The 72,089-nt window shown below is 42.9% G+C and overlaps 2 protein-coding genes across 6 annotated transcripts in view; one reads left to right on the top strand and one right to left on the bottom strand.

The window, feature by feature from the left end:
- The first annotated feature begins 15,020 nt into the window (after positions 1-15,020).
- On the top strand, positions 15,021-48,375 carry TNFAIP8L3 (TNF alpha induced protein 8 like 3). The gene is made up of 2 exons (XM_075575675.1): positions 15,021-15,152; positions 45,745-48,375. Exons 1-2 carry the CDS (start codon positions 15,107-15,109, stop codon positions 46,305-46,307), a joined length of 609 nt encoding a protein of 202 aa, XP_075431790.1. The 5' UTR covers positions 15,021-15,106; the 3' UTR covers positions 46,308-48,375.
- A 13,905-nt stretch (positions 48,376-62,280) lies between these two features.
- Positions 62,281-72,089, bottom strand: part of AP4E1 (adaptor related protein complex 4 subunit epsilon 1) — a 30,047-nt gene continuing 20,238 nt past the window's right edge. For 4 of the 5 annotated variants that reach the window (XM_075575676.1, XM_075575677.1, XM_075575679.1 and 1 more), the window contains 5 exons: positions 67,883-68,135; positions 65,752-66,288; positions 65,404-65,594; positions 64,242-64,399; positions 62,281-63,233 (listed from right to left, as the gene is read on the bottom strand). In XM_075575676.1, the coding sequence (XP_075431791.1) occupies positions 63,064-63,233; positions 64,242-64,399; positions 65,404-65,594; positions 65,752-66,288; positions 67,883-68,135 (1,309 nt within the window). In that variant the 3' untranslated portion in view covers positions 62,281-63,063. Of the gene's footprint in view, positions 63,234-64,241; positions 64,400-65,403; positions 65,595-65,751; positions 66,289-67,882; positions 68,136-72,089 lie in introns of those variants that run through there. The other variant, XM_075575678.1, reaches the window with a different exon arrangement.

The following is a 72,089-nucleotide window of genomic DNA, read 5'->3' on the forward strand; positions in this document are numbered from 1 at the left end:
GCCTGATTTTATATCCTATAATCAGCTGGTGGTAGCAAGGACTAATGTTACCTGCAAAATGGAAAGGAACAGTGCCGTATACTGTACACTGTCAGTAAAACATGAGATAAATCAATGTATATATACACACGAGATAAATCAATGCATGTATACATGAGATACATCAGTTGATATACATGAGATAAATCAATGTGTATATATCACAGCCTCATCCCATCCAACCTCAAGAAACTGTAAACAAGACTATAAATCAATGTCTAAAATATGGTATTTCTTCTCTTCAGTCCTCTCCATTGCTGATGTAACCCTGAAAAATGGGTTCTTCTGCACTAAATCTAGTAGCTGCAGAAGTAATTGTGTATTCATCATAAGTACTGTTGTCATCTGTAGTTTAGCCGTTCAAACAGGAGAACGTTCAATCAAAGTCCCTCCTGAGCCAAGATACCTAAAACATTCATAAAATATACACATTTGCTTCAATTACCTGTTGATTCATTAATGTAATAAAAGATTAGGAAGAATTGTCTTATCGTAGTCATTTTGTGTTGGGTACATATCAGTTTTCAGGCAGAGACCATGATATTTCACATCCACGTTGCTTTCTGTTAGATTGTAAGCTCACTGGGACAGGGATTCTCGCTTCCTAATGTTACTTTTATGTCTGAAGTGTGTTCTGTTATAAAGTCACGTGTATTACTGCTGTGAAGCGCGATGTGCATGGATGGCGCTATGTAAAGATAGATAAATATATAAAAAACAGATAATCAACGCTAAAAAGCTATACATGCAATAATGATCCTCATAAAGGATGTAAATCAATACAATGAAGCCAGGTGAATAGAAAAAGGATATAGGGTCGATGGCTCAAATAATTCCTCGGTTCTGGGCAGCTTCTGCGAAATAAATTAAGTTCCAAAGGATCTAAAAAGCAGAAGCACATGCCCCAAAGTGTATTATCATGTAATGCAAGTGAGTGGTTGAAGAAAACATAAAAATGCACACTCACAAACATATGTAATTAAATCGCATTGTAGATAAAACTATAACCAGTAAGGGTTTCTGCTTAGCTGTTACTGCTGGTCCACAAGATGATCCAGTTCCCTGGTAACCTCCAGTCTTGGTGGCCTCTGCAGGGCTCAAACCACGATGTACCAGTGTCCCAGGGGTGCAAGGGGAGGAACTCCAATGGCGCCTTGGATATCAGCACACTCGGCGTCCTGTGGTTGTTGCATCTCACCGGCAAAGAGCTGAGCAGGGGAAACCCGCAAACGTCCGCGATTGGGGGACGGGGCTAAGCGTAGCGCATCGGATGACGTCACCTCTAAGACCACCAGAGAGGCCCGACACGTTTCGTTGCTAGAGGCAACTTCTTCAGAGGATTTAGAATCAACAGTCCTTTGAATCATTTTTATATGCCCAAGAGCACCTGTAAGCCCTTTCTTTGATAGATTAGACACAATCATCAATCAATTAGATACTAAAACAGTGCATAGACATAAAAAAACATAGCTAAATCTTTATTTATCATTGAACTATAAAAGGCTAAAATATATGTTGACAGTAAAATAAATAATATATTTAGAGTGGGAATATATAAATCAAATGTGATTGGATTATAACAGATAGAGCTTCTATTGCGGTTATAAACTGTACATGGAGAGAGCAATACAATTAACCCTCTCTAATCCATGTGTGTGATGAAAGAAACAAAGGTATACAATAGGAGCACATTATGCAAAAAGTACACAGAAATGAATTGAGGCGTACTGGTAAGTCACACACTCAGAGTGAATAATAATGCCTTATAGTGAAAAGTGAATTTAATTTGGGTGGTCCTAATATCTACCTATAAATAAACATGGTGCTAAATGTGCATTGTGAATTATATATATAAAATCATAATTTAGTGAATGTATACGTGCACCTAAATATGTAGATCTTGGGGATTTTGGAATATTTATAAGTAGATATATAAAGTGCAAATGTATTGCAATGTGATATAATAAGTGCAAAACTAACTAAATATGATTAAATGATAGTGCTGGTATCTAAACACTCATTTAGCCCGTTCGGTGAAAGGGTGTTTAACCTAAAAATCCAGTAGGTCTCCTGACAACAAAGAGTTGCAAATCTATCTCCTTTTTAAGGTTTCTTCAACCTGTCACTTGTATTACATGATAATACAATATGGGGCATGTGCTTCTGCTTTTTGTTTTATAGATAAATATATACATGCATATAATTAGTAATGACTTCTGATAAAGTAAAGAAAGGTCAATATCCCTGCTTCAGCACAGGTGGATAAATCAGTCCCTGATTCAGCACAGGTAGCTAAATCAGTCCCTGCTTCAGCACAGGTGGCTCAGTCGACTGAGCCACTGATTGAGCCACCTGTGCTGAAGCAGGGATATCCCTAATACATGGCCTATTGTGGCCCTTCAGGACTGAAGTTGGCCACCCTTGCTCTATTAAGTAAACTTTCAATTGACTAGATTCAGTTAACCCATGTCAATGAGCAATGAGCAATTTGTTTCTCTGCAATAATATTCAAGCTGAGAAATCAGACACAAGTGTCAAAAAGTAAGAGCAGTGCTGTTATCATCATTTAATTATAAAGTAGCAACATCTTCATCAGAGGGATAGAAACAATACCTTACATAAGGGGAGTACAACTCCAGTCCTCTCCTCAAGCTCCCCTCCCCCCCCCCACCTGTGCTGAAGCAGGGATTGATTGAGCCACCTGTGCTGAAGCGGGGACTGATTGAGCCCCTTGTACTGAAGCAGCAACTGATTGACCTACATGTGCTGCAGCAGGGACTGATGGAACCCCCTGGGCTGAAGCCGAGACTGATTGAGCCACCTATGCTGAAGCTGGGACTAATTGAGTCATGTGCTGAAGCTGAGATATCCTGAAAACCTGACCTGTTGGGTGGGGGGGTTGTGGACTGGAGTTGAGCCCCCCTGACTTGCATTATACTTGGACACCAAATAAGCAGCGAGGACAAAAGTCTTTCAGCGCAACTTAATTATGGTGTGTATATAACATATAATAAAGTGAATAAAACAAGTGATATAGTGAATAAGGGGTGAGTATGAGTATGCAAAGTCAATTATATAATAAATACAATCCGGTTTGGGTATGAGGTGCCGCTCCAAAAAACACCTTTTCCGGGACATCAAATAAGCACACAGCATTTATCTACATAATAATGTGTATTCAGAATTATTAGCTCACTGGCCTTTAAAGAGACGATTTTGGGGGCCGAATTTTTTTATTTTTTTTTATTTTTAACGTGGTATTGAAGCAGCAGCAATTTTGTTAAATTGTGGATCCTAAATAAAATAAGACTTTCAGCATCTTGAATTGGAACTTGTATTGGATGTTGAAGCTTTAATATAAAAGCATTAAAGGAGCAATTCATGAGCTTTAAAAAAAAAGGTTTTTTTTTTAACATAGGGTTGATGCAGGGGGTCACCGGAGATGAACCCCGTTCAGCTCGGGGGACCCCCTGCTTCCGGAGATACCTATGTAGGGGGCACCGGTTGCCGCTCTGCTAACAGGGATCAGGTATTGGCGACTTTTCAAAGCTCCCATGCCTTGCAGCCAATAGGAAGCCATGACATCATCCCGTGCGGCTTCCGATTGGCCCACGTGACACGGGAGCTTCAAACTTGCAGGAGATACCGGCACCCCCTTCTGAGGTAAGTGCCTCCAGAAGCAGGGGGCCCCGCAGCTGAAATGTATGGGGTCCGGGGTTCAACTTCGGAGACCCCCTTCTTCAAATTTTAATATGCATCCATTGCTCCTTTTAATGCTTTATATAAAAGCTTCGACATCCAATACAAGTTCCAACTCAAGATGCTAAAAGTCTTATTTTATTTAGGATCCGCAATTTAACAAGGTTGCTGCTGCTCTGAATCAAATTGCTTATATCTCAATCGGGCAATTAGTGCTAGAGAGTGAACATCCAAATTGGTTCATGTTTTTCCACTGCTGATACAAAACATTACAATTCAATATGTCCCCTGCTTTAGTGTAGGCAAAACAATTAAAGGGATAGCAGGAATAATATTTTAAGGACCATTTAAAAATGCAGTTCTCCCCAAAATTCAAAAATGAACCAGCGTGAAAGTAAGTTCAATGCAGATTACCAAAGTTACTATTTTTTTATTTCATCTTTTTTTTTTAATGCAGTTTTGGATCTTTATTTTTAAAAAAAAACAAAGTCGAGAGTTTTTGACACAGAGGAGAACCTCTGCTGTTAAAGCAGCAGTCCATGCTGCCGTTTTCTTTTATTTATTTATTTTCCCCTTTAACATGGGCATCAATTCAATCCGCACAATGATAAGTAATTAGCTAAATTGCCGATCGAATCCGTTCTCCTGGGACCGATCCCGGAAGATTCGGCCTCGGGGGGTTCATTAAACGGCTGTCAGTGCAGCAGAAGAGGACCAAAGATGCAAAGTTATGTGGGGAAGATCATGTGACCAGGCAGTTACTAAATACAATTGGTGCAAGAGGGCAGGGCTACATATTGGGCAACCCTTAGGGGAAACGCCTCCCTTTTGGGAGCCTGCACTTATCTTCTTCCCTGCTCTAGGGACCCTAACTTCAAAGGAGACTTACCTATCTACAAATCAAAGAAAGGGCTGTCTCCCCTATGCTATTTATGTACATTGCTATATACATAGTTCCATAGTTACATTTATAGTTACATAGTTACATAGTAGATGAGGTTGAAAAAAGACACATGTCTATCAAGTTCAACCTATGCTAAATTTAGACAACAGATATTTTATCATATATCTATACTTCCTTATTTATCCAGAGGAAGGCAAACAAAAAACCCCGGTGTCATATCATCCAATGATATCTCATAAGGGGAAAAATAAATTCCTTCCTGACTCCAAGAACTACATATGCCTATAATATATATTACTTTTAACTGTGCATGCAATGCCTTGTATATAATGTATACCCTGTTCACATATGTAACTATGTATTTGTAACCATGTATTATTTGCCATCATAACTCTGTGCCCAGGATATACTTGAAAATGAGGTAACTCTCAATGTATTACTTCCTGGTAAAACATTTTATAAATAAATAATAAGAATTGGCAATCGGATTACTCCCTGGATCAACATTCTTTCCATGTTTACATGTTTGGTATATCCCTGTATACCTTTCCTTTCTAAAAAGATGTCCAACCTTTTTTTGAACAAATCTATTGTATCTGCCATCAGTCTCCACGGGTAATGAATTCCACATTTTAACTGTAAAGAACCCTTTCCTTTGTTGCTGGTGAAATCTCCTTTCCTCCAACCTTAAGGGATGACCCTGAGTCCTTTGTACTGCGCTTGGTATAAATAGTTCTTTTGAAAGCTCCTTGTATTGTCCCCGAATATATTCGTATATAGTTATCATATCTGCTCTTAGACACCTCTTTTCTAATGTAAATAAATCTAATTTAGCTAGCCTCTCCTCATAAGTTAGATTGTCCACCCCCTTTATTGATGTGGTGGCTCTTCTCTGCACGCTCTCTAGTTGAGATAATGTATTTTCTATGGAGTGGTGCCCCAAATTGTACTCCATATTCATGGTGTGGTCTTACTAATGCATTGTAAAGCGGCATACCTCTGTCTGGGGTGAGACCTCTCCACTGTATCTGCTCCAGAGGTCTGAGGGTGAAGTTCTAGTCCCCTCCTATTTATAACTTATCTTCTGCCTCCTTGTCTCTGCTTAGCCATCCTGAACCATGTGAACAACCCAGCATGTTCTAGAAAAAGGGAGTACTTAGGTCCCTGCCTGGCTACTTCGCAACATACTGTCAGAGTTAACTCCTTAAATCCTCTTTAACCCCTTTAGTTTAATATAATAACTCCAAGAAAGGGGGTTACATATATATACGTACATTATTATTTTCCAATTTTTTTTCTATTTATAAACATTATAAAAACAGAGACAACAAAGGCAGAATACACTCCCTCACCCGTAAATTTTCCTGACATATTGCAATAATGAACCTTTTGCCACTTAATACGGGTTTGTCCATTGAGCCCAGTGGAAACTGACCCTTTCATACCTAGTACACCCCTCTAGGTACAAGCCCACCAAACCCTCTCCCAAGTCAATCATCTAAGTTTTTCTACCTGCCCAACCAACTAAGAAACAGCCTGCCAATTACAGCCACCCATCATGCACCTCTCTGGAGCCGGGAAGGACATTAAATCTCCAGTTCAGTCAATATCCTGCATGTGTGTTTTTTTTTAATAAATCAGTTCTGTAGTAAGAAAAAATACTTTTAGCATTTTCTGTTTAAAAAAAAACAACTTTGAAAGACCAATTTTCTTGTATTCTATTTTAACAAGCATGCTTGTTCCTATAGCAACGATTTACATTCCCCATATTTAAAGATGTCGCCAAACATTGCCGATCAATAGACGGAGAACGAATTGACCGGCAGCTGTGCAGTTCTTTAGGTAATTAGAGATTGCCCACATGAAACTATTGAAGTAAAAAAATAAATTAATTTAAAAAAAAGACTGAACTGCAGCTTTAAAGGAGGGAGGGATCATCCCCAGTGATCAAGACACCCTCCTGCCAAAAAGGCCCGGGGCTCCCATTACAATACAACTACAACTTCCTAGTAACTGTGTTTTTCCTCATTCCCTAAAGCTGCAGACCAAGCAATATCCTACGTGTGGGTTTTTTTTTATTTATTTTTTTAGTAAATCAGTTCTGTACTATGAGAAAATAGTTGTAGCATTTAAAAAAAAAACAACAACAACTCTGAATTACATTTTTCATGTATTATAATGTACCAAGCCTTTTATTGTTTCTACAGCAACCATTTACAAAGTCACAGATACCGAGTCAATATTCCTCTGCAGCCATTTAGTGAACCCCCGAGCCGAATCTTCACCGATCGATCACAGGAGAACGTATCGATCGGCAACTTAGCTAATTACTTATTGTGTGGATTGTATTGATGCACATATTAAAGGGAAACAAATTTAAATTAAAAAATAAAAATGGCAGCTTGGACTGCTGCTTTAAGTGCTATTCAGAAGTACCAATCCTACACAAGTATGAATCATGGAATCAGATGCATAAACATAACCTATAATCATTAGATATTTTATGATGCATAAAAATGCAGTGTAAAAAAAAAACAATGAAATACCTTGTGCAAACAATAGCACACAAGTTGCTCTTAGGGATTTCTTTTCTGTTATTAAACAATAACATGAGTAGAAATCAGTTGCTTGAAACAACTAACTTTTTTTTCTAGTAGGAAAACGTTCCTGTAATTCCTTCAGCAAGGAAGAGGTTAAGGACGTAAGTACAATAAACAAAAGCTAGCAATGTTTCCAGCTGCCATTACGGAGTTGTGGTCCTGTATGACAGAGAGCAGGATGCTAGAAGTAGAAAACCAATCAAACGATGATGCTGACTCAAAGCCAGTTATCTGCCGTGGCATTAAACAGAATTAAAATGCCCTGAGTGCAATCAGCTTTTTAACCAGTTCACTGCTGCAGCGGGGCAGATAAGCGGTAAAGCAAATCAGCCTTCCATTCAAGAAGTTAATACATGCATAGCTGGCAGCTCTTTGGCGGGCATGTCATATATTTCTTTTGTTGAGCCTTAATAGGACTCGCGCCATGATAACGTACAGTATGTGTAACTGGAGCACAAGGGACATTTGGCTGCCAAGGATTTTTTGTAGACTCCTGTATGCCTTCTAACTGTGACTGCATTTGATTTCTTGTGGCATCTATCAACTCTGTAACTATAGAAGGTTTGAGACCATACCCACTGCTGCTCTGCCAGCATGGTCATCTTAATATACTCATCTGAAGTATTAAATACCAGCCAGAGCCGTCCTTTGAGTTGGAAGGTTAATTGTGGAGTACTTTACCGCATTAGAATTCTGTGATCCCAATGAAGCGATGTATCAAGCAGGTTGTGTCATTAGTTTCACATAAACGACTCATTATGAAATTGCATCTCTGTATCCGAGTATTTTATGTCTGTATTGTCCCACTTGTGTCAGCAAACCACATGGGCAATGGGTCTGTGGAGAGATAGGAGAAGCTGAATGGGAATAGGGATTTTTCCAAGCACTTTGGACCAGATCCACAGAGCTTTATTGAGTGACTTAACGGTAACCTAAGGCTGGGGCCATGGTACCGCAGACCGTGCGGATGCGTCCGCACGCCGAACGAACAGACTGCCTTAAGGCAGTGTTCGCGTCCATGTGGCGTGCGGGCGGAAGCGGGAGGGGGCGCACGTTGCGCAATAAATCAGTTCAAACTGATTTCTTGGCGTGACATGCCGGTCACGTGAGCGGTTCGCCCAATGAGGGCGAACCAGCTCCGTGACGCCCCTAGGAACAACGCCCCCCATGGCCCATCCCCCACGGCCAATCCACCATGGCCAGGGAAAGCACCTGCTTACCTCACACCCTCCGCACACCTCCGCGCGGACGAAGGCACCATGGCCCAAGCCTAAGTTATCGTCACGTTTCGCCTTAAAGCGCATCTTCGAAAGCCAACAATGCAGCGTTAAGTCATGTTTACGGCCGACATAGAGAAGCTGTTTTCGGGGGTCCGAATGGAAGTTAGGCCACCTTCAATGTAACATTGAGTCCTTTTGTCAAGCGTATGCTAATAGGATATATAGTAGTTGTTGTCTTTGCATATAATTAGCTTTGTGGATATGCACTAACTTCAGACATAACATCAGTCTGTTACTGATGTGCTGTAGGTCATTTACTGATTTAGGTCATGTAACGTGATGAGCCATGGCTTCACAGAGCTCTGTGGATCAGACCCATAGTGTTTCAGATAAACCCATTCCTAAACTTGCCTATATAAAACAGGAAGAACCATTGAACATATTAGTAAAGAAACAGGCAACCATGGGTGATATGTATCAAGCTCCCTAAAATGCCTAGATACACATGAAACGTTGGCATTCTGCTTGTGCCCACATCAAATGTAAGGAACATGCCACTCTATAGGGCACCCATATGGAGTCCATTGAACATCAATTTATTTGCTTATTTCTAGGGGAGATCGAATCTGAAGTTCAAAGGTACTCCACTCTGCCATTCCTGACAACTCTGGACCTACATAATCAATAAAGCCAAGATTGTGGCTCTGAAAAGGTTATCACATTTTGCACAATCCTGACGACATTATGGATTGTCTACTCCTAGGGTCTGGCAAGCTGTAACATCGCCATTTCCCATAGCACTGCAAGAGTTAAGACTGTTTATGCTAGTGGGCTGAACTGAATTATATATATGCTATAGAAAAAAATAAATTATCTCATTAAGGAGGGAATGTGGAAATTTTGGTTTGGAAGAATAGTTCAGAAGACTTGGTGGGATATGACATCAGTGCCCAATTGTGGTATAAGCATTGTGCATTAAATTCCACTTAGAAGGTCCATAATAGATTTAGGAGATTTAATGGAAAGCAAAGCATGGAATTCTCACAATCATCATACATTTGACAACATATGACTGTATTGTATCTTAATATCCCTTCATAATGGTTCTTTAGTCTTGCGTGTAGCATGTTTTAGATAAACTTCAAAAGGCACCAAACTGGATGGATGGGTGGATAGAACATGGTCTAGTACACCATGGAAGGGAGACTTAGATTTTAGTACAATCTTGGCCCACAGTAACTGTCGCTCCAAGAACATTTTAAAGGAACATATCAAATTAAATTGTGTATTGGTCAACAGCCTAAAGGGGCAATGTTCCTGCTGCTAAAATAGGGAGATGTGCGAAATTTGAGTGGCAAAAAAAGAATCAGCGTTTGCAGACAGTTCGCCAAGCGTTGTCAATGTGCATTTCCATTTATCCCATCCAGACTCTGAAATGTGTCTAATGCTGGAGAGGAGTGAGAAGTACTTAGCTGATCACTTTGCTGATGAACTGTGACTGTAGCTGCAATTTGTTGGCGAAACAGCCAATTGATGGTGAAAATGGACAGGAGAGGGAAATAATGCCATATTAGTTCAATCATACCTAACTGTGGCGTTACACCCATCCAGATCCTGTGAGAAGCCTATTTGGGGTCTAGATGTGACTAATGCCAAGTTTAGGTATGCCCTAAATAGCTTAATGTTAAGTGTCTGTGTCAATGCATTTTAGTGGATTTCCGCAGTTAGAGGGGACGCATGTTTTTCATTTCATTGTCACTAACGGGAGTTACAGTTAACACAACGTTGTTTACAGGAGAAAACATGACACAATGCCACATTATTACTCTTTGATGATATGCAGTAAGGCTTAATGTGATATTAACGTAGGTTAACGACATCACGTTAAGTCACTTAAAGGAGTTTTCTGGATGTGGGCGTTTATTTGTACCTATGCAGTACTGGCTGTGACATGGAAGCATAGGAAAAGTGCAGTTATTTGGGGTAAATCCATGGCGAGTGTGTTAGCACATACTGGTGGAATGATCATAAAACAAAAAGGAGGATCTTAATTTGATCAGTTACAATTGATATTGATTGACTGCAGATGGTACTAACTTTGCCAACGGAGTCAATTTAAACTACTGCCGCCTCCCATTCAGAATAATGTTGCTATCCCAGGGGTGGGCAACTCCAGTCCTCAGGGGCAACCAACAGGTCAGGTTTCCAGGATATCCCTACTTCAGCACTGGTGGCTCAATCAATCCCAGCTTCAGCATGGGTGACTCAAGCAGAGGCTCAGTCTCAGTCTCGGGCTGAGCCACTGAATGAGTCACCTGTGCTGAAGCAGGGATATCCTGAAAACCTGACCAGTTCGTGGCCCTTGAAGACTGGAGCTGCCTACCCCTGGTCTAAGACACCTACACCCATGTTCTATAATAATGCACCCAGGCTCTCATTCATAAGCATAACACCCCCCCCCCCCCCTCATTTATTATATTTGTAGAATATTTATGATACCATTTAAAATTGATTGGTACAATCTGCCAGGACTTTTTACATTTTAACCCTTTCAGTGCGAGAGAAACAGGTTGCAGGTCTTTCTGTGACTAAACTGGTTAATTCGTCCTTTCTCTTCAGGATCATGGGCAACGACAGCTTCTGTTGCAGATGGCGCAGTGACTTTTTCCTACAGCCTCTGTCCCCTGTCATTTCTCTCCACTACAGGTCTATTATTGGCACCTTCACTTGAACTTGATTTGATTTATTTTTTTAACTAGCAGAATACTTATTGGACTTGAAGATTAGCCATGAAACAGATATCTGCTCCCCAACTTCTGCAATGCCCGGTATCACGGGAAACCTACAAAAGAAGTCAATGGTATGCCAGCATTATTTTCAGCGCCTATTTCATAATTAGGCTGTTGAACAATGAGTCACTTCCTATTAGCCTGCAAATTCTATTGTGTGTATTGATCACCGACCAGCAGACAGAATGAACACACCACACTATGTATTGATACAATTCCATCCTCCAAAATCATGCTCATCATTTCAGCGCTACTTGGAAAAAATTTTAAATAACCAGTATTGTAACTTCACGGCTAGCTTCATCATTTAAGATGGGTTTTTATATATTTTATGATTTAGACATAAAAACTTAAAGTGGCATTACCACTTGATTTATTTATTTTGACGACTAGGTTTGAAGCATGTGGTATCTCTGGAGCTAAACCGCGTTGATTTCAGCTCCAATGACCTCCTCCTTTCTGAGATACTTAGGCTGAGTACCAATTTTTAGAAAAGTCACAATGTTAGTCATTGATGTTGTTTCATAGTATATTCAATATTTTTTCCAAACTGAAAAGTACTATAAATTTCACAGAAAAATAGAATACATTTTAAAATACACCTCTTTAACGAAGCATATGAGTCATTCCGTGGCTGATACTATACACCTCATAAAATCGACCTTGGCCCCTTGCAGACGTAATTTACCAGAACACACTCCTACCGTCTCTGTACATTCTTTCTACTTAGATTGCAAACTCTTCAGGGCAGAGTCTAATTTTTCCTAATGTTACTTTTAGGTCTCAAGCGCTTATGTGTTATATTATTGTGACATGTATTACTGCTGTGAAGCTATATGTACATGGATGGCTCTATATAAATAAAGACATACATACATCTCCTGCTGAAATCCCTCTCCTGGCTTCCTATCAAATCTCACATCTCGCACTCAATAATCCTCCACACTTTTAAAGCTTTACACTCTTCTGCCCCTCCTTACATTTCAGCCCTAATTTCTCGCTATGCACCACTCCGACTCTTGCGTTCTGCTCAAGGATGTCTTCTCTCTACCCCTTTGTATCCAAAGCCATCTACCGCCTTAAACCTTTCTCACTGACTGCCCCACACCTCTGGAATGTCCTTCTCCTCAATACCCGACTAGCACCCTCTCTATCCACCTTTAAGTCCCACCTTAAGACACTTGCTTAAAGAAGCATATGAGTAGCACCGTGGCTAATACTATACACGATACATAAAGCTTGGCCCCCTGCAGACGGACTTACCTGAATGCCCTCCTGCTGTCTCTGTACGTTCTCCCCACCAATTAGATTGTAAGCTCTTTGGAGCAGGGACTCCTCTTCTACAATGTTACTTTTATGTCTCAAGTACTTATTCCCATTATGTGTTATTTTTACTATTTGTTATTTATATGATTGTCACGTGTATTACTGCTGTGAAGCGCTATGTACATTAATGGCGCTATATAAATAAAGACATACATACATCCCAAAGTGGTTACAACTTTTCTTTTTTTAATACTTTATTATATAAGTGGTTACAACTATTTCGTCAACGTCAACTTACTTTGTGCAACACAACCGTGTTAAGTGCTTCAGTGTATGAGAATGTGTTTTAAATGTCTCCAGCCACTGACAAGTGGATTAACATATGTTAAGAAGTCTGGAACAGAAGATTAAAAGAAGTCAATAATCAAAGGTCATTCTCACGTCTGAGAAGTGGGAAACAAAAGGGGGGAGGGTAATCAGATTTAAAAATGTGAGAGATCAGCAGTCTTTAGCTAATGTAAATTACAAAAGAAGATTATTAGTAAAGGCTAAAACCACTCAAGACTGCATCAACAAGTCTCACCCAGGTACATCAAATCTGTCCCTGGGTCTCAAACATCATCCAGTTTTCCAGACACTGAATGTAGACAAGGTCACTAACAAGTCTGTATGTATATAGCGCCATTAATGTACATAGCGCTTCGCAGCAGTAATACATGTGACATAATCATATAAATAACAAAGAAAACAAATAACACATAATGGGAAGAAGTGCTCCAGACATAACAGTAACATTTAGGAAAGAGCGTTCCTGCCCCGAAGAGCTTACAATCTAATTGGTAGGTAGAACTTACAGAGACAGTAGGAGGGCGTTCTGGTAAGTGCGTCTACAAGGAGCCAAAGTCACTGTATGAGGTGTAAAGTACCAGCCACGGAGCTACTCATATGGTCAGTGGGAAAGCTACTAAATGATTCTGTCCCCAGGACATGCTATGGAACGAGAACTAACCCTCAATGTATTCTTTTTTTTCCTGATAAAATATTTATAAAATAAATGTTAAAAAATAATTGCACTGTTTTGGACCAGTGCCAGTGTGCGCCGTTCTGTACAAGCCGTTTAATTAATACAGCAGGCGTAACCTATGTCTGGGGAATCCACATCATAAAATGGATAGGAAGCTAAAAGTGACACCCACTGAGAACTCATTTGCATGTCACTATCCAGAATGCTTGTCTGCAGCTTCACCATGCCTGACTTGTAGCAATGGGGTAAATATATACCTGTAGAAAATGTTCTCTTCGCCACCGTTCTGCAGAAAAAATAGTAGCTATACTCAAGAGCAATAAAGCCTTTACTTGTAAAAAGTATATGGTCTCCAATTTGCTTACCTCCAGTTACTATTTTTTTTAAATTATGACTCTTATTCCAGGAGAAGGTATTGGTAAAAAACTGGAGAGATGATTAACTTAGCACATATTGTATACAATGCTTACGTTGCTGTATGTGGAACACAATTCCAAATTCCTATTCAGGCTATAAAGTCTATGCAAACTTGAATATGTAGCATAATAACTGACTTCTAATGATGATTAAAAAGAGAAGGGGGGAAAAAGAATCAGATTACATGTGTTTATCAGAAAGCTTTGATTTCGTGAAAAATCTGTAATAAATGGTACATGTGTCTTTTTTTGTGTAACAAATTGCACTTTTGACATGGGTCTCTTCGAGTCAATACATTAAGGCATTGCATAGTGGGAGTTTGAGAACAGTTTAACAAGGAAATGTATTATAGGGAGAAAGCTGCAGACGACCCCATTGTACCTGGATATTCCCAGTTTGTAGAGTTCTGTAATGATGCCCAAATAGATCATAAATAAATAAAAACATTACAAATCCCTGAGAAAAAAAAGCAGCAGCTTACTCTTTCTCCCATAGTTTTCTGACTCACATAAACCTGTCCTTTCCTACACCTGATAATAATGGGATTTTTCTGAATCATACTCCCTGCTGTTCTCTTTTTATGGATCACTTTTTTTCCCCACTGTTTGTTACGATTTTAGCATTAAAATCTCCTGGAGGTCCGAGAAGGCATAAATCTTCTCAGCCAATGTTCTAAATCATATGCAAGAAAAACATGGATCAATGAAATATGCCAAATGAAAAAAAAAAAAAGAAAAAAAACCCTTTCCCCAGTACACATGAACCCCCAGGTTCTAAAACAAAAAGTGCTGCTAAATTAGATATGGTATGAAACAGTTGTATTATATCTAATCCTAATCATGCACTTTTGTAAACAGGGGAGTTCAGTTATTGTACCATGCATCCTATTAATGTATTTGGTGTGTATATCATAAATATATATTCATAACTATATATACCGTAAGAAGACTGTTCAGTTGGTCCCTCCAGGGGATAAAGACGCGCTCTGATTGGTAGCAAGGCACTGGATGGGAGGGATAGGAGGCGCTGATTGGCGGTGGTCTCCCCCCTCTGTGTATGCTCACGGATGCTGAGCCGCAGAGCTCACCCTGAGCCAGAGGGAGCAGAGTAGCTGGACGAGGGCGGCCAGTCCGGGGAGTGACCCAGCCATGGACACGGACTCCGGGGACCTCAGCGAGGGGGAGCTCTCACCAGGTAAAGGAAACTTTACTGCGGACTGACTGAGGTTTTACCCCCATAGTCCAAGTACCTCATTGCAGATGAGCTCTGCTTTGCAATGCGCTGCTGGTCCCATAGGTGTGTGTGTGTGTGTGTGTGTGTGTGTGTGTGTGTGTGTGTGTGTGTGTGTGTGTGTGTGTGTGTGTGTGTGTGTGTGTGTGTGTGTGTGTGTGTGTGTGTGTGTGTGTGTGTGTGTGTGTGTGTGTGTGTGTGTGTGTGTGTGTGTGTGTGTGTGTGGAGAGAGAGAGAGAGAGAGAGAGAGAGAGAGAGAGAGAGAGAGAGAGAGAAAAAGAAAGAGAGAGATTTATTTTATTCTATTTTTCTATTTGTTATATATATGTGTATATATATATATATATATATATATATATAACAAATAGAAAAATAACGGACCGTGCCTGGGGCAAATAGCACCAAGGCTGTTAATATATTATTCGCCATTAAAAATAAATACATCATACAAAAAAAAGGATGGTGTAGGTTTGTAAATAAACAGAAGAAAAAGTAGTGGTACTCTGTATCCCAGATATGCATCATCATAACTGGATCACTTGCATGATCTGCTATGATCTGTTACTTGTTGCTTTATCCCAGTTTGTGCCAAATTAGCCAACACCACACCAGTTTAGTCCCCTCTGGCACTCGTGATTAATGCTAAATGCTAATATTTGCTTTAAAGTTGATTGTTTGACCTTCTGGCATGGAAGTGGTTAATGGGTAATTCTGGGGTGCACTGCCCCTCTTGCATTGAAGTGGTTAATAATATGGATAATGATGCACACCTCTGATAAATGCACCATACAGGGCTGGTTTCCCAAACACTTTGCTGGTGACCCCTCAGGTGCTGGCATATTAGTGGGACATGACTACCTGCAACTTGTGCAGATATATATATATATATATCAAAGTTTTTCACCAAGGAAGAAAGAGCAGTGGATGTATGCAGCTTTCAAGGTGCAATGAGGCCACTGCTCATTCCCAACTTTAGAGTATTCTTTTCTTTTTCTAGATAATAAAATAACTAATTTAAAAAAAAATCTACCCCCTCCCTTTTGCAAAGCTTCAGCACATTGAAAACTAGATATACATGACATACAAATATTACACAGTGTCACATGCACGCACAGTGTCACTGCTTTTTAACAGACCACCACCAAATGGATTCGTTGTATTTTAAAAAAGAAATCTCATTGCTTTAAATCAGAAATCATTGCTGTACATGATGCTATTTTTGGACTGGTGCAAAAACACATTGATTAATCAAAGCAAAGTCTTCAGATTGCAACACTGGGGCAATACCAACTATACTGAGATAATCCCTTGCATTAGTTTATAATAAAGGACCATACATGCAATGTAATCAAATTATCTCCATAATAAACTGATGAATGACTGATACAGAACAAGGTTATAGTAAAAAAAAATTATATATATATATATATATTTATATATATATATATATATATTGAAATTATATTAAAGAAACTGGAAACATAGCACCATATTTATCTACATTCATTAATATAGTTTATTTGATTGAAACTTTTGTGCCTTGTTATTCTAGGCTGCGGTTATAGTAGGCGCGATGGGTGGTGCATCGCGAATAAAATGCAGAACCGCTATGAGGCCGCCCATAGTGCGCGTGACCGCGCGAGTGATGCAGAGCGACCGCGCGGCAGATTTTTAAAAAGACAAATTATTTCATTTTTTTTCGCACGACGGCCGCGTCACGTGAGCGCTTCAGCCAATGTGGGCGAACCAGCTTGGTCACGCCTCCTCGTCGCCTCGGACCACAGTGCAGGGATGGCTCGAGCAACGGGCGCGCGCGACGCCTTCTATAAACACAGCCTTCGAGCAGTAGATTTCTAAAATCCCTCCACGTTATTCGAGGTTTCTTTATTTGCTAAATCGACCATTGAATTATCTGCATCATTTTGCCGCGGGGAAACTTTGTCAGATGGACCAGTAATCCTCGTGGGTATTTGTAAACAATTATGCGGTTAATTTAATGGATTTTCTACAGAAATGAAAATAGGTGGTGGAAAAATGATGATTGTGGCAGATTGAGCAAAGGGCAACTCAGAGCATCTGAACGATATGCCAACGCCAGAGAATACCTGGGAGGGCTCTTAAGTCTACTCGTTAAGCTACATGAATCCAAAGTGTGAAGCTATCTCCAAGTGAGATTCCAGCAGTGGTAAGGAGTTTGAGCAAGAGTGATCAATGTTGATTATAGACCTTTTACCACATTCATTCAAGCACCAACTTCTGTTTAAGTGATTTACAGATAGAGAACGGTCTGTATGAGTTGTGATGGTCTTGTAGAGACACAATGAAGACTTTCTCTTCCAGAAGGAGGTGCACTGCATATAACATTGCTATTACAAGCGGTAACACGGCACAACACACACAATGAATTGGTCACTTATCAAAAGTGAAAAACAGTGGGGTTGCTTATCTCGATACAATCTGGTGCCGTGTATTTGGATGTGATGGGCATGTGTTGTGCTGTATAATCACATGTAAACCAGTGCACAGTCGTTTAAACACAATGTGTACACAGAACCTGGAAACACGATTTCAATCATCACTAGCACCTTTCCCTGTGAAACCGCTTATATAAAGAATTATTGGGCAGGCCAGGGAATTTGCCTTAAGCAATTTGTTGCTCGTCTTCAGTACAGTTTCACTGCTCCAGCTGATATAAATCTCACTTTGGTTATTTGAAAGTTTGCTCCAGTAATGACAGTACTGTACCTCATCAGAGTTACCATTTTCTCATGCTGTTTTAATTTAAGGAATAGGCGTATGTCTGTTCCAGATGTTGCACAGTGTGTTTTGCTTACTTATGCATGTTATGTTTCTCTGTCTGATTTGTTCCCTGATAACAGCATGCGTTCTGCTGATGCCCGTATCTCCCAAATCCAGCGGCTAGGTTCAGGATGATAACAGACTGGTTTAATATGACTGCTACCGTCAATTTGCGCAGATTAGGAGCCTGACTGAAATATATCATTGAAGGTTTAAGGATTGCCCTAAATACTCTATTTTTTTCCCCCAACAACCTTCTGATTCTCACAAGCTGAATTAATCTGGTCTGTGATCATGCATTGCTCATGTTCATTCTGCATACACAAAACGAGTTCAAATGCAGCAAAAACAATTACACCATTAGCAGAAGCAATGGCTCAATTAGTAAAGTCACCGACAATGACACCGAGTTGGGAGCAGGGAACCTTGGTGTCAGCTCCTAGGGCAAGTCACTTTATCTCCCTGTGCCTCAGGCACCAAAACATAGATTGTAAGCTCCACGGGGCAGGGACTGTGTCTGTAATAATGCTTGAGTGCTATACTGTAATTGTGATGTCCTTTGAGTCCCATTGCGAGAAAAGCACTATGTGAAATAAAGTTATTATTAGCTAATACATTCCCAGTGCTTTCTATGCAATGTTTATTGGTTAGTGACATTACATTCATGAACATAGTTTACTTGTTCTTTACAACTCCAGATCAGAACTAGCAGTTGGGTCCATTAACATGACTCTTAGGCCAAGTCCATAGACGGACAGGCCGTGCTGAGGCGTGCGGACGCTCCGCGCTGAGCCCCTGCATCCTCAATGAGGATGCCTTGAGAGGGGGCTCACGCGAGCGTCCGCAGGCGTGCTGACGAGTTGGAGGTTTCAGCCGAGCGCCAAGCTGTTTTTCAGCGCGCTGTCGGCTGAAAACCTCCAATCGCAGCACAGCAGCATCAACGTCACGGCGCCGTGACGTCGGCGCTGTGACATTGACGTCAGTGCGTCGCGGGCGATTGGCCCAGCGACGTCACTGCCCCGCCTCCAACCACCTCCCCCCGGCTCCCTTCGCGCACGCTGGCTCGCCTGCAAGTCCGTGCAATCGCGCTGACTGAAGCAGGCGAGCCTCAGCGCGCCTCCGCTCTCCCCACCCCTCTATGGCCCGGGCCTTACAGTTCTAGGTAGGGGTAACAATGCATCAAGAGAAAGATATTTTCTGTAAAAAAAAAAACGAAAAACTTAATGTGAATACATTCATTGAATGCAGAACACATTTCTTGGTACAAATGATACCCATCAAGGTGACCACCAGCTTTTCCACCAGTTCTCAGCAATATACCCAGTAAAATAGTGTTTATTCTAGTTACGGGAATAAAGGTAAAATATGCACAAGTATAAAAATTACAACGTCATTAAAATGCTAATAGGAAAAACATACAAGCATACCCCGGTTTAAGTGCACTCGCGAGTAAGGACATATATTCAATAGCCCCTTACCCCTGTGTGCGTACGCTCGCTTCGCGAGTACGGACACTTATTCTGCCCTACAGACAGCCGAGGTATTGGCGCGCTGATTCCCCTCGCCCAATAGGGCAAACGGCAGCTCTCACATGCGCCTGTCAGCACGTCCAGAACAGCAATACCGGCTCCCTACCTGTCCCGAAGCATCAACAAGCGGGGAAAAGGTAGTGCTTCACTTTAAGTACATTTTCGCCTTACATACATGCTCTGGACCCATCGCGTACTTTAATGCGGGTTATGCCTGTATTCCAGTTCAGAAGGTAATCAGAAGGAAATGCTACATTTAATACATCAACATCATATGCCAAAGGAAAGTCATTCTGTAAATGCGCACATCAAAGATATTATATTGTATATAATGTATAGAACACAGGTATGCATTACATGGCTTAAACATGTTGTGGGCAAGACTATGAACTATAATCAAATACAAACGTTTCCTTTGCCATGAGCAATGTATAGGTAAAACACCATGTATTTGTGCATATTACACAATCCAATTGGAGTTAGTGGTTTCTAATTGCAAACACTAATGTTTCAGTCATTGGTTGTCTGGCTTAGGGACAGGAAAGTGTAGTTCATGTGCAATTAGTGATGTGACCAATTTGGCAGTGCGCTAGTCTATTTTCTGTGTGGTGAATCAACTGATTATTTTAGGTTTCTATTCAATATAGACTTTATGGCATCTGCAGTGCAGAAGTCTTCAGACTTACAGCACAGAGAACCAGCTTCCCTAACAAGCATTACAAAAACGTTTTGTTTTGTTTTTTGTCTGGAACTGCCTCTGTTACAATAAAAAAAAAAGGTACAATGTGATACCTGGTAGTGGCTAGCAGATTTTACATGAGAATAGCAAGCTTCTGTAATCGCTAAGGTACCTTCTTCAGGCTTTTGTTACGGTAGAAGCTGAAACTTCTAGCTTCCTGCATTCGCTTCTTCTAACAACCAAAACGCTTTAGCAACCTCAGTTAAGACTGTAAAGAGAAACCACTTTGTGGGACACAGAGTTTAAGACAAGTGTCACAATCCTGTGTCCAATCACAAATCGTTATTGATCCATATACCCACTCCCAAATACGGTAGCTAGCTGAAGCAAGGCAGAATAGATGCTAAGCACCTTGATATGTTGAATGAAGAGCTCAATACATAGGGGATTATTTTATATAGTCCGAAGCGACCATTTCAATGGGGATTTTCGACTGAAAACGACCCATAGCCTCTTGTTTTTTCTTTTGACCTAAAAATGTTTAAGGGGCTTTACTCCATTTCCAATTTTTGTATGAGCATGCCAAAAAGAGCATTGTTAAAGCACTTATTAGGGCCTGTATGAGACATGTGCAGAGGTACAACCAGGGAGTCAGATTTTGGGGAAATTAAACCATGGCTTTCTTCAGCCCATCACTTCAAACAATGCAGAAAAACCACAAAAATAAATAAACAGCCTGTCCCTTTGTAAGGGCTAACTCATTTTCCCAGTCCCTATCTGCAGGGCTGGGAGGATAAGCCTCTTTCCAACCTGTCACCCCAACATCTAAAGAGGTACCTGTAAGCAGGGGCTCTTTGTGTCAGGCTCTGAGTCTGGGTTGGTGTCTGTGGAGGGGCCAGCCTCTGACAGGTTCCCGGGTTTGCTGCACCCTGGAATAGAGGTCTGGTCGCTGGTGTCTTGCTGGCAGCACACAGTCCTTCTGTGTACTCAAGAGTATGTCAGTTCCCAGCAGGAGGCTTTTCTAGCTGTCTGATTAGCCAGGTGGAGACTGGTTAATTCTCTAGCTGCAATTAAACAGCTCCCTGCTGGATTCCTCAGACCAGTTCAGGTCCCTATTACAGGGCTGTATTCTATATACGACAAAGGGGTTATTATTCGTCCAAAATTCCCCATACACTATAATGGGGATATTCAGCCAAAAATTACACAAACAGCTGCTTCGGCTAGTATTTAGAATTACCTTCTTAGTCACGTCTTTTGTGCGCATTAGATTGCTCTCTTTGGTACACGCATCAGGAATCCGCAGCCACACACAAAATCCAACAGAATGACCATTTCACTTTACATTTGTTTTATTTGAGGTCAACATAGATGTGGATAGCACAGCATTCGGTGAAACTAACACCGTCATCATATGCAATATTGTGACTGACAGGGGATTAATCCCTCCCAAATGTTGTGTTATCCACATCTTTGTTGACCTGCAAATAAAACAAATATGAAGTGAACTCACCATTTGAATCAGATTTTGTGTGTGGGTGGGGTTTCCTGAGCTTTGCTCTATATGAAGGTTTGGTCAGTAAAGCAGGGCTCTGCCATTACCTCCAGCAAGAAACCAAGACACGCACACCACAAAGAAGTGAGTGCATTAGTGTTCTGCCATCCATTGTACCAAAGACCACGAAGGCCAAGCAAGCAAGATAGAAACTAGAACCATTGCTGCACCATGTGTTAGAGAGTATAAGGCTAAGTCCCCGCTCCCAGAGTCAGCGCGCCCGCACTGCAGACAGGCGGGGCGCTGACATACACAGACCGCGATATGCGGTCTGTAGGGAGCGGGAGGTGGGCGGGAGTGGGAGGTTTGAGCGGGAGGGGGGCGTGGCTTGAGCGGAGGGACCCGCTACTCTCCCCCCCCTCCCTCCACGGCTCGGGTAAGTAAAGCAACACACACACACACAGACAGAGGCAGGCACTCATGCACTCAGGCACACACATACATACACACACACACACACACACAGACAGAGGCAGGCACTCACGCACTCAGGCACACACATACATACACACACACACACACAGACAGAGGCAGGCACTCACGCACTCAGGCACACACATACACACACACCCTCAGGCACACACACAGACAGGCACTCATGCTGCTGTCACTCCACACTCCTCCCCGCTCCCTGAAGCCTCTCCTCCTCCCGAAGCCTCCCCTCCCCATTGGCTCACAGCCACACCACGTGACGCGTCAACGCTAGGGAACACCATTCTCTTGTATCCCATAGCGGCTGACGCGCCACAGCGTGTAGTAAGCTGTGCAGCCAGGGGGGACCGGGACCGGCTCCGCAGGATTCCCCTGCTGGTGGGGAACTCGCGTGTGGCCGCCCGCGCCACCGAGCGCAGCGGGACCGAGGCCTTAGAGAGTATGATCTTGGTGTTATAATGTAGTGCCAAAGAATGATAAACAGTTTCTGAGTTTAGGGCTATAATTTTTTTACTGAACTAAGTGAAGTAGGATTTGTGAAGTGACAAATGTGTCTATCTATCTTTACCTATCTGCAGGATACTTATCAGAAAGTGACCATTTAGCCAACACAACTAGAGAACCTCAGACCCAAAGCATTGTGATTCTAACTAGCTATCACTGATTGGAGATAGAGTTGAACATCGTTTAAGTGTGAGTTGTTGTGTTGTGATATATATTTGAAGACCCATTGCAAGTCCCTGAACGAATGGTGTCATTAGCATAGAGGAGATGTTACAATTTCCAGCACCATGTTCCATTTTGTAGCCCAACCTGGAATAACATAGGCATTATATGTATTATTAATAATGATAGAACATGCAGCAGTGTTTCGACATTCTTCCCAAGGTACCAGCCAGACCAGATTTTAGAAATCGACAAATTAGCGAGCACACGTTGACACATCTAATTTATGACAATAATTAATTGGCTATCCCCTAAATATGGCCTGGCTGGATTTCCCCAAAGGGGCTGTCATTTTGATAGCATTGGCTCCAAAGAAAGCTTAAATCAGCAATCACCTGAGTGTTTTAGTTTCCTTTCATTAAATGTATTTTCATATATTTGTCCTCAATACTATAGAGTACTAGCTATTTAAAAAGATACAAGCTGCAGACAATTGAAATACTCTATTAAATAATTGATCACTTTGAGTATCACAGCAGAGAACACTATTTTTAGAAGACTGCTTTCACACTTTGATATATACAAATGATATCTGCTGCCATTCTATTAGCTATTCCATTTTTAATTTCAAATAGACTGGAATAATAGAAAAATACAATGACTGATGATTCAATTAAGTGGGTTGAGAATAATAAATATGAAATGTATTTTACTGAATAGCTCTTTGAGACTCCATAATGATTGAACATAAACAATGATTTAAAAATGTTTTAAATGCCAATATAGTTGCAAGCTTACCAAAGAGGATTGTATAAAATTGGATTTATATTGTACTTAAAAAGTTTTGTTTGAAATGTATTACATTTGAGTCATCCATTTTGGACTGGGGGGGGGTCGCTCTCAGTAACATTAAATGGGAATTTAAATAAAGTGACGGCACCATGTGTATAATGTTATGATTGTAATAAAAATGAAGGTAGCTTTACAGAACTTTGTAGCATGTATTAATGTACTTTCCAATCTGTACAAGGACTACTGATTTTGTTAGGACATACTAGACTGACATACATGTAAAATATGAAACAATTGTGTGGTGCTAAGAGCTATAAAGACACAATTTAGTATGAAAAACAGTTCCAGCATAAAGGACCCTTAATATGAATTATATAATAATAATAATAATAATAGCATGTTCTTGTATAGCGCTGCTAGTTTTACATACCGCTTTACAGAGACATTTTGCAGACACAGGTCCCTGCCCCGTGGAGCTTACAATCTATTTTTTAGTGCCTGGGGCAAAGGGAGATAAGGTGACTTGCCCAAGGTCACAAGGAGCCAACACCAGGTTCCTCTGCTTCAAATTCAGTGCCAGTCAGTGTCTTTACTCTCTGAGCCACTCCTACTCCTCCCAATTATAATGTTAATGGTGGAACACACATTTGCGAGGAAAACCTCACCATGCACAGATGTAATGTTAAATATAAAGTTCAATCCAGGATTGGCAGCGTGTAGATAACGTCCCACTATACTTTCAGTATATAAGTGGATAAGGATATTGCGTCAAATAAAGGACTCGCATATTAGTGAAGCATCCTGACGCGGCTCCAAGGGTCCGTGGGTCCTGAGTGCGCTGCTGAAATAAATGTAACAATGAATCCAATGGCACAGTTATGAACAGTTTTTATAAAATCTCAATGGCTGCCATTTCTAACTCCCTGCAACATCGTTACATCTATATTTGACTAAAATATACAAACGACTGAATAATTCCATGATACGATGAAATAGGTTCATTAAAACCAGTTTGCTGAAAATTGGGCTTTGCCTTTATTTAGGAATGTGCTAATAAAGAAGTTAGTTTTTAGTTCAAATTTACACCCAAAATGACACAGAGTGCGTATGAATGTATATTGTATTGTATGTCTTTATTTATATAGCGCCATTAATGTACATAGCGCTTGTATATGTTTATTTATATACAGGCATACCCCACATTAACGTACGCAATGGGACCGGAGCATGTATGTAAAGCGAAAATGTACTTAAAGTGAAGCACTACCTTTTCCCACTTATCGATGCATGTACTGTACTGCAATCATCTACGTGCATAACTGATGTAAATAACGCATGTGTAACAGGCTCTATAGTCTCCCCGCTTGCGCACAGATTCGGTACAGGTAGGGAGCCGGTATTGCTGTTCAGGACGTGCTGACAGGCGCATGCGTGAGCTGCCGTTTGCTTATTGAGCGAGATGTACTTACTCGCGAGTGTACTTAAAGTGAGTGTCCTTAAACCGGGGTATGCCTGTAGTGCCACCCATGTATGCAGCACTTTACAGAGTTAAAATACAGACAGTACAGGGAGGTAATATTCAAAGTTACACAAGTGCCTTAAACAGGAAGTGAAGCAAAAGGAATTTTGTTTGCCCCACAGAGTTTACAATCTAAGTTGAAAAATGAGAGATGTACAGGATACAGTAAGAGCAGGTGCAGTAAAGAACATTGTTTCAGGGAGACAAGTAAGTGCATCGTGAGTGTGAGACGTAGCCTTAGGCCATAGTGTGTTTGGCTGGCAGTGAGATGGGGAGGGGCATTGGTTGCTGGGAGAGGCATCGGGTGAAAGTCCCACCAGTAGGGAGGCGAAAGTGAGCTAAATGGAGCAGAAAGGAGACAAACCTTCAGCAGAGCGACAAGAGACATAGCAGGATATTAGAGTAAGGTGACCATATGTACCGGTTTGACCGGGACAGTCCCGGTTTTTGTAACAATTTTTTTATTGGTCACAGTCATAGGTAATTTTACATACAGGTGTGTCGTGGGCCCACAACATTTCAGCTCATTACTTTCAGAGAAGGACCAATAACAGTTTTCCGTTTTCAGTAGGAAAAAAAAATAAGGGGAAGAGGAGGGGGGGGGGGGAGGAGACAAACATGGGAGGGGGGGTGTATGTGGGCTTGCCCAGACAGTCCCGGTTTTTGAGGCCTTGTCCTGTTGTCCCGAAGGGGTGAGTAAAACATTTGTACCGGTTTTGAAATGGCCGTTCCAAATCTCTTGGAGCGGCCATTTCAAAACCAGAACATATGGGACGTTTCAGTCGCCTGCTGCTGCAGCCCGGCTTCCACTGACACCTCCTCCTCTGCCGTCGGGGGTACTCCTACGTCCTCTGCCGGCAGGGGAGAGCCCAACATTTGCATCCACCCACGGGAGTAGCGCAGGTCCTGAGGCTTTCCAGTCGGGTGTGTGTGGGTTGGGGGGGAGAGTTGTATGTATTTATCTGTCTGTCTGTCTGTGGGGGAGCTGTGTGTGTGTGTGTCTATCTGGGCGAGTTGTGGGTGTGTATATCTGGGGAGGGGAGCTGTGTGTGTCGGGGTGAGCTTTGTGTGTGTGCACCTTATGGGGAGGTGTGTGTGTGTGCATCTTACGGATGTTGTATGTGTGTCTGTGTTTATGTGTGTTCGTGCGGTTCATGGGGAGGGGAGGTGCCTGAGAATGGGGGCATTGAGTGAAATGGAGACTAAAAATACTCTTGCTAAAGAGCATCCAGAGAAACACAAAAGTACAAAAACAACCTACCCCTATGGTGAAAATAGTGAACTAAACTAAGATAATAGAATCTGAGCAGCCTCAACTATATTGAAGTCCTAAGTTTATAGTAGTTACGGTTGTGATGGGCTACTATAACAAGCCATGTGCCTAGTTGTATATATATGCCCCAAATATTTACGAAACCTAAATTGGTGGTTTGTAACTTCCTGTAACACTGTTTTATACACTCTGCTTTAGTAGCACATACTGTAGTGGGGAATATATCAAGGAAGACAGAAAGAGGGGTAAATATTGTTGAACATACGCAACAGGATACAAAGAGGCATTTAGTAGGGGGGAGACAGCCGTGCTAGTGATGCAGTAACTTTGGTGGCCCCCCACGGTCGTGTGAACGGAAAAAACGGAAGGTATACTTAGGGTTGCCAGGTGGCTTCTCCAAAATACTGGACACAATGGTGTGAATGCGCTCGAGACACACACACACCTCTCACCGTTCCATGCTGTTTCCTCCTCTCCTTGGCCCCAACCCCAAGCTCCTGATACCCCCTCCTGATTGGCTGCTGCTGGGTAATGCAGCCAATCAGGATGTTGGAAGCTGCCCAGCCCTGCTCTGCCTTGCCCCCCCGCCCCCCTCACTGAGCCAGTCAGGTCACTAAGTCCAAAGAGGTAATTCCGGACACATATATGTCCAGTATTACCTCTCATTGTTTACTGGACAGAGTGTCCAATTTCAGGACAGTCCCGTTCTATACCGGACACCTGGCAACCCTAGGTATACTGTGTATCCTAGCAGTAGAACCGAGTAAATAACCATATAGTGTTAGCTTTAACGCTGGCTAAAACGGGCTGTATACCGGTTCCTGATCTTTAGACCCCAGGAGCGGGCTTCTATCGATCTTGCCTGCCTACCTCGAGACTGCTCGCAGGGCGTGAGGTCTATGATTTAATTTATGAAGAATGCTCAAATTGGCTTGAAAGGCATCATCTAAAAATGTACAGGTTGTGCCACTGAATGGTAAAATGTATATGTAATTTCCTTTTATGCGTCTCTAGTCGTGTGCTACAATTTCCCTTTACAAAATAAAATAAAAAATGCATGCTGCTGAAGGGTGCCATCTTTGATGTATTTTGTTTAATGAATGTCAAGGCGGAAGTAGAATTATTGCATCCATGATAAAGCACAGATGCAGCGCTTCAACTTGTTAATATAAAAGTGTTTTGACGGAAAGGAGACGTAATTTACTTATAAATGGGAGGCCAGGGGTTAACATCGTAACTGGCACATGCTGAATTAATCAGCAGTTGTGTAACCGACTGTTACAAGAAAGATTATGTTATCTTAAATGGTTTACAGCTGTGAGTTGCAGCAGTTACAGGAGCATTTGTTTATTTTTAAACTGAATCTTTCATACTTTATGGTTCAAGTGGGTGCAGTTAATGTCGGATAGGGGTGCGATCCGGTTTAGCGAATCCCAGCTTAAAACTTTCATTAGAACTGGGCAGTAGGGTTGCCAGGTGGCTTCTCCAAAAATACTGGACACAATGGTGAAAGGTGTCCACAGACACACAGTTTCCTCCTCTCCTGAGCCCCACCCCCAGGCTCCTGACGCCTCCTGCTGATTGGCTGCATTACTCAGCAGCAGCAAATCAGGATGGAGGAAGCTGCCCAGCCCCCTAGCAACAGCCATGCTCAGGGAAATCCCGCGGCCTCCCCAAGCCGGTCAGGTCACTATGTCCACACTATGTCCAGAGAGGTAATACCAGTATACACATACATGTCCAGTATTACCTCTCATTTTTTACTGGGCAGTGTCCAAATGCAGGAAAGTCTGGTTCAATACTGAATACCTGGCAGGACACCTGGCAACCCTAATTATTGGGAATAAGCGCTTGAGACATAAAAGTAACATCAGAAAAAAGGAGTCGCTGCCCCGAAGAGCTTACAATCTAATTGGTAAGTGGGGAGAACGTACAGAGACAGTAGTAGGGTGTTCTGGTAAAGCGTGTCTGTAAAGGGTCGATATTGAACCAGAGTGTCCTGTATTTGGACACTGCCCAGTATAAAATTAGAGGTAATACTCGACATGTGTGTGTCCGGTATTACTTCTCTGGACATAGTGACCTGACCGGCTTGGGGGGCCGCAGGATTTCCCCAAGCAGGGCTGTTGCTTGGGGCTGGGCAGCTTCCTTCATGGTAATGAAGCCAATCAGGAGCCTGGGGGTGGGGCCAAGGAGAGGAGGAAACAGCATTGAGCGGAGAGAGGTGTGTCTCTCTAGTGTTCACCATTGTGTCCAGTGTTTTTGGAGAAGCTTAGTAATGACGAGCAAATGGGTACACAGTGTCACACTTTATGCATCCATTTGAACATGGACCCCTATAAGCTTATGCATGCCGTATAGCACAGTTTGGGTTAAAGAAGTCCTGATGGAAGAAGCTCAAATCAATGAAGTAGATCACAGACCCCTGGGTTTGGGAAGGGAGTGTGTGGACGATATTACTCTGTCAAAAAGGACAACAGCACAATGTCTGATTTGTATAGCAAGCCCAGATATTAAAAGATATTAGATAAGCATTCATTTTCTAGCGTTACATTGTGGGCCTTTTGGGAGCACAGCTAGGAAAACACAGAAGAAGAAAGTTTATAATGTGTAATTAAACTTTGTTTAAAAAAAAAAAAGCTGAAGTGTGCGTTAATTTTCTTCTACAGCTGCAGTAATGTGCATTTGGCATGAAATAGCACATTCTATTTTAATCAAATGGGGAAAAAAAAGTCCAGTTTTTTGTTTACAATATAAAAGCCGGATTTGTTTTTTTTTTAAGGGAGAAGCTATCCATTGAATTTAAACCTTTTATTGTAAGAAATGGCAACTTTTAAAAAAGACACTAAGGCTGAGTCCATGGTCAGCGCTTATCCGCTGACCCGCGCTGACGCTTGTCAGGGAGCCGCTGCAGCCGCAATGAGAGTGGCATTAGCAGGGGCTCGCGCACGCTGCCGCAGGCGTGCGGAAGCGTAGCCGACAATAATTTTTTAGTTTCAGCGCTCAAGGGAGCGCAGGGGCGGTCACGTGAGCGGTTCGCCCAATGAGGGCGAACCTGCTCCGTGACGTCACTGGCCCGCCCCGACACGCCCCCGGACAGCGCGCAAACTAAGGCCAGGGAAAGTACCCGCTTTCCCTCAGCCTCCGCGCGCCTCAACATGGCTGCAGTCACCATGGACTCAGCCTAAGACTAACTGAGAGAGCCAATCTCTTGCAAAATCCATAACAAACAATATATTTGCGGATATTTCCAGTTTAAATTAACTTTCTACACAAATAAAAATGTAAAATGTAGAGCAAAGGCAGCAAATCTCTTGTCGGGCCCAGATTCACTGCAATAATAATAGCAATCAGTTATTCATGAGGAATATGGAATATATTTTCCTATGAACATACAAAGCCTATGACTCATGAGTCTCCAGTTGGCATCTGCTAGAGAAGTGTCTTCCTCCTTCATAATGAGTAGAACACCGAGAGTGAGTCATTTAAGGGGCAATCCCTCCTAGGACCAAATTAAACGAATTCCAGTGACATGTTTGAGTGGTCTCGTGTGGGTGATGGATAGGATTGCCAGGTGGCTTCTTCAAAAATACTGGACACAATGGTGAAAGGTGCGATGAGCTCGTGACACACACACACACCTCTCGCTGCTCCATGCTGTTTTCTCCTCTCCTTGGCCACACCCCCAGGCTCCTGACATCTCTTGATTGGCTGTCTTACCCAGCAGCTGCAGCCAATCAGAATGATGGAAACTGCCCAGCCCCTTGGCAACAGCCCTGCTCTCTCCCAGCTCTGGGAAATCCTGCTGCTCCCCAAGCCGGTCAGGTCACTATATCCAGAGAGAGAATACCAGTATGCACATACATGTCCAGTATTAGCTCTGATGTTTTACTGGACAGTGTGTCCAAATACAGGACAGGCCAGTTCAATACTGGACACCTGGCAACACTAAATTTCTAAATAGATTTAAGTTAAAAAAAAAAAAAAAAATGTTATACTGACAGCTACTTATCTGACCAAATTTAACACACTTGTTATAATAGAAATATTTATCTGTTTTTTTTTAAAGTTAGATTTGGTAGGGGGTTGATTTTCTGTGGCTGCTCGTGTGTGTGTGTGTGTGTGTGTGTGTGTGTGTGTGTGTGTGTGTGTGTGTGTGTGTGTGTGTGTGTGTGTGTGTGTGTGTGTGTGTGTGTGTGTGTGTGTGTGTGTGTGTGTGTGTGTGTGTGTGTGTGTGTGTGATCAGCAAGCCCTTGTACAGCCAGTCCCCGCTCCTTATAATTTTATTGATTCTCTAATAAGGGCAGTGTAAAAAAAAAGGAGGATTAAACCATATTCTTGAGAAACACTTCCCCCCCCCCCTTTCAGAAGCCCCAACGAAATTCAACTGGCTGACTATGTGGGATTGTACCTTTAAACGACATGATGAAGTCTTTGTCCTTCCTACTGACCAATGAACAAAGTGCATCAGTTAGGAGGAACTGGGCCCACAATTTAGTTTGATGGCCCACAGGATTATGGGATACTATTTTTATTTTTATTTTTTTAATGAAATAGCAGAATGGGCGATACTAGATCTGCATTAAATCAGGGATAGGAAAAATACCGGGAGCCTGCTCGCCTACAATTTCCCCCATGGCGCCTGTGCTGTGCACAGTGATGACTGACCAGCCCATCACCTCTGAGACCAGCAACACCGCTGCCCAGCAACATCAAAGCCGGATCTGGCACGCTGGGACCGGCAGCAGCAGTGATTGACCGGCCAAGTCACTGCCGCGCTGCTCAGTTAGGAGAGCGTGGGGGCGTCGAAGAGCAGGAGGCAGAGGCAATGGGAGGGCTGGGGGAGGAGACAGTCATTGGGGCTGGAGCATTCATGTACTCTGTCCACCCATGCTCAAAATGCATTTTGGTAGGGGGGGGGAAGGAGTGTTTGTGTGCGAAAGAGTCAGTCTGTCTGTGACACAGCCGCCAGGAAGAGGAAGTGTAGCCGGAACACCAACCTCAAGGGTTGCCAGGTGTCCAGTATTGAACCGGACTGTTCTGACCCCCTCTCCCCCCAACACACACAAGACAGAACAACTGCTCGGACACGCGGACCCCATCTGTGTTCTACGCTATTTCCTACAGCTTGGCCCCACCCCGGGCTCCAGACCCCTCCTCCTGATTGGCTGCTGCTGGGTAATGCAGCCACAGGATGGAGGAAGCTGCCCCCTAGCACCAGCCCTGCTCTCTCCCTGCTTCGCCCCCCAAGCCGGTCAGGTCACTATGTCCAGAGAGGTAATACCGGTATACACATACATGTCCAGAGAGGTAATACCGGTATACATATACATGTCCAGAGAGGTAATACCGGTATACACATACATGTCCAGTATTACCTCTTATTTTTTACTGGACAGTGTGTCCAAATACAGGAAAGTCCGGTTTTATACTGGGCACCTGGCAACACTATCTGATTTTATAACATTTAAAGGTATTTTTAGTTATCATTATCAGGCGTGCAGTATGCGAGTACTCACTCCAGGCATACGAGTTATTCAAAAGTATTGGAAACAAGTTCCTGTAGCTTCTTAACCTTTTGGGCAGCCATTATCGATTCATACTACTGACCTTTAAACAAATCTTACTGAGATATATATATATATTTTTTTTTTAAGTTAAATAATATTGAATCTCACCAATTTAGAATGCAAAATGACATTTAACTGACAAGCTTACGAAGAATTGTGAAGCCTTTTAAACGCTGCGGGAGGTTGTCCGTGGTTGGATCTAATGCCTGCAATTGAAAGCAGATAAGACCACTTGACCAGCCAGAATGCCGGTTTTCCTAGACTGCTGTAAATCCTTAGATTACATTTGATCCCCTGGCTCGATTGGCCACTTTTACCTTAATTAATAAAGCAGCGTTTCGTTTTCATGGGGGGCATCTGCCGAACTTCGGGATTCACAAATATCAGCATTGAGGGTCCTTCCACTTTCTGATTACGCTAACAGCTATCAGCTGATATCCCTTTGGGCTACGGCCCTTAGTGAGCGCGTGAGCCTGGCGGCGCGTGCACACGTAAAAGCTGCGATCAGTGGACTCGCCTACTCACGTTTGCGATGGGACGCGCAACGAGGGGGCGGGGCTATGACATCACATCCTCTCTCATTGGTTGAATTTTACTTCACTCCGATTGGCTTTAAAACTTCTTCGCTCTCACTAGTGACCAGGAAACCACGTGACGCCGTCGCCGCATGAAAAGACAACATTCTTCGCTTCTCAAAATGCAGCTGCGCATCGCGCTTTCTTCCGGCGCGCAGGTAGTGACTGGGGCCGGGCCCCGTAGTGAGCCGCATCTTGTTCACGCCGTAACGCGCGCAAGTGGCGATCAGTGGGGATGAGGCCTTAAGGTTAGAGTTGAGTTTACCACAGGGGCCAGAATAACACCATAAAATAAATGCACAGAGCCACAATGTAAGTGCGTGCTATACTGTAGCACTCTTTAGTTAACATGGGCCCTAATGAGCAGTGCCCCTGTTTTTGGCGGTGTGGATTTTCCCATGAATAGACTGCACTTGTGTTTTTATCTCAGCAGATGCCTTTTAAGATGCTTAATTAGCCAATTTTGACAGCTTACAGATGATTAACAACGTTGGAGCAGTGTTACAACAGAAACTGGAAGTGACTTGTGTACGCCATAAGGATTGTCTATAACAGGGGTGGCCAACTCCAGTCCTCAAGAGCTACCAACAGGTCAGGTTTACAGGATATCCCTGCTTCAGCACAGGTGGCTCAATCAGTCCCAGCTTCAGCACAGGTGGCTTAATCAGTGGCTCAATCTTTGACTCAGCCACAGATTGACCAACCTGTGCTGCAGCAGGGGTATCCTGAAAACCTGACCGCTTGGTAGCTCTTGAGAATTGGAATTGGCCCACCCCTGGTTCATAACCTCTCTTAATTTAAGAATATATGGCAAAGTAATGCCTTGCATGTCCATCTGACACTGAACTGGTTAAAATGAACGTTTCCATTCATCCATTGAGCCGCAAAGTGTTATTGACATGATAAGAATGCTATACTTCTCCCATTGTCCCCTTTCAAATGTGCTCAATAATAGATCATTAAATGAAACTCGCTCAGAATGGTAACAGATGGAAGGCAGCCGTAGGAGGAAACGTTCCCCAGGAAATTATTTCTCTGGCACTTTTTCTCCGTTTAATAATGTCATTTTCCAAACCCCAAAACGTCCAACAAAACTCCATTGTCATGTGAAGACTAAGCCAGACATTGTATTATCTTGTGGCTGACGCTGTAATAGATACAGCACAAAAGGCAGGGCCGGTGTGAGGGTATTAAGCCTTCACCCTTGGGGGGGCCCCACCTTAATTCACTTTCGAAAATGAACATTGTGCATGAATACAAAATTCATCATTTATAATGACAGATGTATTTTCCACGAACCGTGAGAATATGATACAGATTGTACATTCGCATTGTACCGCGGGTATAGTTATGTGGGTGGAGGGGGTGGGGGGGTAGTTATGTGCCTTGGTGAAGGAGGTATGGGCCTGGGGGTAAAGGTATGAGCAGGGAGGGCTACAACAGACAGTGGTGGGGGAGCAGTGTGCTTACCTGTAGTCTTAGAGGATGGAGCATGGCAGAAACCGCACATTTAAAATGGACATCGGGGAAACAGGACATTTAAAAATGGCGTCTCTGGCTGAGGCCAGCTTGGTGTCCACCACCGGCCTCATCCAGACACCATTTTTAAATGTCTCAGAATGCTCCCCTACCTCCAGAGATGGCATATTAAATGTCCTTCTTCCCCTAGACACTAGACTCTAGTGACTAGAGATACAGGCAGGGGATGTAGTTATCTCTACCTTTTAAATCTCCCACGTCACGCAGGCCAATGGGAAGCCGCACCGGATGAAGTCACGGCTTCCTATTGGCCCGCAGGGCGCGGGAGCTTTGAAAAGTGTCCAGTACGTGATCCCTGATACCGATACCCCGTACGGAGATAAATATCTCCGGAAGCGGGGGGCACCCGAAGCTGAAATTAACAGGGTTCAGCTCCGGAGGCCCTCTGCTTCAATGTTTTTTTAAAAAAAACTATCACTGCCTTGGATTGCCCCGTTAACAAGATTTCAAACAAGGGGGAAAAGTAAATCCCCCTCTCTCTCTCTGCCTATCCTTTACAGTACTAATATAAGGGGTTTGATCTAAGATCCTCCTAAAACTGTTAATTCTCCCGGACGGGATCTACATAGTAGAATCTAAATGCATAGGAGGTTACAAAATACTAGGGGCAGATCGCCTCTTCTCGATCAATCAACCTTGAGATGCTTCGGGTTGTTCACTTTTAAATGTATATGTTAATTAAGTTTACTGTCTATAAACAACCATGTGATGTGAATGTACCCCTGTCAGAAAATAATAAAAATGTTTGAAACAAAAAAAAAAAAGTATGTTTTATAATTAACTTATAATTAAAATTAAACAGTTGTACGTTTCAGCTTCACTTTCTCCTAACTAATGTGATCTTGCGTTGGTGACAGCGGATAACATGAATCCGTAGCTGGTAATGGGTCCCCGAAGGTCGGACTGGAAACAGGACCTCGGACGCTAATGTACAAACTGATGTAACACCCAAGTGACCTCCTGGCTGTGTTCCATGGTTATAGATTTGGTGGACATGAATAAATGACATTAATCTATCCAGACATTTCCCTAAAGATAAAACGAACCGTGGAGCTGCAAAGATTAACCCCATGGGCATTGAAAGGGCTTGCAATGTGTGGTCTATCCCTTCTGCACTGGTTAGAATGCCTCAAATCTATTTGCTGCCAGCCGCACAGGGGTTAAGTTAGAGCCATTTACGATATCTGCTTTAAATGTAGCAATCTTTTCATTGTGTGTTTGTGCTTCAAAGAGTTGCATTTGCAATTGTAATCAGTTTGGAAACAAAAAGGTTCCTCCCAACCTCTATCACACCTTATAGCACTGGCATAGCTATATTAATAATGTTATTTATGGGTGCTTTTTTTCCCAAGGGGACTGTAAGAGGTGTGTGCAGAGGTATGCAAATGGAGACCGTTTAGGGTGAAATTAACATATGGCTTTATTGAGCCTGTCCCTTTAAAGAGCACAGCAAACAAAACTATACAAAAACAGCAAATACCTATCCCTGTGTGAGGGCTAACTTACTTCCCCCAGTCCCTCTCTTACAAGACTGGGAGGATAAGCCCCTTTCCAGCCTATCACCCCAAAGTCTCAGCGAAAGCTTAAATCAGGTGGCCCTTCAGCTCAGTGGTGTCTCCAGGCGTCTTGGTGTGCTTGAGGGTAATGTCTCTGGCAGGTTCCTGGGTCCTCTGCTTTCAGGAAAAGAGGTCTGGTCCCCTTGTGTCTTGCTGTCAATACACAGTCCTCCTGTATATTCAAGACCCCTCTCCTCATGTTGTGTGCTGAGGAAAATCTCTCCTGTGTCTCACATGAGGCTTTTTTTTTTACAGAGCTCTCATTAATCTAGGAAGCGACTGGCTAATTGAGTGGCTGCAATTATCCAGCTCCATGCTGGATTCGGAGCTCTGAGGCAGCTTTATCCAACCAGGGATAAGTCCCTGTAACATACCTCCCCTGTTATAGGGACACGGAGCATTTCGTAGTTACGTTAAAAAGAACACGTCTAAAACTAGACAAGAAAACGAACACTAGATAAAAAGAAATATAGGATGAACAGAAACCAGAATGTAAAGATACGCTGAGTACTAAATGCAGGGCATTTAATACTCATGTAATACCCTTTTCCTACCCCCAATAGTTAAAATGCCCTTACCTGGCTGTGGAGTGGTAGAGGTCCTCTCTGGTGGCAGATACCGGAAATTGTCACTTGCTTGTGGGTCGGATCGCTGGGGCGGGCCTCGTCCCCGCCGTTCCCCCTCCTCCTCTGCGTCCGCTGCACCTCCTTGCCAACCTCCCCCCCCCCCCACCCCTCCGCCTCAAATGCACTGCCCTAGGCGATTCTATAATAGCTTTAAATGTCTGCAAGCCAGCCTTGAACAATCCATTGGGATTTCTGATATCCTATCCATAGCAAGTATCTCTGCAAAATGGGAAAGGCTAAAACATTGCAATCATTATATACAGCATGGGAAGGCTTGATATATTCATTATTTTAATAACCATTTCATAGCTAAACATTGGAAACCAAGTTTTCTGTTGACAACAAAATCATCACACTGAGAACCTAAAAGAAAAGAAGAAGAATGAAGTCTGATTTAACCCTTACAGTGTCTGGGGGTCGAGAGTGCCCCCGGACCTCTAGGTCATGTGATCGACCCGGGACCGATTACTCACTGCCCCCACCCGGGGCAGCGGAGTGAGACTCTTGGCCGGGGCTATTTCACCGCGTTCAAGTTGGCGTCGCCACTGCCACGCTCCTATCCGCAGGGAAATCTGGCCGCTTGACCCGGGCAACGCAGAACATTTTAAGAAAAATGCCATCTCTGGCGTGCCAGACGCGAGGGAAGCAGGGCAGAACCCGCACATTTAAAATGGACATCGGGGAAACAGGACATTTAAAAATGGCGTCTCTGGCTGAGGCCAATTTGGTGTCCGCCACAGGCTTCATCCAGAGACGGCATTTTTAAATGTCCTGCTTCCCAGATTTCCGGAACACTAGAGACACCATTTTTAAATGTCCTGCTTCCCCGACGCAGCCAAACATCTCGCCGCCGCAATACCCCAGAGACGCCATTTTAAAATGCCGCCGGACATCTCGCTTGTCTGCCACTGGCATCTATGGCCCGCGTGGCAGCGGAGCGCAAGCGCTGACATGGCGGCGTCCAAAAATCCTAGACCACCCGGAGGCAGACGAGGGAGCGCCCCTTCCTGTTAGATCAGGTTGGCGCTCGGACGACCCCCCTCCCCCCTGTGAAAAACGAGCATCAGCCTCTGATGAACGTGGCACATCATAAGTACAACATATAATCATTAATATGCCCAGGTGAGGCCATTCAATATCAGGCAACTATTATCCCAGCTACTGTAGGTTCAACCTCTACAAACAGGGCAGTAATAGCCAGCTGATCCCATGCTCTCTAGGGATTACTTTGTAGAGGTTAGAGCACTGTGGCTTTTTATGATTCATTTATTATGGAACATGGTTTAACTCCCCTCCAGGAATAGGGTTGCCAGGTGGCTTCTCCAGAAATACTGAACACAATGATGAAAGGTGTGACGTGCTCAAGACACACACAACCCTCTCACCGCTCCATGCCGTTTCCTCCTCTCCTTGGTCTCATCCCCAGGCTCCTGACACCTCCTCCTGATTGGCTGCATTACCCAGCAGCAGCCAATCAGAATGGAGGAAGCTGTCCAACTCCCTAGCAAAAGCCCTGCTCTCTCCCTGCTCGGGGAAATCCCGCGGCCCCCCAAGCCGGTCAGGTCACTATGTCCAGAAAGGTAATACCGGTATACACATACACGTCCAGTATTACCTCTAACGTTTTACTGGACAGTGTGTCCAAATACAGGACAGTCCGGTTCAATACTGGACACCTGACAAACCTAGGACTGACGGGGTTAAAGTGAAGCCATACAGATAGTAGTTAAGTGTATTTTAAAATACAGGTCCGGGGTACAATTTATACTTCTATGGAAAGCCATCCAACAACAACACTAAAGGTGTTATTAACATACAGTATATTTAATGTTTAAACCGTGCTCATTCGATGCTGGTGAGACTTCAAGGAATTTTGCACATGGTTACATTTGTGGGGTATTTGCAGTTTGGTCCTAGCTCTGAGAAGCTGCAAAATGCATTTAAATGCTGCAAAGAGGAGAGCTTGTGCAATCATCTTGGGAGAGATACGAATACAGAATCACAGAGATTACAGTTGAGGCTTCAAGGATTCCTTCACATGTGTGATTATAGAGGATTTAGCAGAGCGATGGACTTTGCCAAGCTGCCTTCTGAAAGTGCAAACCGAGATAATTCACACAACTTTCTTCCGGGGGAAAAAAGTAGTCACAGCCTTGCAACATCTTTTAAACAAACAGAGAGGCATTAACAAGATCATACAGTCGCAGATGTCCCTGAGTAAATATTGAAAAAATGATAATTCCCTGTTATGTAGTACAGGAATTACTGCTGTGGTTTGCATATGATGTGTTTTTTTACACCGTGATATACTGGATTAGCAGTACTTCTGCATGTTTCAACACATCAGCTTATAATTAGACAATACACAGTGGAAATATGCTCTCTTGAAACTTCTATTTTCTGCACCTTCTAAGATATTAGACTCTCTGTTTATTTCCTAAAGACAACAATCACTTTGAAGTTCTCTGTTGGATACACAAAGCCTTGCAATCACTTTAAGATACAACCAATGCCATCTTTTGTGATATAAGCCTCCCTAGTGAGGCCGGCATGTCCTACAACACATGGGTACTCAATTTCAGTCCTCAAGCCCCACCCCAACAGGTCAGGTTTTCAGGATATCCCTGCTTCAGCGCAGGTGGCTCAATCAGTCCCTGCTTCAGCACAGGTGGCTCAATCAGTGGATCAGTCAAAGACACTGATTGAGCCACCTGTGCTGAAGCAGGGATATTCTAAACCTGAAAACCTGACCTGTAGGGGGGGGGGGGGACTGGATTGGAGCACCGGTGCTATAACACACGATGCAACATATCAGAAGATGTTCTGGACGTGAACGGGCCAACAAGGGATACATTGGATTCTTTCTCATTAGGGCATACACCACAAAATAGATAATCCAGTTGTTAGACAATGAAGGGAAGATAACTGCTCGTGTAATGATGCATTGATTTAAACTTTCTGCATCATTAAGCGTGCTCTTCACTTCTGGCTGGGTTGAATAGAGGGGTATGAAAAGAATTTTCAGTGCGCATCAATATCCCAATACACTGTGCCGCGCTTACACCGTGTGCCCCAGCGTCTGATTTGGGCTTTGTCAGCAGGAAGAATTAGGCAGCACATACAGGTGTAGCCAGGCTTACTGGGTACCGCGCCTGCTGCGTTCACACTGCGGGGGTCCTTCCTTCTCAATGGGACCCCCCACCTGCGAGAGGCCACAGCACCGAAGATGTTAAGACTTGTTACATCCCAAGCTGTGTAATGCGGCAGGCATAAGCGTACAGGGGTCCATGTTAAAATGCATATCAAGTCAAAGGTGACACTGTGTGCTCATTTGCATGTCATTTCCCAGAGTCTCTGGCTGCAGTGGAATCACAGTATGCTAAGACAGGGGTGTTCAACTCCAGTCCTCAAACCCCCCTCAATTGGTCAGATTGGAAAGCTGCTTTAAGTTGAAGACTGAGTCACTGATTGAGCCACCTGTGCTGAAGCCGGGGTAGCCCTGAAAGTGAAGCAGTGCCTTTTTCCCACTTATCAATGCATGTACTGTACTGCAATCGTCCTATACGTGCATAACTGATGTAAATAACGCATGTGTAACAGGCTCTATAGTCTCCCCGCTTGCGCACAGCTTCGGTACAGGTAGGGAGCCGGTGTTGCTGTTCAGGACGTGCTCATAGGCGCATGCGCGAGCTGGCGTTTGCCTATTGGGCGATATGTCCTTACTCGCGAGTGTACTTAAAGTGAGTGTCCTTAAAGCGGGGTATGCCTGTATAGAGTTATTTGGACCTTCTATAAAATGTCGAACAGCTGTCAAACCTAGCTCGTGTTTTATTATTGAATAGAGGGAGGTAACACCCTCCGTTTTACTGCTCTGCAGTGTAGGAGGGGACTGTGATCGAGCTGCCCGAGGCACGGCCCGCCTCCCCTGTACTGCGGGACACCGGCTGGTTGCCATGACGGTGTCGGGGGGCGGTACTGTAGCGCGTCACGTCATCACGCATTGCGTGGGACGTCACCACGTTTGTGGGGGCACATTTGGTGGCGATTTTGGCGCGAATTGGGGCTGCCCTGAAAGGTATTTAAATACCAATGTTGGTGGGGGCTTATTACTCCTTGATAAAGGGCGGATTGCCCGAAACGCGTAGGAGGGTACCTACCTCCGTTTTTTTAACTATGGAACAATAAAGTACTTTACATATTTTTATTAGTTTTTGGTGTGGGGCCCACTCAGTTCAGGGCTGTGCGTTGGAGTATTTTCCCTTGGATCTCTCTGCATTCTCCTGGTTGCACGCCCACCAAGATTTACAGGACTGGGGCAATACGAATTGTGAGTAGCTATTTTTTTGCTACCTACCTTTGGACTTTCCCAATGAGGCTGTAGGTCTGATTTTCTTCATATTTCAGCCTTCAGGGTCATAGTTCCTGATATGTGGTATATGCAATTGTCAATGAATACATACCTCGCTAGCCCCAGTACCTATTTTCTACACTTCATTTAAGGATTTATACCAAGATTGGATCTATATGTCGGAGCGCATATCACTAATTGACTGAAGCCGGGATATCCTGAAAGCCTGACCTGTTGGGGGAGCTTGAGGACTGGCGTTGAGCCCCCCTGTGCTAAGCGATAATGGTGAAAAGCAAGGTTGCAGACCTGTCTGAGACATGTGACTACACTCACAAGTGATATTTTTATTTGTTGTAGCACCGTTGTCTCCTTTTGTGCATCAAATATTTCCAGCGGGTCTGATGTGTATTTAATCTCAGTGCCTAAGGACCAGCATCAGATGCCACAACACAGCTGCAAGTAGAAATGTCACACACACAAAATATCTCTGCAGCAGAAATATGTCGCTCTCTATCTACAGAATGAGGGGGGGTGGGGGGGTTCTTCACCTATGTTTTATTTCACTTATTACAAACTGAAGCAAAACCATTGACATTTCTAGAAAATAACAGGGGTAGCATTTCTTACACAGTTTTTCAGATGTAATATTGATGTACTGCAGCAGCGCCAGAAAATACACAGACAGGCAGATGGCTGATGGGAAGTAATTGGCAGGCTGTGTCTTAACCCAACGCGCTGCTGTAGAGGGCTGCAGCGTTTAGGCTGCATCTGCGGCACTGAAGTGCTTGAAAACCAAAACTTCAAAAACACAACAGCGGAGGAAGTTCTATCCCTGTTAGACGCTTTCAAAGTGTGCGCAGGCAGAGAGGGGGAGATACAAACCTCCAAGGACGTGCCAACCAGAACATTTCCAGCGAAACAAGGGTTGGAGGCGTCTAATGCAGAGGTGGGCAACTCCAGTCCTCGAGGGCCGCCCATGGGTCAGTTTTTAAGGATATCCCAGCTTCAGCACAGGTGGCTCAATCAGTGGCTCAGTCTTCAACTGAGCCACTGATTGAGCCACCTGTGCTGAAGCAGGGACTGATTGAGCTGCCTGTGCTGAAGCAGGGACTGATTGAGCCACCTGTGCTGAAGCAGGGATATCCTTAAAACCTGACCGGTTGGCCACCCCTGTTCTAATGCTTACCAACTTAATCCAAAGGATGTTTTAAATGAAGAAAATAGAGTCAGGGGGAAATTAGCAAGCCAAATTAGTGGTAAAGTTTGTCTATACTATCCCAGCTTGGCATTGCAAAGCCGGTATAACCATCCTCACACCGAGGAGGCCCAAAAGGTCGAAACAGCCGTCTGTGAGTACAACGCATTGGCAGATGTTCTGGTTGTGAAAGGGCTGTGCACGTCTTTAACCCAGGCTGTGCTGAATAGCTGTGTAATACGGCAGGAGTAGGCTTATGGGGGTCCACGTTAAAAAGAATTTGAAGAAAAAGGTGACACTGTGTGCTCACTTGCATGTAATTTCCCAGAATCCCTAGCTGCAGTGGAAGCACTGTATGCTAAGAAATAATGGTGAAAAGCAGGGTTGCAGACCTGTCTTGACACATACGAGTGTGCTCACACGTGATATTTTTATTTGGTCTTTACTGTGGGAATCTACCCGTGTGTTGGTTGTTATTGAGCAACTTTACAGCTGCATTTCCATTTCCATGCACTTTTTTTTATATACTGCTTTTAGTTTTCACTTTAACAGGATTACATTACGACAATTGCATTGAGCAATACAGCCCAGTAGCTTTCATTATTGTGGTGAAATATTGGTGTAAAACAGGTTGCAAAGCGATGTGTTGCAGATTTCCTTGGCATTTAATGGATTAAGGAATCCCGTGAGTGCTGAGAGATGTGTATATGGAACATAGGTTTCGTGTACGGAAAGCCAGGTGGGACAAATACATCTGCTTGTAAGGGCCGTCCTATACTGTGTGCGGCCATGCGCGCGCGCGCGTGCCGCACACTTTTTGTGTGTATGCTGTTCGCGAGTGAGGTACTGTATATGTGTGTGTGTTTAAATAAGTTTTTAAATAAATAAATACTTTAATAAATTGTTTATTAACATTGTACATATACACACATACACACACACACACACACATACACACATATACATACATTTCAGCGGCGGTATCGGCGCAAATTCTTTATTTTCTTCATACTTTCCACGCACACTGCCGTGTACCATTATAGAAAGGCTGACTAACCTCAGCCAACTAAAACTGACGCGCACGGCATAGCAAGCGCGCGCACTATAGAACAGCCCTGAGACAGATAACTCCTTTTAGTTGTGGCTCCGCTTTTGCTGAATATCAGAAATGCAGCGAGCGCCGTATGAATCATTTTATCACAGAAACTGAAAACGAATACCAAGACTTTTCTCTTCAAAGTAATTAATCACAATTATCGTTTACACTTCTCTGCTCCATTGTATTACACAATGAAAGGAGATTAATTAAATGTAATCGCAGGTTTGCTTGTCTAATTTAATCTCTAGTCAGCAAGCAAAGCCTACACATTCCTCTGCAAAGGGCAGGTGACTTTGACATCATTCCCTCGCAAAGAACAAAACATATTCTGTTGCAGAAAGCAGCTGCACAAGTGAGACAGCGCGTTCTTGGGAATTAATTTAATACTCCATGTGTGTTCTTTAAAATAGAAATAATTGCAAGTTTACCACAATTCCAATTTTTATAACAAGTAGTTTACAAAATGGGTATAATTAAAAAGTAAAAGTTAAAACAGCAATCCCACCCTTTTTTTGCCCTTTCCTCCTCTTTTTAACAGGATTCTTCCAGAGCTAAAATACAGCATTTTCAACTTTGGGGTACCTCCTCCTCCCCCCCCCCCCCCCCCCTGGATTTCCTGAGATACTTCACAGTTACGTTGCCGGTACACTTCCTGGCTTTTCAAAGACGGTACCCGCGGTCATCCAATAGAAAGCCACGTTGTCATCCGCCCATGACACTGCTGCTTCCTATTGTTCCCTGGCACCACCATATAAGCAACTAAATAGTTAAGTAGGCTGGGAGGGGGTCCCCCCAAAACGAAAAATAACCTAGTTCAGCTAAAGATCACCCCCCCCCCCAAACCTCCCCCCTCCCCCCTGTCCAAATTCTCTAGAATTGTTTCCCACCATAAAACCAAGCAGGGGGGATTGTTGCTTTAACAAGATTAGGCATGATGAGAAACATAGGTCTGGAAAGTTAAGTGGGGCGTAGTATATATATATATTATATATATATACATACACACTCTGAATAAGCCAAGTTAACTGCAACTTTCATTGTTCCAGACCTCTATGTTCCATGCAATATCAGAATCATAGTCTTTACATTCAGACCGTTGCATCTGTTTTATATGTAAATTCACGTAAACAGAACCTTATATCATTGTGATCTACTCCTCTCATTGTCACAATGTTAGTTAGCAGCGCTGGCAGAGATTCTCAAGAGACATGTTATATGTCACCGTGCGGAGAACATATATTACCATGGAACTCTCGTAGCATTCATTAGCACTTGTCACTGAGATAGAATGGAATGAGTTGTAGTATACACAATTATTTAGCATCAGGTCCCAGAACATACTAATATAGGAAACTAAGATTTTTTTATCTCACATTGGGCCAGTGAAATCAACATCAAGAATGTTTTTCTACAGCAATGAAGTGCCTTTTTAAACTTTCTTCAGCTTTGTTACTTTGTTCTGCATACACCATCTCTTCCCTTGTAAGGTAACAAAAATCGGGCTCAGAGCGATGTGAACAATTTACGATACAGCAGGAGATTCATGTTTAATGCACATCCATTCCTGTGAACGCTGAATTTGATTTCTCACTTTAACATTAATTCATTTTATAGTATGATATAGCGCTGATGTCTTAGATTTAGCGACTGTGCCATTTCCCTGTGCCATGCTTACATCAACGCTGCGTGCCAGTTACTTGCTCAGTGTCGGCAACACACAGCGAAGTTAGTTTATGGAAACAGTGGGCGGGAGCCATCAAAGCACGATGCGGAGTATCGGACCCAATCTGGTGGGAAATGCCATTCAAGTCAATGGAGGCTGCCAGGTCGGGGATACCCGGCATCACGCTTTCATGCAATCACCTACTGTCCATTGTAACACTGAATATAAACCTGCATGTGTAGATCTGGTGCAAACTGGGCATTGCCTTAGCACAGGGGGTGCTCAACTCCAGTCCTCAAGCCCCCACCCAACAGGTTTTAAGGCTATCCAAAGACTGAGCCTCTGATTGAGCCACCTCTGCTGAAGCAGGGATATCCTGAAAACCTGACCCGTTGGGGGTGGGGGGGGAGGGGGGCTTGAGGACTGGAGTTGGGCACCCCTGCCTTAGAACAAGGTTCCACTGGCCATTGTCTGCTTATGCGGATTTCATTGTAATTGCTCCAGCAGCTAAATAACTTTATTTCAAATAGCGCTTTTCTCCCAATGGGATACAAATAGCCTCACAATGACAGTATAGCACGCGGGACACAGCACATAGGAATGTTACAGACATAGTCCCTGCCCAGGTGAGCTTACAATCCGTTTATGGTGCCTGAGGCACAGGGAGATATAGTGACTTGCCCAAGGTCACAAGGAGCTGACACCGGGAATTGAACAAGGTTCCCCCACTTTAAATTCTGTGTTGTTGTTATCAGAGTCTGTGTCTTTACTCACTCCCCTATATAAATGTATGATACAGGTTTATAAAAAAAAAAATGGTAATTCTTGAAGTATAATCATTTTTAAGTCTTTATATGCATCTAAAATCCATAATAATCTTGCAGTCCTTTTTTTTTTCTCTCCAGATCTGGCCCCTTCGAAAAGAGTTAAAGAGGCCTGCCATACAATATACATAACGTCATCACAGAATCGAGAAACAGATACTAGAATATGTCTCTAAACTAATATTATGTGTTTGTATAAACTGCCAGTAACGAGCATGCTCTGATGACCGTGGCTGCCATTTTCGTGGCGTGCTCTCTTCATGCCATTCAAAAACCAATTATTACATGTGTCAAATTAATTGCTCTTCTATTCGCAGGGCCCGAATTATTTAGCTCAAAGAGCTTCGCCGTTCAAGCGCAGAAGAAAGTTCTGAGCAAAATGGCGACAAAGGCAATGGCGAACATGCTCATCGACGACACAACCAGCGAAATCTTTGACGAGCTCTTCAAGGCAACAAAGGAATATATAAGGAACAAGAAAGAGGCTCACAAAATCCTGAAAGACCTCATTAAGGTGGCGGTAAAAGTTGGCATCCTGTATAAAAACAATCAGTTCAGCCAGGAGGAGTTGAAAATCGTGGAGAAATTCAGGAAAAAGCTCAACCAGACATCCATGACGGCCGTGAGTTTCTACGAAGTCGAATACACCTTCGACAAAAACGTTCTTTCCGGACTGCTGAACGAGTGCAAAGATCTTCTCCACGACTTGGTGCAGCGTCACCTGACGCCTAAATCTCACGGGCGGATCAACAGAGTCTTCAATCACTTCGCAAATGTGGAGTTCCTTACCGCCCTTTATAGCCTCGATGGGAATTGCAGGCCGTACCTCAAAAGGATTTGCGAGGGAGTCAATAAATTACTTGATGAAAGGGTTCTTTAAAACGATGGCCTTGAAAACAATCACGTTTTGGATAATGCGCTTTGAAAACAGGATTTTAAATGACATGCTCCTTCACAGGTGGCCAGATAATAGTATAGAACAGTGTCTGATTTGTCTGGGATTACTTAGAGCTTTTTTTTTTTAAAAATGCATATACTGAATGAGGCCTTCAACCACTTATGAATACTTAAGTTACCTTAAGCAAAAAAGGGAGCCGTGTTGCCGACAAAGTAGATTAATTTGTGACTCAAAAGGCAAAGCAATGGGTTTAAGTGCAAGAAGGCAAAAAGCAATTTTCAAAAAGGGAACATTGTTCTAGTAAACAGCGTGATTTTGATAAGTTCTGTGATTCTGTGGCTGGATTTTTTTTATTTTTTTTTAACTGTTATTGTACTTAAAATACTGGGTTCCCCACTGAATGCTTAAAAACTATGTGTTTTCATTTACTGCTACACCAGATATTTGGATTTCCATTAAAAGCAAAGACATTATTATCATGCAAAGGTGTATGAATCTTGCAAGTGTAAGCATCAGGATTCTCAAAATTCAGATAATACTCATATGTACCCTAATATTCATTTACATACAGGTAATCTTTAAAAAAGAGGAAGGTCAATGGATACCAAGATTGATCATTGGCCTTTTTTTATGTTAGTGACTCCTAAATGTTCAAATGTGGCATCACTTGCTTATGGGTACATAGGTGTTTATAGATGGTGTACAATAATTTGGGGGCCACAAGTGTCTTAACACAATGAAATTGGATATGATCGGTAAATTAGGTACAGCAGCAGTAAGCCAACATGCAGCATAGAAACAAGGCCCTCACTTAATACAAAAGGATTTTCAGTTTTCCAATGGGGCTTCAGTCCGGCCAGTTGGGAACTGAAACATTAACCATTGAATTAAACCTTTCTTGTTATTCATTAGTTGGGGGGTTTCTGTGCTGCTCTTTTGATGTCACATCGGGTTTTTAAACCTGACGTTTTGTTTTCAGACACCCCGAATAAGAGAGACTCGAGAAATCAAAAAGGACTTCTGCACAGCAGCAAAATATTTGTAATTCCCCACAGTGATTATGCCACAGAGATTGCTGCACTACATAAAAATCGGTGGTTTGCAAGCTTCTTAAGCAGAGAAACCTCGCTCCTATGACACGGATATCTTATCTTGCAATTTGTGATTAAGAAGGTGGTCGTTGCCATTTTGCATATTTCTCTTCCCCCCCCACAACATTGTGCAATTTTACAGGATGTAGCAACGTTATTGCAACCTGCGGAGCACAGCAGTGGGGCATAAACAACAGGCCAGCTGGGAAGCGGACATTGCTTTGAATCAGCCGTCCACGCGAAGGGTCGGTGCTACCGTACCAGTCCACCTGCGGGAGCCCCTTGCGGGATGGAGTAATGGATACATCTGTAGGTGTATGGATTCTCCCAAATAATTTAACTGATGGAATGTTTTAGCTACTGCTGTTAAGAGAATAGCCTTGCTTTTAACACCCTATAAATGGATTGCCAAATTGATAAAAGCATAAGTAATAATATAATAATAATAAAAAAAATTGCTAAATAATCTTTAAACAGAGAACAAAATATGTTTTTCAACATTTCCTTTGTACGCTTTGTGAGAATTTGGTGCAAATGTGCTCATATATGCCTTGGTTTGTAAAACACAGCATATAAAATAATCTGTTTGTGTTAAAACAAAAGCCTTTTTATTTTGCCAGAAATCTAATCTATTTACAATAGAATACATTTCCTTTTCAGACACGGTAATAAACAATACATAGCAGACTGAAGATTAAGAATTGCTTTAGCCAAGAAGCATATGTGTTTTATAAAAACATTTAAAGGCATTTTTTTGTTACGTCCTTTATTACTGTACAGCAGAGTATAAACAGAATGGAAAAAAAATATTATAAAACATGAATTCGGAGGACAAACTACAATTTATTAGTAAGTTCATTCTTTCCCCAAGTGCTAAAGCAGCTCATCATGTATTGCAGCTGCTTTCTTTACGAAAGGATTCAAATAAAGAACTATTTTACACAATTCTAAATCATTTTCTGTATAGGTTTGCAGCAAATAAAATGATACAAGGGCTGAATACAAACAAATGAAATGTTGGTTGTCACTTGTTTTGCTAGTACTCAACAGAAAAATGCAGGGTATAAAATATATCATTTATTTACTAGAAGCACACATTTATTTTGAGTGTACACACAGCACCAAACTAATTTGCAGAATGCTTTAACACATTGTGAAACACGCGAGATCGGGTTAGCATTTCACCAGCATCACAGAATGATGTAGGCCGTTTGATTGCAAGCTACGGCATGCTAACGAACGTAGTACAGTATTGACCTTTACAAATATGGCATACTAGCATTACTGAAACACTCCGCGGCAATACTGGGTTATTATAATAGGACACCTGACATTAAAAGTGAGGACATATTGGAGCCGAAACAAGATGGCTGTGTGATGCTGTAGTTCCACTAAGAGGGATCAAACATCTATATCCACCCTGGCCCATACTACACCAAACCAATTGATCTTGTTCAAATCCGAATAGCCCACGAAGCGCTGATTATTTCGAGGTCATAAATACATACATAAGACATTAATTGGACATTTCATGAATAACCTGGTGTTCTGAGGCCTACCGGGCGGAATGGCAACTGCAGCCCCAGAGCAGAGCTCCTTCAAGGGTCGTGGCCCGGTATCAATCTCTCCCCTGGCTTCCCCTGACCACAGAAAGCAAGAGCTATCATAAGGGCAAACTCGCAGGAGGGGGAATAGGGTGAGTAGCCCATAAACTTTCAGCTTGAGGCAGCACGAGGCTTAGGAGCGGCTGGGTAACCTCCAAAATGGCCGCCACTGCCCTGTAACGGAGCGTGAGCGGAGCTCCAGGCCCACCTACCCCCGACCGGAGAGCGCCTCTCTGTACCTCCCTTCATCTGTCCACTCCTCTGTGGGGGGGGGGGGACTGGGGCTATCGGTGGGGCATGCTGAGGTGGTGCGGGGCTCTGGTGCAGCTGCTGGCTGCCTAAAATGGCCGCTCTGTAAAGGAGAGGGGGCTGAGTGCCGGATTTATCTTTTCCGGGCCGGCGGCCGCTCGTGGTGAGCCGTGGGCCGTGCCGATCTGCCCCCTGCCTACCTGCGCTCCTTCCGCTTCCCTGTGCCTCCGCGGTGAAGTCTGGGCAGAGCTGCTACAGGGAGTGGAGCCGCCTGTCTCCCTGCATTCCAGCCAAATCCAAAATGGCCGCCGCAGGGCTGATTTGAAGACACAGCTCCCCACAGGACAATAAATAAATAAATATACAGAAAAAAAAAAGCCTAACCAAGCCAAGGGACTGTAGAGACTGTAAAATCACTTTGCATACCACAACAAACTGGTTCCCTGAAATAAAGAGAGGCAGATTAGAGGGGCTGAGTGCTGCAACTGGGGGTGGAGGGGGAGAGATCACCTTGCCTCACTAAACTGCTGTTTGAATCATACAGCCACTGTGCAGAAAAGCCTCCTCTGATGCTGGAGCTCCCCAATGCATGGCTACCTAAGATTAAAAAATAAAGAAAAGCCGCAGTCAGAGCTTACATACGAGCCGGCCAGGCTATTTAACAACATCACGAAAATTGACAGATAAAGAAACCAAAGCTAATAACTAAATCCCACCTGCACGGCTACAGCTGGCGGGGTACGTCCCTGAGCACCCTACGTAAGAGAGAACTACCAAAATAAGAGTAACTAACACTAATATGTTCCTCGGTGGTGCACATGTGGCGCAGTCCACAATGGCCGGCTGAAGCGGGCTCCATGAGGCGGCGGGCATACCAAAGAATCTAACAAAACAATAGAAGTAGGAAACGCAAAGATTGGAGGCGTTGGATGTAGTACTATCTAAAATGGCTCCGAAAAAGCCAACTCCGCAGGACTTCTTCAAGACAAAAGAGAAAAGCAAATCAGGCCGATCAAACAGCAGAGCGACATCCCCAGCTCAGTCAGACGCAGAACCCGAGCCTGAACCTGAGGTGTGTAACCAAACTTCAACTAAAAAAGACATAGAGAATCTATACGCCAGCCTAAAAACCCTACTCCAACAAGAGCTGCAAAGTGCACTCAAAGATCTCAGATCAGAGGTAAGCTCCATAGGAGAGCGCACAGACACGTTGGAACATAAAGTGGACAAAGTCATTCACAATCAGACATCAATGGATACGGAGATCCTGGCCCTACGATCCAGAATGGCTGACGTGGAAGAGAAACAGGAGGATCAAGAAAATAGGGCAAGAAGAAACAACCTCAGGTTCAAAAATATTCCAGAGACGGTCACAGACCTGGAAAAAGCAACAACTGAGTGGCTACAGACCCTCCTCCCGGAAATGCCCCCAGCAACACTGATCCTTGACAGGGCGCATAGAGCACTCAGACCGAGACCACAAGCCGGAGAAAGAGCAAGAGATGTAGTGGTGAGGCTTCACTACTTTAAAACTAAGGAAGCGGTTCTTACCCTGGCACGGGAACAGGGAGGGCTGAAATGGGGAGATGTGACGATAGACGTGTACAATGATCTGGCCCCATCAACGCTGATGAAGAGGATGGCCCTGAAACACATCACAAAAGTCCTGAGAGACAACGAAATTCGATACAAGTGGGGGTTCCCATTCCGCCTTATCGCCACCAGGAATGGAACGCAAGCTTCCATGAGGGATCCAGACGAGGGAGTGGACTTCCTAGAAAGATTGGGATTGCAACCACCACACTCCATGACCAGAGAAGAACACAGACCGCCTCCCGTCAGACCCGTATGGAAAGAAGTGGGCAGAGGAGCCACTCCACATAGAAGAAATCCAAAGGAACCCCAGAAATCTTAAATCTTAGGTCTATGCAAAACCTGCTAAAACGGAGAAGACCCGTAAATCCCGATATAAGGAACTATGCCTAAATGATAGACTGAGATGTGTTATATAGATCCAGATAAGGAATAACAAGGGGTCAACACCATTCCCCCCCATGGTTGAGCGGGTAATCTGTAAGGTAGAAGTACTGGTGACAGTATGCAGAATAAATGTAGCTAAGCAAAAATAAATAAATGGGGGGAAAAAAAAATGTATGGGGGGGGGTGTTGTAGACAAGATAGGGTCAATGTATGATTTCGGCTGTTGAATTATGCTTGTCCTATATAGAGCTGGTCACAATGTTCTAGAGTTACACATTTGGCAAGGAAGGTCTATTAAATTATATAAAATAAACAAAAAGGGATAGAAATGTTAAATGTTAAAAAAAAAAAGTTGATTTGTTGAGCGGGCCCGCCGCCTGGGACCGCAGTACGGTCCGTACACACCCAAGGTTATGGGTGTGGGATTAGCGCTACTGCGCAATCGCAGAGAAAGATCGTTCACGTCCAGTGAACAAACAAATCCAGGCTACGTTAGTCACCTGGATTATCCTATATATGTTGTTTTATTTTTGATGTTTACATGTTTAAATGTTTAAATGTTTTCATTACTATACGATGTGCAGGGATACCCTCCAGGCCGACACTCAAGTAAACCAGAAAACGAATCCACCAGAGAAGAAGACCTCACACCCAGGTAAATACAAATGACACTAACACTAATATCGCATAACACCAAGGGACTGAATAATGTGGTAAAAAGGAAGCTAGCCATGGCAGAATATAAAAGACTATAAGGGGACATAATATTCCTACAAGAAACGCACTTCACTGCTGGCTCCACCCCTACATATTGGGACAAATTCTACCCCCAGATATACACAGCTTCGGCAAAGGACGAAAAGAGGGGTGGCCATACTCCTAGCAAGGAACTCTCCATTTAAGGTAGACAGGGTAAGAAGGGACCCAGAAGGACGATACCTAATAATCACGGGGAGCATAGAAGATACACAAATAACCCTAGTTAATGTGTACGCACCGAATGAAAATAAGAGAATATTTTTTACAAAATTGTTTCGACTGCTGGGCACAACCTCCCGGGGCCGCTTAGTCTTGGCGGGAGATTTTAATATAGCATTAAATGAAAAACAAGACAGATCTAAACCTGCCCTAGCTAAGACAATGGCTGCCCAAAAAGGGGAGAGAAAAACGTTAAGGGAGGGACTTAAAGAGTTTGATTTAAGGGATGCATGGAAGGAGATGAATCCGCAGAAAATGGACTTCTCGTTCTATTCAGCTCCCCACAAAGTATACACAAGGATAGACTACATATTTGTAGATTCCTTACTGATCCCAAAAATTACAAAGGCCACAATCCACCCTATTACCTGGTCAGATCATGGCCCAGTTGAAGTGCACATTGAAGACATACATAAGAAACCAAGTAAGGGGACATGGAGACTAAACAAGTCTCTACTGAAGATGCCAGAAGTCATAGCTGAGATCAGTAACGAGGCCACCAACTACTTCCAAATAAACGAAGGTAGCGTGAACTCACCCTATATCCTATGGGAGGCCCATAAGGCTGTGGTGAGAGGAAAGCTCATCAGTGTCGCATCGCATAGAAAGAGGGAGAGACAGAAACAAACAGCAAGCCTGCAAGAAAAGATAAAGACCCTAGAAGAGGCACATAAAGTAAACCACAGTATAGCCATGGAGACTGAATTGCGGGACCTCAGAGGGAAATTAAATTTACTACTGACTGATAAAGCTGAAAAAGCCATAGCATGGACGAAACAAAAATTCTACGAGAAGGCCAATAAGGCTGACACAATGCTGGCCACAAGACTGAGGAAGGATAGAATGCAATCTAGAATACATAGCATTAGAAGAAAAGATGGGTTGTGTACAACAAACCCGCAGACAATAGCTAATGAATTCACCACATATTACAAAGAGCTATACAATGGAAATAAAGTAGATAAAGAGAACACCACCAAGGAAAAACAGAGAGCATTTCTCAGAAAAATGAATTTGCCTAAACTCACAGCACAGGATATAACAACACTATCCCAGCCAATTACGACGACAGAGGTATTAGAAACAATAAAGGGGTTGAAGAACTCCAAGGCCCCGGGACCAGATGGTCTATCCAATATTTACTATAAAAAATTAGCCCACATATTAGTTCCCCAATTACTAAAGATATTTAATAAAGCCCTTGAGGGAGAGCAGTTTCCTCAAACGATGCTGGAATCAAAAATAATATTAATACATAAAGAGGGAAAAGACCCCACCCAATGCAAAAGCTACAGACCGATATCCCTGATCAATAACGATCTCAAAATATTTTCCAAAATATTAGCCACAAGATTGAATAAGTATCTTCCGCAACTGATAGACGCAGATCAGGCAGGATTCATACGAGGTCGTCAGGCCATGGATAATACACGAAGAACAATTGACTTAATCCAGATAGCCAAACACAATAAAACGCCTTTGATGCTACTATCTTTAGATGCCGAAAAGGCTTTTGATCGCATTAATTGGGGATATATGTTTGAGACACTTCGAGCATTTGGAGTAAAAGGCAAATTTATGAATGCTGTTATATCACTATATGGAGAACCCACAGCTAAAGTATCTTATATTAATATGCAGACTGAGAAAATCCACATAAGAAATGGCACAAGACAAGGCTGCCCCCTGTCACCCCTATTGTTCGCATTGGTGATAGAACCGTTAGCAGCCCAAATCAGGGCGAACGCAGATATCGGGGGGATTACGGTTAAACAAAAAGAATACAAGCTGGCATTGTTCGCCAAACAAACAATACAAAACATACAATAAACATTAATGTCCTTGGCGCACTATCTGGTATATAACCTGACAGTAAAGAAGTCCAATTTGTCCTTGATGATAGGGATATTGAATCCGGAATCCAATCTTTTCTGGAGGTCCTTAGAGGTAATTGAATCGAATCTGTGTTGATATAAAAGACAGAACAACCATTGCGCAGTACTTCTGGTCAAACATCAACTCCCCCACCGTTGCCAGCTACTTACTTAAAAATGATTTAAAAAGGGCCTCAAAAGGTATCTTTCACTTCTTCCCCGTCACCTTAGTTCTGCTATGTTGCCAGGTGGGATGACTCCTCTGATAAGAGGGAGGCCTCTCCCCAGCGTGATACCGGAAAATAAGGGAATAGGGCCAATGGTATGATACCGTCACAATTTAATGCAATAAAAACAAGACTATAAACCAGTGCACTCACATGCTCATAGTCCCTATATGTGTGATACAATGTGCCGTCCGCTTGCGTGGCAGGATGCTGGGATGCTGCAGATGGAGGCGAGATTCAGCGTTTGTCCCCGCTTCGTGGCCTCGATTCGGAGCGCCTCGTCTCCCTCCGATGACGTCACTGCTCAAGCTCCCCTTTTCCTCCGCGCATGCGTAATTGTTCGCCGATGACATATTGTTAACCATTTCAAAACCCTTCACCTCACTCCCAAACCTATTTAGTAACCTGTCAGAGTTCCAGAATTTATCAGGGTTTAAAATAAATAACGAAAAATCCGAAGCCCTAAATATAAACCTCCCTCAGGAACAACTAAAGCTAATAAAAATAAACTTTGATTTCGCGTGGAAGACACAGGCCATAAAGTACTTGGGAATATGGTTGACTAACACACCCGACACTATACATGAGACCAACTACCCAGCACTAATAAAAACACTGAAAAAAAATTAGAAGAATGGTCCAGGTATCATATATCATGGATGGGTAGAGTAAATGCTATCAAAATGAACGTATTGCCAAGTACCTATTCCACACACTTCCAGTACAGGTCAGAGCCAGGGACATGCATGAACTGCAGAAAGCAATCACAAATTCATATGGAATAACAAAAAAGCGAGAAAAAAGCTGCCCACACTATATAAACCCAAACAGTCAGGAGGGCTAGCTTTGCCACACTTGTGGCAATATTATCAAGCGGTGCATGCAAGCCAACTGGTTCACTGGCATGCACATACACAGAGGAAAAAGTGGTTGGAAATTGAGTCCGATGTGATATCTGGGTCATCTATAGAAATGATACTGTGGTTAACAAAGAAAGAAAGACCAGCTCTGATGGTGCCCCTGGAATCTATCACACACTCGCTAACCATGTGGGATTCATTGAAACTTAAACATGGGCTATCCAACTACAAATCTCAGATGACACCACTATTTGACAATATTAGCTTTATCCCGGTCATGGAACCAACCGCGTTTAAAGACTGGAGCAAGGCAGATATCACAAGGGTAAAAGATCTATGGGCAAACAACGATATTAAGAGGTTTGAGGCAGTAAAGAGAGACTATGGCTTCCCTGATTCGGCCTTTTTTAGGTATCTTCAATTGAGGGATCACATACAGAGGACAGGTCCGTATAGCGACTTCACAGCATTTGAGGATTTGTGCCTCATGGGGGAGGACAAAAAAGGTCTAATCTCTAAAGTATACAGCATACTTGCAGAGGGTAAAAAGGAATTGGAGATAAAGCCCAAATTGATGACGAAGTGGGAGGAGGAGCTGGGAGAACTAGATCAAGAGCAGTGGGATAACATATATGAAGGAATAGCAAAGAGCTACACGTGTATTAATAAAAGAAAATGCATATAAAATGCTCCACCAATGGCACTACACCCCACTACGATTGTCCAAATTTTTCAGAAACATGTCTCCACTGTGTACACGGGGGTGTGGCCAGCAGGGATCGTTTGTACATATGTGGTGGACGTGCCCGACGGTTACAAAGCTCTGGAGGGCCACACATGATATGGCACACACAATTCTTGGGTATACCTTCCCCCTAGACCCCTCGAAGGTGCTGCTATGCAGACCAATCGAAAATATGGAAAAAAGTGACGATAAACTACCGACACACATATATACAGCGGCCAGATCCGAAATAGCCAAAGCCTGGAAACAGGAACAGCAGCCGGCCATACACGCTGTAAAAGCGAGATTATGGAGGATTTGTCTTATGGAAAAACTGACGGGGATACAAAACGATACAGAAATACTTAGAAGTTTGGGAACCGTGGAGAACTTATGTAGGACACAGATATTTTACTAAGGGAACTCTCCAAATCTGAAAAACACATAATAGAATTGCCCTAAAAACACATGAAGTAAGGATGGGAGGAAGAGGGGGGGAAAGGGAGAGAAGGAAAAAAGAAAAAAAAACACATATCCCCTGAGGAAACCCTGGTGTGATTTGCTCCGTATCGGTCTAAAATGAGGAGGAGGGCCTGGAGGGTATTCGGCACTCAATAGTCCACAAAGGTACGTGTGTCTATTTGCTGTTTTGTTGGTATTACGGTTATGGCACACCGACAGGTGGAAACCTGCTGTTAAAATAATGACTTTATTTTTTTTTTGTCTTTTTCTTTTTCCCCCTCCCAGTCTTTTTCAGTTAATTTATTGTACTAGTTAATTTATACGCCGTCCCAACAGCGATGTCATTATTGTCTCCTCACTAAACGATGTTATATAACAGGATACAATGCTATGTAACTCAAAAGTAACATCCTCCCCTTTTTATGTTCTGTACCCCACTCCCCATTGGTCTTACCAAAAAAAGCAAATAAAGAACAAGTTTACAAAAAAAAAAAGTGAGGACATATTGATAGTGTTGATAAAAAACAAACAAAAAAAACAATGCAGAATATAGTAGCATGTGCCATCTCTGAGCTCACACAATGATCTTAAATGACAGTTCCTACATTCTAATCATGGCGACTGCTCGTTTTAAATATTTTTATTAACCCCTCCACTGCCAGCAGGGCCAGCAATGCATTGCAAAGCCAAGTGGTTAAAGTAAGCATTTAAAAATAATTTTAAAAAAACAGTGAACATAGGAAACCCTAACAGGGTTAACTAACATGTAACAAAAGCAGCAATACAGGTTTCACTTTTTTAAATGTTTTTTTTTTTATTACAGTGTTGAAGCAGGGAGACTCCTGAGCGGAACCCCGATTAATTTTATCCCCGAGATACTCACCTCCGTAGCTGCTGCTGGTATCTCTGTGGAGTTCACATGTCCAGGTCACGTGGGCCAATAAGCCGCAAAGGATGACATCACAGATTCCTATTTGCCCATAGGACATTTAAAAAAGGAGCAATCCATGCAATACCCTACTTTTATTTTTATTAAATAAAATCAGTTCTGTAGTATTAGATACATACTACCTTTTTTAATTTTAACATTCAACTCATTTTTAAAGAGTTTTAATATACAGAGCCTCCTATGATTTCTATAGCAGGTTTAACCCACCTCCCCAGCAGTGCAAGATCTTTGTAACACTTTCCTGTTTGTGATCATTTGTTGCCAATGTTCCCAGCAGTTTTAGCCGGCAAACTGTAACAATAGATAATGTTACCTTGGTAATATAAGAATACATTGTAGCTGCTGAGTTACTCTGACTGAAGGATTGATTTGAAACTGAAAGACAGCCATTTAGTGAACCCTGAGAAGCAGGATCTTTGCTGATTGATCACAGGAGAACCAAATCGATCTGCAGTTTAGGTAATTAGTTTTCAATTAAAAAAAGGTAATAAAATTATAGATACAAATACATTTTAAAGCTGCTTCGATTGCCTCTTTCAACACCACAATTTCATTAGGCACCCAGATCCCTGGCTGCATAGATACCAGCACCTCTAAGGAGCTAAGTACCTCTGGAAGCAGGCGGCCTCCAGAGCTGAAATTGACAGGGTTCAGCTCCTGAGAACCTCTGCTTCAATCCTATAATAAAAACAAACGAAACCCGTATTGCTGCTTTAAAACAAATAAGAAACAGAAGATACACAATTTACACTGGGATTCACTAAATACTGATACCAAATACTACACCCCAATCCTGCGGTACCTGCTATTGACTTGAATCAGCGTTTAGAGCCTATCCCTCTTAGGCAACAATATACAGTATATAAATATCAAATAATTAAATCACTCATTTAATTCATTAAACATTTCACTGCGATTAGTTCATTTTGATCCTAAATAGGACGGCCTCTGAAGTTCCCACACTGAACAGAAGGTGCTGAACTCCAGCAACGGGCATCATTGTGCTCACTGCAGCAACGGGCATCATTATGCTCACTGCAGCAACGGGCATCATTGTGCTCAGTGCAGCAACGGGCATCATTGTGAATAGTGCAGCAACGGGCATCATTGTGATCAGTGCAGCAACGGGCATCATTGTGATCAGTGCAGCAACAGGCATCATTGTAATCAGTGCAGCAACGGGTATCATTATGCTCACTGCAGCAACGGGCATCATTATGCTCACTGCAGCAACGGGCATCATTGTGCTCAGTGCAGCAACGGGCATCATTGTGAAGAGTGCAGCAACAGGCATCATTGTGCTCAGTGCAGCAACGGGTATCATTATGCTCACTGCAGCAACGGGCATCATTGTGCTCAGTGCAGCAACGGGCATCATTGTGATCAGTGTCCAGGTCACAGCATGATGTGCATAACAGCCACATTTACACCAGCTCTCCAAAACGGCTTATTACATCAAAGCGTACATCAACTGTACGAAACCCTGAAACTTTATTGGCGCAATCAATGTATAATATAGCCGTACGATATGGCTATCCAACTATGTTATGCTTGCCCTTTATTTTGTGCATGTTTATTTACCGTGGATTACACCTGCATTTCTGGTAGGAATTCCGTTTTTGTTTTGTTTTAACTGACCATTCATTTTGCTTGTCCAGTTAAAACCGATTAAGCCTGGAAATGAATGAGTTAAGAGTGTAGAACGACACTACTTCTTGATTGGACAAACTCTAGCACGGGGGTGGCCAACTCCAGTCCTCGATGGCCCACAACAGGCCAGGTTTTCAGGATATCACTGCTTCAGCACAGGTGGCTCAATCAGTGACTCAGTCAAAGACTGAGCCACCTATGCTGAAGCTGGGACTGATTGAGCCATCTGTGCTGAAGCAGGGATAGCCTGAAAACCTGACCTGTTGGTGGCCCTTGAGCACTGGAGTTGGTCACCCCTGCTCCAGCCTATGCTTTTTATGAAGCTTCCCGTGTTTACGAATCACATGCCGCAACCGCCTTGCTGCGCAGAGAGACAGAGAACGCGGATCCAGAGGCAAAACAAGAAACACGTAAAAACAGGTTTTTTTGTATTTATAGTTGTACATTTTAACACTGGGGAGGAAAAAAAAAAGATTGCTTACATATATTAAGGGTAAAAGGGGACGATAGACAGCACTCTGATAGTGTTAAATGTATGCAATTGCAGGGTGCACGGAACAAAAGGGGACCCTTATTCCCCTGTATAGTACTAACAAATCTACGTAAGTACCAGCACTCACTGTCTAATAGCTAAATGATGAAAACAGTTGTAATGCAGAATAAACATTTAATAATAAAACAAACCAGAAATAAATCAAATGTGTTTGCAGAAACCAGTATCATAAATGGGAATGTCACAAAGTGAGGGGTTAGGGGGGGGGGGGGGGAGGAAAAGGGGAAAAAACATGAAACACAAGGAATATACACAAAAAAAAAAAGAGAACGGAAAGTATGCTAGGGGGGCGACGTTTCGAGGGACTACCTCTTCATCTGGCCCATTCCCCCTGGTAAAAAAGGTCCCAGAGATACTTCCCTAAGCCTCCCTTCCCCTATAACTGGTCAAATCAGACACCCCTGAAAATAGATAGCAAACATACAGTGTAGGCTAAATACAGCTAAACAGCTAATAGCAGGGAAGCAAGAATCCACTAAAGTCAATGCCAGTAGTTCAAGTACCACAAGAAACTGTGGGCAATAGTACAGTAAAGGCTTAACACGGCTTGCAAGAAAGCAGCTTGCAAAGAAGCACCAGGAGTCCACAACAGTCAATGAAAGGTAAATGGGAATAGCAAATGAAGACAGTAATCAAACCCTCTGTGGCTCTGCTCCTTGTGCTCGTGTGGAGTGCTGAGCATTGACTTTAGTGGATTCTTGCTGCCCTGCTATTAGCTGTTTAGCTGTATTTAGCCTACACTGTATGTTTGCTATCTATTTTCAGGGGTGTCTGATTTGACCAGTTATAGGGGAAGGGAGGCTTAGGGAAGTACCTCTGGGACCCTTTGGACCAGGGGGAATGGGCCAGATGAAGAGGTAGTCCCTCGAAACGTCGCCCCCTAGCATACATTCCGTTCTCTGTTTTTTTTGTGTATATTCCTTGTGTTTCATGTTTTTTCCCTTTCCCCCCACCCCCCACCCCTCAATTTGTGACATTCCCATTTGTGATACTGGTTTCTGCAAACACATTTGATTTATTTCTGGTTTGTTTTATTATTAAATGTTTATTCTGCATTACAACTGTTTTCATCATTTAGTTATTAGACAGTGAGTGCTGGTACTTACATATATTATTACTTAAATCATTTTCCAAACACTGATATTAGAAAAAAAAAAGAAACTGCAGGGGAGCTTTGAACATCCCTCAGCAGTAAATTCTCCTTCAGCAAAGGGAATTTATACAACGCTTTACACGAATATAATACGAGTTTAATTATTCTCGAAGTTGGTAACTTCTAAAAGGAAAAAAAAAAAGCCTCTGTATATATGACGTGTTTGGGGCACGGATATGGAATGGATATATTTTAAATATGCAGTCCCATTTACTTTACTTTTGTAGTTTCAGTTGAGAGCATAAATCTGCTTTTAATAGTAAATTTAAATTACTAAAAATAATTCAAGTGCAGCCACAGTTTAGGTAATCACAAGCCATTGATGTTTCCAACATCTGGGCCAAAATGTATGGTGTTGCTAAATGTATTTAACCACTTTTTTTTTTTTAGCAAATTTTTTTCCCATTGCTTTTTGTTTTGAATGATATTCAAATTACTTACTAGAAAGCAACCAGGGATTTTCAAATGAAACTCAAGCTAAGTGTGAATACAAGTGACCTGCTGAAATCGGTATGGTGCAGCCTATTACCGGAGCTGCTGTGGTGGGAATTCAAATATGTTTTGGCAGGAAAGTTTTACAATTAAATTAAATTCCAATACAGGAACCCCTGAAAACGTGACCATATTTCACTGGGTTAATATGTAACCGGTCTGCATTTGTAATCTGAAAGCATTTCCAATCACCCTACAAAGTTATTAAACAAAAACGCACAAGCACCTTTTATGATCATTTTTTGCCCCATAGGATCTCCGGAGCTGAACCCCATTAATTTCATCTCCTGGGACTCCCAGCTTCCCGGAGATACAGACCTCCGTAAAGGGGTTGCCGGTAGCCGCTCGACTACCAGGGTTCACATAATTGGCAGCGTCTCCTGCGCTCTGCGGGCCAACAGGAAGCCGTGATGTCATCCGGTGCGGCTTCCAATTGCCCACGTGACGTGGGACCTTAAACGTGTGCGCGCGCGTGGTCTTGCAGTTGAGTCTATCCAGGATCCAATACATAAATGGATAAGGTCAAGAAATATAGGGAGAGATTCACAAACCTCCGACACGGGTTATCGTGCAGCATCCCTGTGCTCGCGGTCATTCACGCACGAGATCACAGTATGATGACCTATATTGGAGCTGGTTAAATCCGGGTGCTGGTATATGTACTCAACTTTGAGTGTTAATTTTTCCATTTAGATTTTACAATCCTTTACAGGCCCCTCTGGGATTCAGTTCTCATAAAACAATACAGAAATGGGTTTACTTGGAACAAATTCCAGTCCTCAAGGGCCACCAACAGGTCAGGTTTTCAGGATATCCCTGCTTCAGCACAGGTGTCATTGACTGAGCCGCCTGTGCTGAAGCAGGGATATTCTGAAAAATTGACCTGCTGGTGGCCCTTGAGAACTGGAGTTGGCCACCCCTGTAATGGATAAATAAAATTACAATAATGTATTTTGCCATGTACTTGGGTTAGAAGTATTTGCGAGTTAAATGCACACACTTAAAACAAAAAAAAAGTAATACAGAAGGCCGATCAAATCCATTAGTCATTTCAATGAGCAACTAACACTATAGGCTGGGTGTTTTTCTAGCAAAAAAGCAACAGTACGTAATAATACAAAGATAATGCCTTTATTGAACCACGGTTAGTTTTTTTTTATATGCAAAAAAAAAAAAAAAAAACTTTCACACTGGAGCATCAGGTCGACGGAGAAAAGGAACTTGACAGGTACGTATATTTATATAAGGGTTTGTGTTGAATATCTGTAATAGAAGTTCCGTGTGAAGTCCATTCCTTATTTTGATTTAACCTATCCCTCTAAATTTCATTTGACCACATGATTTCTTCTTCTTCCCTCCCCTCCTGGTTTCTTTAGGCCGCGGCTCTTGAAAGCGAGAGGGGCCAATAATAGAATATATTGCCAATTTGAAATGAGTGACATGTCACCAGTCACGGTCAGGATGTGCCAACATCAAGAGGCTCTTGAAACATACAGATGGCCAACGGGCCTTTTCTGAACCCCACATTTCACACCGCAGGACAATAATGCAAAGGCGTTCTTATCGGGCATTTTCATATAAGAGTGCAGCAGGTAAATCAAGAAGATCTCCACGTGTAGACCAAAAAAATAAAACCCATCACTTCCATTGTAGTGCAAATAAATTAAAAATAAAAACAACCTAGTAGGTATCATGACACACAGACTGTTGGTACAAAAGAGTATAGTAAAATAATTCAATAAAAATCTGCCTCAATAACTCTTTTTCTTAGTATTTTGTCGTGCTAATCAACCCTGGGCACGAATCTGACTAGTCCCAGAAGTGGAAAGTTGCTTTGGTATACAATATCATTGATACAACCATGTAAACGTTAGCATTCAGAAGAGCAGGCACTAGGGTCCTTCCTGTTCTTCCAACGCCTTTTGGCACTGATGGAGTAAACAATCTGGAAGAGTAGATGAAGGGGATCTGAACCATAATGCCAATATCCCGGCACGGAGGTGGCAGTGCAGCAGAGATGGTACGGATGGAAGCAGCTGGCATGCAACTATTCCTTCGTCACCTTAAACCAAGAAAACACAATTGCACCAAGAAATTAGATTATGTCTTTGAAACAGGAGCTGTGCCCCATTCATTTCAGCTCTGGGCACCCTCTGCTTTCCGAGATACATACTTCCGTAGGGGGTGACGGCAGCAGCTCCAGCTGGGGCACTCGTAATGGCGGCTTTAAAAGCATCCCACGTCATGCGGGCCAATAGGAAGCCATGACATCAGTCCTTGCAGCTTCCTATTGGCCAGGACCTTTAAAAACAGCACCAAGATACCGGCACCCCATTCAGAGATAAGAGGGTTCTCGGAGCTAAAATTAAATGTGGATCAGCAATTGAGACACCCTGCTTCAATCCTATTTTAATTTAAAAAAAATAAAAATAAAATATGTGCTTTGACTGCTCCTATAGGGACACATACTGTAGTTCCAAGTGGACTACCTCAATGTTCGGTACTGGGACCACTGCTTTTTAACCGGTTTATTAATGACCTTGAGTTTGGCAGACTGCAAAGTCTCCATCTTTGCTGATGACACTAAATTATGTAGTATAGTAAAATCAGATGTCATTTTTCTACAGAAGGACTTGGATAAACTGGAAACTTGGGCAAGTTAATAGTAAATAATACAGATTTGACCAGCAGCAAAAAAAAGGAAAGGGTTCTTTACCATAAGGACAATTAAGATCTGGAATGTATTACCCATGGAGTTTGAGACTGCAGATACAATACTACATGTTACACATCTTTTTAGAAAGGAGAGGTATACAGGGATATAACAAATAAGTAAACCTAGGAAGGCTGTTGATCCAAGGAGAAATCTGATGGACACTACGGGAGTCCTGAATTTATTTTTCCCCTTATGAGACATAATTGGATATGGTTTCACTTCCTCTGGATCAATATACTGCAAATACAAATATAAGCGGAGTTTCTCCATCATCTAAATTTAACATTGGTTGTACATGTTTTTTCTCTCTCTCATCTACTATGTAAAAGCTTCTGAGAATAGAGCTTGGCTTACCTATGACATCAACGATATAAAGGTGTACTTTCTCCTGCAAGGTATGAAGAACTCCAGAGAGGGACTCCTGGGTGCTGGGAAATGTTACATTCTGTTTCACGTCATTGGAAAAAGCAAGCCACATTTTGCCAAAATCTTCAGTGGAAATCCTCAAAGGTCTACATAAAAACCATGAAAAAAAACCATTACAATTCACTCTCGTCAATACCAACTATAGAAATAATAGTAAACTGAAAAATTATGCCGTTTAAACTTCAGTGGGGGTTTCCGTGTACCAGTGCCCTGATTTGCATGATCACAGTTTAAGGAGTAGCCTCTTTAAGCAGCTAAACACATGAAACAAATATATATGCATGAAGCAGCAAAATGAGGCATGCAAGAATTATTTGGGTATTTCATAGAAACAGCTTAATTTGATTTAATAGGCCTTGATGTGCAGACACACACACACAAACAAACGCACTATTTTAAGTACTGCATTAAAGTATAGAGTTTAAATAAAATAACTTTGAAAATATTTTTAAATACCTACACAGTCTACAATGATTTCAACTGATCAAACTATTCAAAATCACATTTTTGTTTTGAAGACAGATTCATTTTCTGCTGCAAACTTACATGAGGGATTGAGGCTGTGAAAAAGCAAGCCATAGCTTTAATACAGACATTGCAATTCTAGAATATGGAAGAGCCCAAGGCATTCAAGATGCAAAACTTAAATTAAAATAAAGGGATGGTGTAACCTTTCAGACAATGAATGATTTTTTTTTATTTTAAAGTACTGATAAACATTATGGGGTCTATGCATCAACAAAGAAAAGTGTGTTTTGACGCAAAGCTCTGGTTTTTCGAGCATAGCTGCGGCATATGCATGAGCAGTTTCTGACGCAGAATTTTATACTCATGCCACTTTAGATATGGTGGATTTTGGGGGGGGAAAAAAGCGACACAGTTGCAGAATGCAATACAGCTCATATTATGTGCACCGTGTAACTGCTCCCCAACTCAAGCCACAAGCTGGAGCAGACGGAGCAAAATTGTAGCAAAATGCTTTGCTATACGGGTGCAGGATGAAAACGCCCCAGTTTTGCACTACAATTGCCATGATACATAAACCCCGATGTTGCAGACTCTACCAGCAATGTGGATGAACACACTATACCTGATAAAATCTAGCAGCACAAAATCTACAGAAAAGTCAAGTCGCAAAGGCACCTCAAGCTCCGTCTGGTAAGTGATGTGGCCAGAGATAACACCCTTTGTACAAGGGTTTATCATCTGTATACTACCCCAGCAGTGTTCCACACCACGCGCCTCTAGTTGCGAGAATTGGCACTGAAGACTCGGAGACACCTAAAAAGATACAGAAGTGTAAACACCTGTAACCACAACACATCTGTGGATCACTAAAATACTGCCATTGAGTGTGTAGAGAATGTGAAGAGAGTTCATTACATGGTCTGCCCGAGTGTTACAAATGGTGTGTAACGTTTCATATATCGTGACTTACTGTGAAATGATCTGAATCTTCCATTTTCAGACTAACACTTCTGATTGCTGAAGACATCCTGTTGGCCACGGAAAAGGCAAGCAGCAAACTGTCTTCTTTCCATACTTTTCCTGTGTACAGGCTTAGATTTTCACTGCTTGCCAGCTCTGTTACATCTGAATGAGAGTGCCGAGTAAGTTCAAGAGGCAGGGCAGGTATGGAAGGCATAGTGTGATTTGTATGGGCAGGCGCAGAGGCTTGCAAAGGCTGAAAGACATCCAAGTTTGTGTTTGCAAATAGCGAGGAAAGCTTTCCATCCGCTGCAATTTCACACGTGTCAAGTCTTTCAGGCGTTGCTCTGAAGTCCAATGATCTAGAAGGATTTGGCAAGTGTACATCAGCCTGCAAAGTCGGCTCCGGGTAATTCTGGCCATCACCAGGAGGCCCGTGGGAGAGGGGAGAGCTAGTTTGCAAACACTGTTCTTTTTCTAGGACTTTATTTCCACCCATTTTAGATTTTCTTTTGAACTTCTGCGTGGTTTGATCTGCTTTACCCATCTGTGTGAAGTACGAGACAGTTTTATACACAAGGGTAATTTTTTTGGGGGGGGGGGGGGGAGAGAAGGCTTTTTAAATCACTAAAACAAGCAGATACAAAAATGTAGATGAATATATATATATAAATATATAAAAACAGGAATTCCTTACCAGGCAGACCGGCGAATCCAAGACCACGCAGCAAGAAAAGAGACAGCACTCAGCATGAGTGCTGTCTCTTTTCTTGTTGCGTGGTCTTGGATTCGCCGGTCTGCCTCGTAATTCCTGGAATTCCTGTTTTTATTCATTGCTTTGTGCGACTATCACCTATCTTCAACATTTCTGCGAGTGCCATCTGATTCTGTAATATATATATATACACACACACACACACACACACACACACACACACACACATATTATCCATATATATATGGATATATGTAGATATAGATGGATATATGTAGATAGATATAGATATACACACATGCACAAAAATATATTTTAGAAATTGAAAAATGTTCCCATATATAATGCAATTATATTCTAAATATGATTTAGTTTGTTCTTATTATTTAAAGTCACTAAACCAGTGAAGTAGTTACATTGCACTGAACCTTTTAGCATGCCCTTTAACGCTTCATACATTTACTTATTTTTCTGACATCATAAAGCTGTTATTCAATAAGGTCCCATGCAGTCGATCGCACTTCAATTGGCAGTTTTCGGGCCTGTAACAGCGCGATCGGTTGCTTCAGGGCCCTGTTGAATAAGGGCGATAGTGTTAAAGCTCATAGCAGGCACCTCTTTTGCCAGGACACCACACAGGGCCATGTCAACTGTCTGATTTATAATGTGCTTTGAATATACATGTATTTCAGATGGTCAGAAAAGATTACTCGAATGTGTCAAAATATCTTAACTTTGTTACAGCAAAAAACAAGCAACTATTACAAAACAGCATTTTGTTTCTTTAGAAACCCACAAGCAAAAGCTGTAACTTCAGCTCAAGCTGCGACACATTCAGTCAGATTTACCAAGCTGCACAAGTTTCCACTGCTGCCATGGCAGAGAACGTCAGTCGTAAGAGCAACATTTGGTGGCTTCATGAATCTGGCAGCATGGGGCAGAACTTCAGCTGATAACAAGAAATTCTAATAAAACTAATGTTTTTGTTTACAGGCGAACAAAATAACAAGCAAAAACAGAAATCTGAGCGCAAGTGTCTTCAGGTACATATATACCCAACTATTTTTTCTTCCCCCCCCTTTATATATGTACCTGAAGACACTTGCGCTCAGATTTCTGTTTTTGCTTGTTATTTTGTTCGCCTGTAAACAAAAACACATTAGTTTTATTAGAATTTCAACCAAATTTGTTGTTATGAGCTGAAGTTCTGCCCCATGCTGCCAGATTAATGAAGCCACCAAATGTTGCTCTTTTGACTGATGTTCTCTGCCATGGCAGCAGTGGAAAGAGTCTTTCTTCTGGAGCTGCACTGTCGCTTATGGCTGTACTTATATTTCTATGTTTTTAAGTCACTGCACATTTTTTCACTCTGGGTTATTTGCGCTGAATTATTTTTTTTTTCATTGCTTGAACAAAAACAACATACCAAATTAACAGCGTTGGAACCAAGGCCAACAAATAATGTGGAGGCCAATTGCCTCTTTTCTTTCTCTTCCTCTGAAACGGGTGCAATCAATTGGTCAGCTGGCATCATGGGTGGTTCCTCATCACCCAATGAGATGCTAGTCTCCACGGGAGGGGAAATAGAGACTGGATTACCCATGGAGCCGTCCTTTTTTAAGAGGTAGCCATCCTTCCCCCAGACCTTTCTCACACCATCAAGTTTAAGGCGATTATCCCTAAGAAAACACAAAAACGTGATGGATTAGAACAGCGGTTTGTGAGGCATACAGTAACAAGGAGCAGTGTTAATAAAAGTTCAGCTCTCCATAGGAAACATTCAGAATGAACTGTGGTTGAGGCCCAGCTGGAAGGACAAGCTGGAGCCAACAAGAAATCCAGACCAGATTTCTATGCAAACCAAGTATGCAAGCCATGTTCTGCAATTAGGCACTGTTAAGAAAACCAGATAGTGCAGAGCTTGAGCGCGACTGTTGTATGGAGGAGCGACTCCTTGCTGCTCCCGAGCTCTGAAGAATCCCATAAAAGTAACATTTAGGAAAAAGGAGTCCCTGCTCCGAAGAGCTTACAATCTAATTTGTAGAAGGAACATACAGATACAGTAGAAGGGCATACTGATAAGTGCGCGTCTGCAAGTCGCCAAGCTTTATGTATCAGGTGTAAAGTGCTAGCCTCGGAGCTACTCATATGCTTCGTTAAGCAGGTGTGTTTAAGGTGGGTTTTAAGTGAGGATAGAGAGGATGCTGGTCGGGTATTGAGGGGAAGGGCATTCCAGAGGTGTGGGGCAGTCAGTGAGAAAGGTTTAAGGCGTGAGAGGGCTTTAGATACAAAAGGGGGTAGAGAGAAGACATCCTAGAGCATAGCGAGAAATTGGCATAGCAAGAAATTAGGGCCGAGAAGTAAGGAGGAGCAGAAGAGTGTAAAGCTTTAAAAGTGAGGAGAATTGAGTGTGTGATTTGGGATTTGATAGGAACTTGACCAGAAAAGGCTTGGTAGCAGCAAAAATGGAGAGAGATAAATTCCACGGACTAGTTATGTGGCAGGCAGTGTGGAAGGGAGATCCAGCAATTAGAAGCAGAGATAAACGATAAAAGTATCATAAGGATGAAATATGGGACTTGAGCTGGCAACGTGAATGTGCAGAGGAAGAAATGCAGGCGAGCCAGAGAAGAGCGATTATTGGAAACACTGGCTGCTAAAGTGTCTCATCTCTCAAAAGAACAGTGCGAAGGTCGCGCGCAGACTCCATTTCAAAGCATGATCTAGCGGCAGAGATAAGACAAAACCCCCCTGCCAAATCCTCCATAAAAACTGAAGGAGTTGCCCGTAAGAAAAAAGGCAAAACATGAATTTTAACAGAGATCGCTCAGAATGGAGTTGGACTACAAACCCTCTGAAGCATGGGTTGCAAACGTCACACAACCCATAAAGTGCAACCTGAAACCCAAGCTGCAGAGAGAGATGAACATGCCAAATTCTATAAAAAGGTGAAGCAAAGCAAGAGTTGATGAAACAGAAGCTTAAACAGCAGTTGACCACATTGCAAGCTGAAAATGTGACTTGGGAGGCCCAGCAATAGCGATAGAGTTGCAAGTCTTCTGCTACAGCAAACAGATGAGGAAGATTGGATACCAGCTGCAGTCAAAGAGCATCTGAAGCAAGAGCAGAAATCTCAGAGCAACTGAAGGAGGAAAGGAGATGCTCCTCAGATGTTCAACAAGAGGAAGCACTGCGAATGGAAGAGCAGCACCAGGGCACTCTGCAGGATCTGCACAGGGCAGGAGTCAAGCAGTAAAACCGGGAGCAGATGCAGAAACAGCAGAAGCAATAAAGTGTCTGTGTTGCAAAAAAGCAAAAGTAGTAGGAGGGAAGAGTAGAAAATACAGGTTCTTAAGAACCAAGAAGGACAGCAAAGCTGCAGTCAGAGAAGGGGGCATACAATGGCACTTACAGCCTGCAAAACTAGCGGAGATACCAGAGTGCCGAGAGTCAGGAGAATATCCTCTAAGTCCTGCACACAATTTAGGACAGACTCAGACCTCCAGGACTCAGTAAAACAGCCTATTGCAAAAACATGAGTTCAGCACTGACTGACGAACTGCAGAATGATAAAGATCTGCAAGACCAGAGGGATGACAAAGATAAAGCTGCAAGAGTCCGGCCAGGTGAACTGACACCTATTGGAGCAGCTGCGGATGCAAGCACCCTGCAGGAACTAGACAAGACTCGCGTGGGTGCTCATAAGAGGGAATGTATGCTTGATGAGATGGCCATTGAGTTGCAGCAAGAAGTGGACAGCTAAAAGAGCAGCTCCAGACACATGGTTCCTGAATAGCCAGTGCCAGGCCCAGACTACAGAGCTATAGGGAAAGTCTTAGCAACAGCTGTAATTCCAGGAGATCAAGATGCTCAAATAACAGTTAGAGATGTTACTGGACCAGCAGAACACTCGTCTCAAGGATGAGTGATGTAGAGAAAAAGACAGCTCGTCAGGAGAAGGAAGAGATGTTTGTAAGAGAAGCGGAGAAAGTGTAGAGACTGCTCACCAGACAAAGGGATCACATATGGAGAAGCTTCAAGAGAAAAACAGCATTGAACAGCAGCTTGAGGAGGGGGTGCCTGCCCTGATCAAAGTGTGTGTGAGGACACAGGCCAAGTACCAGTGGGCAAGGAAGATGTGCAGAAGCTAAAGGAAGCACTGGACAGAACAGAATGTGTCTCCCAAAAGCAGACCGCACACGGCAAAGCCAGATGGAAAAGTGGCGCACATCTGTAGGAGGCCCGAGAAAAACAGGTTGAGAAGAAGCAGAGCGCTCTGCAGGCAAAAAGTCTCCAGGAAGCGAATGAGGTGCAGGGGCATTTGAGCTGCCAGTGCCCCCTTGCAGAACAGCACAAGTAGCTAAAGACTGTGCTGAGCCGCACCAAAGTATTTCTGGAAGCCGAGCTTAGAGCCCAGGTGACCCCGTATGAAAGAGCAGGAGAATGAAGAGAAAATCACGAGAAATCAGTCTGTTCAAGGCTTTGGAGAGTATCCTACAGCTAGTTGCAGAGTTTCCCAAGCAATTTAAGCATACTGACATGATGCAGAAATGCTTCCTGGTGGAATTTATTTACGGGAACAAGGAGATGGTTCAGAAGATAATTCAGCACCAGGACCTGCTAAAACAGTTACTACAACAATTTGATGCTAAGTAACTGCTTCACGTGCAGCAACACAAAAGTTTCATTGATGGCAACATAGCAGAGTAAGTTGCCTTGGAAAGGTGTAAATAGTGAGAACAAATGTTAAGTACTTTCTAATAAATGAGCAGTTAAATGACGCGATCCATAAAGTCTATGGGTTTTGGAGGAAGCTGGCAGTTCTGCTGAAAAACTCAAGAAGATGTGTCTAGTAGCCCAAGACATGTGGGGGTGAGGCTGCAAAAGGCCAAGCAGTTGGCTACAAAGAAGCTCTACCAAATTGACGGAGGGTCATTTAAACCGTTTTTTACCAGATGGAGCCCTCCATTCTTCAGAGGAAAACACCAAAACTGGGGAAAAAGCAGAGGGTTCGACAGCTCAGTCATAGGACTGATATCCACCAACTGAATGACCATTTCCCAGGAGGAAGAAAATGGGTCATCGCCAAGAGTTACTGCTTCTCAGCGATGGTCACTCAACCAAAAAGGTGCTGAGCTGGGGGAAAAGGATGTGACCGTGTCCCAGACTGAGCCAGTGAGAAATCCAGACCAGGATTTGGGAATACAGGGCATATTTCCATGCAACCCATGTGCTGCAAATCAGGCACCTTTGAGACCCCAGATGGAGCAGACGTTGAGTTAGACTGTTGTATGCTCCCTGCAGGTCCCAGGGTCAGGAAGGAAGCGTCTGGTTTGGAAGAATTCCTGTGCTTGGAGATGCAACCTCTGCAGCATTAAACTGGGAGAAACTGGGGAAGGTTTAGAACAGCTGGCTTAGCTGGGCTTCATTGGGGAATTAGTTGGATCTAGACTGGTAAGGCAGACCAACAGTAAAAGTTTAGTTAGTGCTCCAAGAGAAGCTGGGCTTTTTATTTTGACTTATCTGATCTCTTAGAGGGTCAGGTGTCAATGTAGCTTACTTTCCAATAAAACAGGAAAGGTGATGTTGCCATTTCCGTTTACTCATAACACCTGCGTTGGCAGCGCTGACCC

Source organism: Ascaphus truei, chromosome 18, assembly GCF_040206685.1.
Source record: "Ascaphus truei isolate aAscTru1 chromosome 18, aAscTru1.hap1, whole genome shotgun sequence".
Lineage (NCBI taxonomy): Eukaryota > Metazoa > Chordata > Amphibia > Anura > Ascaphidae > Ascaphus > Ascaphus truei.

Excerpts from the sequence above, each read along its gene's own strand:
- TNFAIP8L3 (XM_075575675.1), top strand. The coding sequence starts at position 15,107 with ATGGACACGGACTCCGGGGACCTCAGCGAGGGGGAGCTCTCACCAG. Across the intron at positions 15,153-45,744 it reads CGAGGGGGAGCTCTCACCAG|GGCCCGAATTATTTAGCTCA; the intron begins GTAAAGGAAACT and ends TTCTATTCGCAG.